Raw genomic sequence first — 72,089 nt, 5'->3', positions numbered from 1 at the left:
GTGTTTTTCCTGGTGGTTTCAAGATACTGCGAACTGCATAAGAACAGAGGCACATCTGGGGCTCAGAAATGTCATTCAGGTTAAGTGTGGGCCTGGGACAAACCAAGGTCTCAGAGGTTTCAAGGTTTCACATTAATACCTCCTGGTAATGCACCCAGCAATTAAGAAGTCTTTTTCAGGTCCTGTGCTTCAACAGAGATTTGCCCTGGTTTATATCCTTCAAAAACTGGTTATGTTACACATCAAAATGGTTAAAATACTCAGTAGGATCTCAGCTGTTAAGTCTTCCTAGCCTGGCATCTATCTCAGGTGTCTGGGCTCTTCCCTCCTCACTCACACTCCCATGACTTGGGAGAATCAAGCATATGGACACTTTTAAAAAAAATCCCCTTAGGAGTCTGTCTGCTTCTCCTGTCATTTAAATATTTACAAAACTCTGGCCTGTTGGCCCCTTGACAAGATTCATCTCTATGTATTTTGTGTATTTCCAGGAGCATCCAGAGTTTGGGAGCACAGGTGCCCTTCAGATTCTCTAACCAAATAAGCTGATTACCAAACATACTGAATAGCTAAGAGAAAATTAGCAACCTAATAGTGCAGCTACTTTGCATACTTCTAATGGTTTTGTTTCATTTCCATTCACTTGCAAAGAACCAGACTAAAGGGCAAAAATAAATACACATAGAGTCACTGGGCCAAACACATTCCTGATGTAAGTCCAATGAAGCTGCACTTGGGACAAATTTAGCTCAGTGGATTTAGGTATGCCTCTGTTTTCCCTGTCAAAGGGCTCACAGCTGGTAGAGAGTACATGTCAGCACAGTCACGCAATCCATGAAATGAACCTATGTTTCATGTTGTTTAAATCTGAAGACATACTGTATGTTTCATATTTCACATCAAGTAGCCCTCAGAAAGCTATTTCAGCCTGCTTCTGTCCTTCGTGATGGAATCACCCACAAAAGCCAAGGTAGCTAGTCTATTAGGGACTTTTGCCTCTTCAGGCATGCCCCAGTGGATGGAGCAGAGCCAGGGCAGCGGGATAAATGTATAGCACAGAGTTATACAAAAACTAATTCAGAGCAAAGCATCTGAGCCTCCATCCAGTGCCTCCCTGGAGAAGAGAGCAGGGGAGCCATAGAGAATGGGGAACACACCAGAGCAGCATGGATGTGGTTTCCCTTTGGGCCAAGCACACAACCAAAAAGCAGCTTGCAGTTACCTTTCTGTCCTCTCCTTATCACACCCGACCCCTGCTGTTGTGAGCTTCGCGCCTCAGATCCCAAGGATCTATCCAAAAATATTTAGCTCATTTTGTACGTATTACCTTCAAGTAATCGTACACCACTGAGTCATACATCATGGGATTAACAATCCTACACATGGTATAAACAGAACCTAAATAAAATCCCAGAAAAAGGATATTGCCTTTTAAATAAACCCTGACAGCTGTGGAAAATATTATGCCCCAATACAACCCTCCCATATGATATACATTAATATGAAGAGAACCCCAAACTATTCTTCTGGATATTTTGTAAGTTTTTATTTTATTATGGATTGGACATATTGAAGTAAGACTATAATCTTATTGTGCTCTGACCTGTGTTTTTACTGTGCTGTATAAACAGCAGTTACTATGTTAGATGGAGAAATGTTTACAGAAAAAAGAAATAAAAACAATCGGATTTATTGTGTTGCAGAAATTTGAAACAGAGCCTAAAGGCTGCCCGTGTGTTTTGTGCTCATAAGACCTTTCCCTGATGAAAACAGAGAGCTTAGACATGACAGAAGCACAGAGGTCCTGCGCTATCAAAAATAAAACGTAATATCCGCAGAGCACCAACTCGCTCCAGCCAGCCTTGCCTACGATCAAGGCCCTTGATACACCTCTTGCTGTTTGTTGTCTGTTCCCATACAGTGGGTTTGGGATCTAATTTTTTTAATAGATTTTGAAATTGTTTTTAAGTGCTAGTGAAAAGTGCCAGGTTGACATGTCTGGAGTCTCTTTTTAATCTCAGAAAGAGCACAGCACGGGAAATGGCAGAGCAAACTTCCTTCCCAGCCCCATCAGCACCAGGGAGGAGGGAAGCACAGGGAAGCACAGGAGGTTGTCCTTCCCTCCGGGCTTCTTTGCCAGAAATGCCCTGAGCGGGCAGCCACCAGCCTTCATGGGCTTCCAGGTGAGAAGTTGCTCCAGGCACCCGTAAAACCAGGCCAGGTATGCAAAGCACTGGGGAAGGCAAATCTCCATTTTGGGAAAGCCATTCTCTCTGCCTCTCTTTGAAAATTTGACTGTTTCTCAAGGCAAAGATCGTGAAAGAAAACCGGACTTTTTCACATTTCATGATTTAGCTTCTTTTTTTTTTTCTTTTCTGTTGACATTTTTATTGACAAGTGTTATCAAGATCAATGCCAGAATGATCTTTTAGATTTTACATTTTTCCAAATTCTGTGTTTGTGGCAGAAAAGAATGCTAATAAACATGTAAATGATACCCTTGATAAAAACATTGATTAAAAATATCATATGCAAAATCTTCAGTGATAGAACACAGAAGTAAAAAACTGGCCTATTTTCAACTCTGCAAAATGGAAACAATTTTGAAATTTTTTTAGGATTTTTCTGTTTTGCGTTTCAACCAGCTTTGTGATCCTCCAACTCAAATCTCCGCAGGCTGCTCAAAAAGGAAGAAAAAAAAAAGTATCTTAAAATGAAATCCTGGCCTCACTGAAGTCATCTGTAAAGCTCCACTTGAATTCAGCCCAGCTAGAATTTCACCCCTTATTTGTATACTGAGCAAATCTGATCTGGAGTCGGTAACACATAATAAACATGGGACCCTAGGATGCCATTTTTAGTCACTTTTCAGGGGAGAGCTGTGCTTTAGTTTATTTTGTCAACTGTTTCCACTTAGGTTTTTCCTATTAATGCTTCTGTTACCCACTGCACAGTAAGGTTATACCTCATATAAGTTGTTCTTCTCCCTTAATAGTTGCGGTACTTTTGCAAATGTTACTCTCTTTAATATGTGATTTCAGAATAATGAATGCTTGTCAAACTGATTTTTTTGCTGTCTTAAAATGGGTGGATGTGTTGAGCAATTTGTGCTAAGAAACAGGCATTCTATGACTTAAAAATGACAGTGGGACTACAGAATGGGCTGAATTATCCCGAGCATCTTCCCAATAATCAGATGTCAGATATTTGGCTGTTAAAAGGGTGTTTCAGGATTCGTGACACTCTAAATGAATTTTGTTCCTTTCAAAACCCCATTGTACAATGCCTGTGTGTACAGGAAAAATGAATTTCTGAGATATCAGATAAAATCCTGAAAAATTCTTACAGCCACCAAGCAGAATGAGGAAGGAAATCATAGGCCAGGCGCTATTCTTAGTAACACCAAGAGTAGTTCACAACATTAAATAAACCGGGGATGTGAGGAGATTATCCTGAAATAAGAATTAATCAGAAAATAGAAAAAAAATATAATGAAGAAGTTTCCTGATTTTTTTTTTTCTCTTTTAGTAATGAACAGTACAAATCTTCCCCTTACAAAGAGCTTCTTGAGAAGCTAAAGGCTGGATGTCCTGAAAAAAGCTCAGTGACAAGTGCCGCTTTTTAGATGGAAAGTTTTAATAAGTAGCAAATGTACATGCTGTATCAAGATCAGCATTTCTAAAGCTAAAACCATTCAGATTTTAATGTCTAATCCCTTGGTTGGGAAAAGGCCTGGCTGACCCTGCCATGCTCCAGTTCCATCCATCCTTCCAGCAGTGCAAGGCTGTGAGCTGTCAGCCTCTCTGTTTATGGCAGTTTTACATAAGGAAATGGTGCCACTAGATCACATTAAATATTGGAAAGACTAGATGTTGACAAACGATCATATTCATATAGAATCCCAAGTTTTTGAGGAAAGAAAAGATGTTTCTAACATATGTATGTGTGTATGTATGCATGTATTTAAAATGGCTGTTTGAGGTTGGTTAGAGATTGAGAAAACCTTAGGCAGATGGCTAACTCACTGAATGCGGGTCGTGGTAGGTAAATAGACATTACACAGTCTTGTGGATTGTATGAATTTTAGACTCATGGAAAACAGGGCTAGAAAGAAACTCACACTAGCAATTCTGACTTTCTCCACTGACATGGGATCAATTTCATCTGTTGTGTGGAGTCTAATCTGCATCTTCCTAGCTACGTGGAGGGTTTGAAGTTATCAGAAGTGCATGATCTATGCAGATTGCTATCTGTCCTTGCTTTCAGACAGCAGAGCTTGTGTGTTACTGTGATATAAGCAGAAATTAAGTGATTCACTTCGATGCTGAAAAAGGTTCCTCAATCCAGCATTAAGAGTACTTTGCAACACCACTTCTTGCCAGTGTGTCAGAGGACTATGTCTGAAAATGTTCAGAAACGCATGGGCTGATAAGGTCTTCAAAACCTGCTCTATAGCAAAAATTGAAAAGAATGTAACCTATTTATTTTGTCAAGCAGAAAATGGGTCATGGTTGCAGGTGTCAGAAGAACAAGTCCAGGAGCTCATTGCTGCTTAAAAGACGTGTCCCATATGCATGCCCTCTGCTCTGGGGACCACCTGCATATTCAAAACCCCTTGTAGGGAGGAGATTTTGGATATCAAATAGGTCTTGATTTTGTCAGTGAAAATGGAACAAAAATCAGTGGCTGAAAAGGGAAACTTCACAAGACAGTGATGTTTCCTTCACAAAAAGAGGTCAGTTACCTCTGCCTGCTGGAACAACTTCTCCAGTGCTGTAGTGGATTGCCCAAACTGGAGATCTGTCTCTGCTGGCGTTCTCCAGTTCGGCCAGAAGGTATCAGTTTGGTTCAGGAATTGCTTCTTGGCCTTTGATATTTTATCGCCTTCATTATATCAAAAGTCAGACTAGACGATCATAACAGCCCCTTTCAGCCACCAGATCTTTAGATCTATTATACAATTTTAGAAAAACCATAACCTGGCTCCAACAAGTTACATGTGATATCTGTGAAAGTCAGTGGAGAATATTGCCTGTTGAGGTCTGTGTGCTCTCAATGTCTCCTTGTACGAATAGGTACTGTGTACAAAGCGAGAGATAGGTGAGAGTGTGTGTGAGTGTGTGAATGAAACAAGATGATGCACTATAGTGCAAATCAGAGCACTATAAAATGAGTCTCTATGTGAAACCAGTCATCTAATGGAAAAAGAGAGAACAGATGGTGAAATAACTCTTTAAACAAGCTGCTGCTTTAGACTTTGGCCTTCCACAAACAAGTTGCAAGTATTTCTGATCCATGGTCCAGTGATTAAAGACATGAAATTCAAAGGAAAAAGTGGAGGAAATCAAAGGGGATGGGGGGGAAGAATGCATAAAACCCCAACCCAGTTTAAGTTTCATAGTGGAATATCAAAGCAATATTGAAATATAGGAATATCAAATACCAATACTTTTATTTTTATGTTTTGCATTTACTGAATCAGTTTCAATTCTATGAAGCTCTCTGCCCTTAAGCCCTATGATATAAATTTTATTGGATTTAAAGGAAACAGATTGGGAATCTGGGACAGAAATATATATATTTTACCAGTACAGATTTTATGGTTTTGCCAGCGGAAGCCTCAAAACTGTTTGAAGTGCTGCTTATTTAGTACTACTAACATATTCAGGAGTTGGGAATGGAAGAAAGAGAGAGGTAAAGGAAGGCCCAGAGATCTGTGCAGAGACCAAATAACATTCTCCCCCTGGAAGCAATAAAGCGATCAGAGGCTGCAAGTGTGCCTGGGGACATGTGGGAGAAAGAGAGAGCGAGGGAGGTGGAGGTGGTGGCAGGAAGGGGCTCTAGCTGCTAGCAAGGCCAAATGATGTTTCCACCTAATTTTTTCCTTGCCAGTCTGAGGGTGAATGCTCTAACCTCACCATCAGACACTCGGCACATATTATGATGGCCGTTCACACCCTGTTACTGAATGCCTCCTGGCAGGAGGGCAGCCAAGGCCCCCCTTGGCGGTGCTGCCCAGGAGGCTTCATCCCTCATGTTCAGGATATTGTGACCGTCCTGTTCCTTCCCTGTGACCAGCTAACAGGCACCTGTCCCAGCACCTCTGAACCCGTTGGGCACGCAGTAGCATATAGGAGTGCGTTAGCCAACGTCTGAGTTTATTTCTGCCCCATGGTCAGGAACCCACTGGCAAGAGAAGCAGTAAAACACTGTGTCTGAACAAAGCTTTGCTCTGTGCTGGGTGTTGCAGAAGACCCTCTCATTTTGCTCATGCAGAGGTCTCACATGTGAATTTGGCCTTCAAGCTATCCTAAAGTGAGTCCAGGTGAGGCCTTGGGCACGGAAAAGGGACTGGTCACCCTCTTTGCATCCCAAATATTTTCTGGGTCTCTGAAGAAGAGGTGGCCAAAGCACCTCTCTGTTTTTTTTCAGAAAATGTAAGCATTAAATTGAAATATGCTACCTTTTGTAGAACTGACAGCCAGTTATCTGTTTGTCTGTTAACAGTCTTTGTCATCATGGTGGTGGGAAGGTTGTATGTTCTTGTTTTCCAAAGTCTGCTTGGCCACCTCCATTTCTGCCTCCTGCCAAGCCCTGCTGTCTGGGGATGCTATCCCTGTTTTACTCTTTCAACTCTCGTATGTGAGAAGGTCAGGAAGAGAAAGCTTCTTCCTGGAGAATATAAGGAAGGGTGGAAGAATGTGTGGAAGATAGAGGAAGCTCTAATATTTCCCAAAGATTTGGACTACGTTGGTGCATCCTGGCCGTGGGAAAGCTGAGGAAGCCACAAGCACCTGGAATTCTGCAGGTGAGGCAGGTATGGGCAAGAAGATGAAGTCTGTAGTCGTGGTGGTATCAGCTGTTCATCTTGGACACTGAGGAATTCAGATGTCTCCATCATCATTGGTTAAGTAAGGGACCACCCTACCATATGGCAGGAGAAATGTATTTGTTCCTGGGGGAGGGGAAGGTACTTGGAGGTAGCTGAAACTGAGTGCAGAATGGATATGAAACTGCCTTTCTTGAAACATGTGGGGCTGGGTATTTAGTTCTGGTGATCAGTGACCAGTCGCCTTCAACCATGAGTAGCTCTGTGTCTACTGAGTATCCCCAGAGCTGCTCCAGGCAGAGGGGGAAAATGGCAAGGCAGAATAGCTGCTGGAAAATGATGACTATGGAGTCTTGGTTTTTGTTTCCACTTGCGTTACTCAAAAATATTCCAGAAGCTCTGCCAGAAGAGGTAGGACCAGGCAGTTAAATCCTCTGCCACAGATGGGATGTCATGCAGCTCTGAAATGTAAGGTTCATATCTGAAGTGCCTTAAATTCACCAAAATGACCATTTGTATAACACATATACTGCAGAGTAATCTGATTTATTTGGGCATTGGTCATCGCTTGTGTTTGCTAATGTCTGCTTATGTTGCCATCACTAGCTACAGTTTTAAGTCACTCTGTTCTCAGAGTTTACACTTACCCTTATGCTAATGTGTCACCACTTGTCACTAAATTATAGGTTGTATATGTCATGTCTTTAATAAGAGATAGTCCCAGCAAATAATTTCTAGGAAAATATTTTTGTTAAGCCAAGTCCTGAGTTCATTTCAGCTGTGTTTGTCTTCTGTGAATATTGTAGAGAGCAACTTCACTACCAGTGATGTTTTCAGGAAAAATGAAAGCTGAGCAAATGCTAGAGAATATCAATGGAAAGTAAACTATAACTACGTAAGAGTGCACATTAACACCTATTTTGTGGTAATCCAAACAGAGGCAGTAACCCAAACAGAGGCAGTAACATGCAATGTGTTCAGTAGATTTAATGTTGAATATTTCTAACTGGAAATATTTTTTGCACCCATTTTATTTTCCATTAAAAAAGGTATTTAGATCTCTCAAAATTATTTTTCCTTCTTCTGAAGGAGCCTATATGAACCAAGAAATGGCTCTCTATTCTGACCTTTTTTCCTATTTCAACAATCAAAGTTTCTGGAAGAAGTGCTTACAAATCTGAAAGAATTCTCATGGGATTCTGTGCAGGACCTGAAAATCTAGTGATCAAGAGTTACAATAATTCATGTGGATAAACACGTTAAGTAAGAAGTTTTATTTGCCAGTCATCTGATTTGATAAAACGTGGAACGATCTGGAAGAAATATAAAAGAGTAACTTATAATCAGTTTATTAGTGATATTTTTCAAAACCACACTGAACATCCCCACAAATTTCATGATAATGTGAAGCCAGAGTAACAAATTAATGTTTTCCAGTGATAAAATGATTTTCTTCCTTTCGACTTCAAGGAAAACTTTAATTGGATTTGATGTAGTATCTAGGTTCTGAAAAGAAAGTTATTGCTATCTAATGTGGAAAAAGTCATCCTGTGGGAGAGAAGGGGTAACCATAATACCAGTAATGCTGGACAAAAAATCATCCATGTGGCTGCTGAAGGAAGACAACTATAGCACTAAAAAAAAAAAAAAAAATAAAATCTTTACTATTAAATTACGTCTCCTAAAACTTACACTCTGAAACAGACTTTCTTGTACATAATCCTGGTTAATAAAATGGTTGAAGCATTTGAATATTTTTTAGCTGATGGTTCTGACAAGTTAAGACTAAATATATATTGTGGCAACCACTGTTGTATATATGTTTCATGCACAAATGGAGAAAATAACATGTTGACTGTAATTTCATAAGACCAGAAGGATCAGTCTCAGATTCATATCTTAAGATAAAATAGTGCAATTACCATTTCAGTCCATCTTTCTGGAATATCTTCAATCAAAGAAAAAGTCAACCATAATTGTGGATTTAAATGGAATATAGATGTCAGAAAAATGTTTCAGACCGCTGTGATTACATCATCTGCATCGTGAAGATTCTGTACCGTTCTCTCCCAAGCCCAGCACAGCCACAGCTCCTGCGCCACATTGTAAAGATCTGTGATACTCTGCAGATGAAGACAAAACAGCCAAAACCCAATCAGGGCTCTTAGGGGTTCATGTGCTGACATGTGCAGGTTTTCTCACATGCCCAGGGAATGGAGGGTGAGGCTCAGGGATCTCAACCATGGTCCCACCCATAAAGCTTTGTTCAAGCCCACGGTGGGTGCTGGAGGAACTAGGGCTGGTGCCATTGCCCATCAGGGAGTCCCTCTAGTGAGACCGTCAGGCCAGAGGAGACTGCCTCTTTCTGTGGACCATGACCTCAGTTTGAGACACCTGAAAGTTTAACAGGGAGCATCTTCTTACCTTTGGTGAGAGGAATAAATGAAAACAGACTGACAAATGAATCCCCATGTCAGCAGGGCAGGACAAGGCAAAACTAAGACAAGTGTCTCCTCTTTCCCTCTCTTGCATTGTAGATGGACCTCGCTGGGGTGCTCCTGTTCTGGCACCTCCTGGAGAGAAGTTCTGCCTGCACCGGAACACAGACAGTTGAACCCATCATCTACGAGTCTGTCAGGTCCATGATGGATGGGAGGGAGATGAAAGGCAGGAAGATAGTGGGGAGCAAGGGAGAGGGCAGGAAGGATTCGCTAGCACCATTACCACCATGAGCTTTTGGGTTTTTTGCCATCTCACAAGGCACTGTGTGTACATTGTGCATCCTGCTTCTCAGCCATAATAGACCAATGTGACATGCCACATAGCGTGTCATGGACCCTTTTTGTTTAATTCATCCACAAAAAAAAAATGCAGTGCCACTGCCATCTCACAGACTTATGCAAGTAATAATAATCACCATTTTATTTTTTCCCACAACTTTGAGGCTTAATAGCTTTAAAATCTTACAAGTTGTAAAAACAATTAAAGCAATAATTTTAAAAATAAGCAGAATGGGACCTTCAAAAGAATGTGAACCTTTAACACTTCACGGTTAAATAAGGGCTTTGTAATACAGTCACTTGAAGGCCAGCCCTGAGAAAACGCAGAAGCATCCTGTGAATTTGTTGATGCTAGTTCAGACAGACTGTTTATTTTCATGATTTCATGGAAGAATTTTAATTTAATGAGTGTTTTATACACGAATGTAAAGCATAGTTTCAACCCTATAATTATAGTGTCAAAATATTTCTGCTTAAACAGCAGCAGCTGACTACAGAAATGTGATTTACATCTGAATTGTATCAGGGGGACACTGCTAAAAATAATCAGCATGTGCCTCTTAATTGAATAAAAAAATTAACAAAGAATATCAATGTATCTCTCAGCCTATGTCTTTCTGCCTTTCATTTAAATACTCTGCTTATTTGCTTATTGCCTTTTTATGGCTAAGGTTTCCTGAAAAAGTATAAGCACAAAATGGCTGTGTGTCATTTTTGCCCACCCATTTCTCCCTATTGCACACATAGCGATGGGAAATTGCATGAGCAAATTGTCGGTTCCTGTCATTGGGAGCCTACATTTTTTAAAAATCTCACCATTAATCTTTCAGCTCAGTTTTAAAATAACCAACTGCCATCATGACACAGGTTTCTCATGCTGCTTAAGGCTGTCAGCAGGTTTTGACCAGTTCAGGCCACATTTTCCTCTTGGAAAGGGGTTAGAAATGTTTTTTGTTGTTGTGGCTGCTGTTGGAGAATTCATCCTTTGAGGTAATGCCTAGGGCAGCTTCAGTTGGGAGAAATCTCAGTTGTGCACTCCCGATCTGTTTGCACCACCACACCGCTGGAAATGGGAACACAGCCCTGCTGCAGCTGTCCTGGTCTCTGTCTAGCCCTTGTCCATCTGTAAGGCTGGATTATTCTCTTTTTGTCTCACAGTACCTTCTAGAGGCTCCGGATGAAATGGCATGGCGTTGTGCTGGGTGTTTTATGCACTCCCCAGGTAATTTCTTCCCCAGAGAAACTACAATCTAGAAGCCAAGGCACACAGAGACAGGACCTTTATCCTTATTTTGGAAACAAAGGAGTGATGTTGTAGCTACATCCACATCTAGTGTGGGTAGAAGGACATGGGAGCCTTCTGAATATACGCCTCTCCCATTTGCTGGCTCCTGTGCTTGCAGTTCCTGTTGTAAGAGCAGGAGAGGTGATAAGTGAGGGCACCAAGGGCTGTGTCTCCAGTTAGGTCAGTCAAGGAATACAAACCCAGGAGCTCATCAAGATATACACTTGCCCTCCAGTCTAGAAAACTTCCAGGATTATGTTAACTTTCACATTCAACCAGGAGATCTGTGCTGAAGCAACAGCTCTCTGCCCAAGATGTTTTGTTTCATTCATGCAGGAGACTTTGGGGTGAAGAGAAACCCATGATGCTATGTCATGTACACAAGTATGCCCGTGTTTGTCTCCAATGGATGCAATAGCCTGCTTCTCCTCTTCTGTGCTGCCTGAACTTTTGCGGGTTTAGGTTAAGCAAATCTGTCTTGCTTTTTCCAAGAGAGTTTAAGGCAGCTACCTAGTCTGCAGGAGATCCTCACTCTCTTCTCTCAACTTTCAGCTCTGGGCCAGCTCCTTCGCACAGAACAGTGCTCGCAACCAGCAATTTATTTTCCAACCTGGACAGCCTCAGCAGACCACTCCAGCGGTCACACAGTCAGTGTCAGCAGCCCAGTGCTCAGCGAGGAACAACACAGCACAGCCCCAGTGAGTCACCGAGATCTCCATGGGACAGACTGATAGACAAAGACCATCTACCTCTGTTTTGTGCTCTTTAGTTGCTATTTTCTAGCCCAAGAATGTATGATTATGGCCTCGTACAACCAGTATGTGATCATGAATGCATCTGCAAGTTAGAAGGAAGTTTCTGTTATGTGTGGCTAAACTCTGTAAACATTACATACATGCATTATATATTGCATGTGGGCATACGCATGCATGCACATGTGTATATGTAAAAATATTATGCCTCTCTTATGTGATGAAGCACAAATTTGGGTTCCTATAGAATTCAAGGCCTGTTACCGATTCTCATATACATATTAGCTTTAGTTCATTGTATTCCTGCAGCACTGGATACTCTCCAATGCCAGCAATGTGATATGAAACCTCTTTCACAGGCCAAGATCCTAAAGTTTTACTATGGCCTTTCATGACATTAGGATCAATGTAAGGATGAATCTGGTATTCGTATAGATTTCAATGTCTCTGTGGGAACTGCATATGCTCTTTTTGTTTTATACTAAGATTCCACTATATTGTCCTTTGGATTTATTTCAAAGAAGGAAAGGGGAAAAAAGGCAGTAAAGATTGCTCTTCTTATGCTTTAGTTGTTTTTTTAACTCAATTATATTTTGACAATTCTGTATGAAACTTTGGAGTATGTCTTTGTTTAAGCAGTATACCTTCCATAGGAATAGTCAGTTAAATGTATATGGCTAGTTTCAGGCATAACAAGCTTTGACAAGGGCATTTAGCGGTTGTAATTCAAATCTAATTCAGAACATCTTAGCGCTGGACCTGTCAAGCACTTGAAATGCACTGTAGCTGCAAAACCAAGGGATATAGTCCCAGTTGTGCTCTGTGTGGCATCAAGCTGATGTGTCAACAAGAGCAGTTACAATTACAGGTTCTTTCAAGCATACTAAACTAATTTACAGTACTCTGAAAATGTGGGAAAAGGCCTTGCCAGCCTAAAGATATACAGGACTTTCAGGCTGCAAAGGCAAGGCAAGTGGCATGGCCATTTAATTTAGGAGTTTAAATATTGTGCTGGTTTAGTACCACCTTTGGGGGGGGGGTAGATTTGTAACTAGATATTTTGTAGATAATAACAGATTTGCCTTACAGCCGTCAAATACTCTTGTCAAATGCCATTAGAATCACGTTGCACATTTATTTGAAACCTCAATCTAAAATGCATGCATTTGCTAAGTGAGGATGAGGTCCTAATTGCGCTGGCACTGACCGGTCTGTTTTGTTTGTCTGTCTTGTTTACCCGATAAATACCATTTACACTGGATGCAAAACACTTAGGGTTCTTCTGCTTACAGGGATTAGAAAACTTAGTGCAAAGGGAGAGGTCTTTCCAGAAGCAGATCTGATTCAAGGATGTCCCACAAAAAACAAGACAGAATTACAGTAACCAACATGTAATTTTAACATCAAGATATAAAAAGACTTGATTTTAAAGTGCAGCCGTGATTTAAAGCAGCTGCACACATTTAAAGGGCATTGCTCTAATGTGCACACAAAGGCTAATGGAAGCTTTTACAAAAGAAAAAAAAAAATTAGGTTTTATGATTTATCTACTTTTTATGCACAACATTATAGGCCCTCCCCCCAGGGACTCATAAATGTGATTTTACTTCCCAAATTACAAAGCTAGTCAATTATTTGGGAATGAGTCATTCATTCAAAAGTGTCTGTAACGGGATGTGTTAACCATCAGGAAATTTTACACCAATTGGAATTATAAACACCAGGGTAAAAAAACCCTCTTGGCCAACCAGCTATGTCTATTTGTGAAACCTTGAGTATGGAGTGCAGTGTACTGTGAGCTGGAGAAGTTCTGAGAAGCTGATTTGGAGGAGAGGAATGGGTGGTGAATTTTTTTTCTTTTCCTTTTGATTGTATAAAATGTGTTTATTTTATTTTGAAATAATGTAGTTAGCAAGTCTGCAGCAACTTGCAGTCAGGTTCCTAAAGCACCTTATAAACCTTTGTCAATTAAGCCTTGCAGCCATGTACAAGGTAAGGAACTATTAGCCCCGTTTTATAGAATGAGAAGCTGAGGGCCAGAGATGGCTGCTGGTGGGCAGACACGCAGGCGTTTCCTTTGGTGGCAGAAATCGCTCCATCCCTTACCGTAACTCCACCAAGGCCAACAAGAATCAAAGGAGCTGGTTTTGGTTTGCATCTGCTTCCCTCCATATATGCCTGTTGGCCCCCAATGACTTGTGTTGACCCATCCAGAAGTAGTCCCTGGGGTTAATAGTGAGCCTTGAGCACAGATGAGACTGATGACTTGTGCCTAAACTGGTTGCCAAATGTTGTATTGTTGAAACATTAAATTGTTCTTTTGGCCACTGTAAACTCTGGCTGTATCCTAGGACAAAATCAGAAAACCTCTGAGGATCTTCATTAGACATTACTCTTCCAACGAGGATACCTGTCTGATATGTTTGAATAGAGAGGTATGTCTCTGCTGACATTTCCTCCGCTCCTGCTTGATGAGGGAGCAATCTATGAAGTCCCTTCTCATCGTCAGTGCACTTTTCCAGGGAAGGCATTCAATAATTATTGTTCTCAAAAAAAAGAAATTCATACATGCACTTGCAAGTAGATAAATGAAAACTGAAGGGTGGAAAAGCAAGGGTAGTGTATTTATACTGCTACTATTTTTTAAAGTATCATCAGGACTTTATTTCTTCCTTTTTATAAAGGAATTTGGACATTGTAAATAGCTTTGGTGATGGAAATGTTTGCCATGGTTCTGCACTGAAAGCGTAGCAAAAAACTGTCACCCTGCTTTGTGTGACATTCAGCTTTTCCATAACTTCTGAAATATATATTAGTACAAAGTAGACTCTTAATGACTATATGTAGTCTTCAGGTTTCTAGGTGATACAACATCTGAAATTTAAATCTCAGCTCCTCATATTCAGGAGGGTCGCTGATTCCACCTGCAGAATACTTGAATGCCAATGTAAGGACAGAAGTACAGTCATGGGAAGCTTGGAAAGAAGTCACCATATAGCAACATCCTGATGAGGTCATACACAGCAGGTACTTTGGGGATAAACTGTACAAAGAGTGATTCAGACCTGAAGAAATGGCCCACAGGGCCTTGGCTAAATCTTGTGAAGGATGAGGAGAGCTTCCAGTACAGGAGCAACTCCCACGGATCTCGTCTGCAAGCAGACGCAGAGCAGCAATAGGTGTCATAGGACCTGCAGTAAAAGCTTTGTAGCAAGGGCTGAACTGTGCGTTGCTTTACAAGCTAGAGAAAAAAAGAGATCACAACCCTTATCCCCACTTAGACCACTTTTGTAAGGTTCATTTTCTGAGCCTTTGTTTCTTTTTTTGTACTTAAATGTAGACCATTTGAGGGCAGAACCAGGTACTTTGGAGCAGATATTTCCTTGCAGCTGCATTTCTGCTGGCTGGGTTGCAAATACTGTGAACACACGGCTGCCATGGTAAGCTCTGTTTTCTTTTCTCTGGAAATGGAAGAAAAGCTAAACAGCATCTGATGGATCCTCTAAAAACTGAGTGTTTAGAATCTGTGTCCAGATTGGAATTATGTGATATAAACCCATAAAAATGACAGAGGAATGTATGCTATTTTAAGATAGTAATAAACCCAGAGCATGCTTGTAAATAATCAATTCTATTCCTTATACTGTTTGCAAGCCATGCCATTATTCAAGCAAAGGCTGCATCCTACAAGGACTTAAGAATGACATTACCATTAAATAAGTGAGCAGATACATTGCCTTCAGAAAAGCTATATATAACAATATACACACATAAGCATATACTAAAATAACATATAAAAATTAAAATATATATTTAGGTGTTCACACAACTAATTTCTAATAAAACCAGCTGTGGATCGCTGAATCAGGCCCTGAATAGTTTGGCAGTGCATGATGAAAGATTTCCTTCTGTAAATTACTTTCTGCGAAACACTTTAACTGAGTTCCAGACAAGTAGGAAGACATTAAAAAAAATGGAAAATTTCGGAGAAAAATAGATTTCCTGAAGTCTTAGTTATTACTTCAAGAACTTATCTGCTACACAAGACTAAGGAGTTGGTTGTCAAAATTTTAACTGTTTTCCTGACATTTATTTTTGCAAAGAAATCCAAAAAATGTTAAGTAGCTTTGGCTCAGGTATTGCCTACAGTGCAAATCAAGAATTCTTTTTTTTTCCCACCAAACTCACATGCCAGGAATCTGACATAGGATCTGAACCACAACGATTGAAAATTAAGGAAAGTAAAGGCTATTCTTTTTGTCATCACACTTCCACTTATAGGGATATGCTCTTTTGTTATTAAGCAGGCCCAATCAAAACAAAAGGGATACTGTTTCTTTCATGAGTAATGCACTAACCCACCAGCAGAAAAAAGTTCGCATAAAACGTATGGGTTCAGACAGCATAAGATTTATTACGATGCCTACAAAAATTATTCCTTCTTAACAGCACTTAAATTGTCTAATTATTCACAGCTGTTTTCAATTTGTTTCAGGTTCTTAATTAGGGGGTAGGGTCCTCTGCCCAAGTCCTAAACTAGCACTGAAAAAAGCTAAGAATTGCTTCATGCTAAACCAGCCCAGCCCTGGGGCAGATTAGTGGAATCCACTGCAAGATAATTTGCTATTCATACTTATCCATCCGCCTCCCGCTGGGCTGAGATAACGATTATGGAGAGACACAATTTCCTTCTTGTTTGTATAATTATTTTGATCCATCAAGGCAATCATGGTCTCAATGGAAGGAAAAAAAAAAAAAAAGTGGAAAAAAAAGTAGTGTTTGCTGCTCTTTTCAAAGAGCAATGCAGGGTAAACAGACATGTTTGGGACCCAGCACCTGATAATCTTAATTAATCTCTGGATTTGGGGTTAGGAGATCCTTGTTAAAATTTAGCGTATCAGCAGGAGGCTGCGTGCCTGAGGAGTTCTTGGGGAGTGCGTAAATGTGCAACCTGCAGGTAGGAGCAACTCTTGGGGATTTTAGACTTCCAGCAAAGGCATCTTTCCCGAAGGATGTTACAGCAGGGCACAATTGATCTCTGCTCATTTTGGATAGGGACCTAACTGTTTATTGCTGAGAAGTACATACCAATTCTCTTTCTATATATGGGACCATGAAACTGGAGGATTATGTCAAATTTAGAAAGATGAGGATTCAATTATTATTTTCAGATTGCCTCAGATTTGTCCTAGACGTTTTCTTTCCTTTGAATAGTCTCCATGCTTCAAGTATTACAGTTTTGAGAAGCCAAAAGCCAGAAAGACTCCTTGTTCTCCCTCCACCTGTGGAATGGTTGTGCATTTTGCATCAGCAGCATATGTGTAGGTGCAATTTCTGCCCTTGCATACCGGAATTTACACTTGGGTTGGATGGCTGGCTGGGTACATGCAGTAAAGGGAGCTCGAGACAGTTCCAAAGGAAGTCTTACTGGTTTAAATGGGAGTGAGATCAGGACCTGAATAAATCTTTCAGGTCACCAGCTGCACTTAGCTGGCCTCATTAAAATTCAGGCCCTTAATATCTGTAGGTGAGCGTATGAAAGAGGGTTATGGGGTGAATTGGTCAACAGATTTGAGGTTTGTTTGTGCTCCCTGTGGACTCCCCTACTGAAAAAGTCCTGAAGAGTTTAACAGGAAAAAAAGAACCTGTGTTATTCTGGTTTTAACTATCCTATAGGATTTAATAGGGAATTATATCCTGACTATGGACATTTTTTTATGGTTCAGATAACCGTAGGCAAGAATGATTTGTGCATTAATGCATTTTTCTAGTGTGTCTCAATTATAGAAACATCTGCACTAAGTGAACTTGAAACCTCTTTGATTCCCTGTGCAAATTCTCACTATTCAAAAGTCTTCATGTTTTCCTATTTCTTGCCTTTAGCTTAATAGTTTCAGAGTGGGTTGCAATAGTATGTAACTGTGTAGCTTAAGAAAGAAAGATGCATTTTTAATATAATTATTTAAATCCTCCGAAGCCTGCATTCAAAAAACATGCATAGCTCAGCAATGCTTTGTCTCCTGGAGGTTATGAGCAGCTTCTCTTATCTCTGGCAAAGATTTTCAGCCTAAACAACAGTACGCAGCCCATGCTGCACTTCATTGGGCTGGGGAGGTTATATGGATCCCCTTTTACAGTCATGGGTGTTTAATGGAAGAGAGGAGTTTCGTCTGTTTTCTAAGCCTGGTGCACAGTGTGATTTTCTGTTGTTCTCTTGCTGTCATTTGCACCAGTGCAAAATCAGTGTAGTCTGCTACCTTTAGGTTGGCTATTTCACAAGGGCAAGAACAGAGGAAAATTATTTTTTTGGCTAATTAAAATATGAAATACTACCATCTTAAAACACATCGTTAAGTTTGGAAAGTCATTTCCCAGGTTTGTATAACAAGTTTACAGCAAGTTGTTCTCATTCTGGGTGTGTTGGATAGCCCAAGCAAACTTCCCCAGGTCTGTTCAGTGGTGAATGGTTTCAACTCACCGTTCACTGCATGGTACCTCCAAAGCATGTCTGGCACCAGCTGCATATTACCAGCAGCGTGCTCCCTCTGATGAGATGGCATAAGACCAGTTTTTACTGTCTCTGGGCCCTGCCTTCCAGACAATCCTCTGCGATCAAAATGTCCTCTCACAACCCCATCCTGCGTTTTGCCCCTTGTTTTTTGCCCACCTCGGGAGAGGCAGAGCTTCTTACTTCCAGCCAGCAGTGGGCTGTGAGCAAGGGGCTTTGCTGTCATCTCACTTGGTAAAAAGCAGTCCAATTCCTGGAAGGTTTTCTGTCTAAACAAGTGCAAAAAAAAAAAAAAAAAAGCTATCAACTAATCCCAGAAACAAAAACACTGAAGTCAATTACTGTCATTACCATAATCAGGAGAGTCATAGTGAGTGTGAGCTCAGTCACATGGCTCTCCTCTTTAGAAGTGAAGAAGACTTCCATGATGGTGGAGAATCTGGGGACAGATTAAGTAGGTTATCCAGTATCACCATGGAGTGTGTGGTAGACTTCAGAATTAAACTAGATGTTCATATCCCATGTATAGCTTTTCTGGTGTTTTTGGTTTGTGTGTGTGTGTGGTTTGTTTTGTTTTGTTTTGTTTTTTTCCTTTTTTTTTTTTAAATTTAACTTTCTGAAATAGCTCTGCTTTAGCCTTTCCACATGCTGACACAGCTTTCTTACTGGGGCACAAACTTCTGCTACATCAGCGTATGTTGGTTATCATAGTTAGGTGGATATCTGCAGATATATACACTTCTGTGTATATAAGGGGCAGTTCCCACTAAAATAAATTGGAAGTCTATTATTAATATCATTGACCTTTACCTCAGACCTGTAGTAAAAGTGTTTGCACAGATAATTGAAAACTTAGCTTGTAATGTGACCATTGCTGCTTGTTTGTCCTCTGCCCAAGCTTGACAGCAATTGGGTTTTGATGGGAGAAATGGCACTGGTGGCTTTGAGATGGCCGATATCTGTGTCTTGAGAAGGTTCAATCTGTTTTTGGACTTTTGTGATACTGGCTTGAAATCTGCCCAGTAAACTCAAGCCATTCGGGACAGACTTCAGAAACAATTTGACCAATATAATTTTATGTTTGTATGAGTCATCCAAGTGTTTTGTTAAGTCTTAACTTAGTTTAGGTTGTAGTCATTCACTGGGACACCAATAAGAAAGAAATATCCTTAAAGAAAAAACAGCTAGTGACTCAAAATCAAATCCTGCTGATATTTCTCTCCCAATAAAATTGGTCTCACTGATATGAAGGCAAATTCTTCACATTATACATAATATGATATACTATAATACATAATAGAATATATGTGCACACATAAAACCCTAATGCTTTAAGAACTAGGATTTAGAAAATCTATAGGGAAACAAAATTGCATTCATTGCTGGGCACCCTATTACCAAAGATAAACTGGAAGGACTTCAAAGAAGAGACATTAAAGTGACTGGGAATCCAGAGGTATTGAATTATGGCGAAGGATTAAAGCACCTAAAACCTGTATCTAGGAAAAAATGAGGAGGTGACTCAGGGCTCTGACTCACATCAAAACTGGTACCATTTTTGACTGATGTATGAAGGTAAATTGAAGCCAGGACCGGTTTACACTGGCAGCTGAGCTGTCTCCACAGCGGGGCTGGAAACCTCGAAAGGCAGGGCTGGAAGGGGCAGCCAGGGCAGATATGTCATCATGCTGCCCGGGACAGCTGCTCCATCCAGAGAAAGTGATTCCCAAGCAAAATGCTGACATCAGGTCAGGAAACTGCACCCAACAACCTGATCAGCAGGAACTTTGCTTTTCGAGTGTACTGGTGACAACAAGGCTGGACCCTGAAGGGCTGCTGTGTATTGAACAGCTGAGAAGGTCCAGGTGCCACTTTCTAGGTGCTGTTGTCCCTGTGTGTGGCAGCAGCATTACCCCAGGGGCTGTGCTCCAGCTGAGAAGCTCAGGGATGCAGCAGGAAAATACAAGTATCCTGCAAATGGCTGAGACAAGGGAGGAATGAAGTCATCTGCTTGTGGACACACAGTTTCCAACAGAGGCAGGGATCCAGCCCAGACCCTGAGATCCAGGTATGTAACCAGAACAAAAAGTTCCCTTCCCTCCTAGCACAGTCAGATTAGAGTGAATACTAGGAATATGTACATGTTAAATCAGAAAAATCAGAATCGCAACAGCAAAAATTCTTGATGGTAAGACGTCACCTTGTGAGTGGACTGCTTGCTCTTTTCTCTGTTTTCTTTTTCTTTTTTTTTTTTTTTCAACAGACATTTTTCACAAGAACTCATTTATAAACTTCCTCCATGCCCCTTGGGAAGGTTCTTGTTGTAGGACCCAAAGGCCATGGTTCCTGTTAGGCAAGATTTTTATATTTAAATGCAGCAAAATCATATTACAGGAAATAACACTACTCACTATGTTTATCTTTGTCCTCTCAGACAGGTTGGTTGATTTAACATACCTTTTTCACTACAAACAAGAATTATTACTTTTCAGGTATTCTCTAACAAATAAGGGTGTCTTTTCATAATGAAATCCTACCCTCAATTTTAATCAGTCACAAAGTGAGATCTACTTGTGCAAGAACATAAAAAAAATTACTTAAAGGTCAAGATATCGATATTATATTATAATTTTAGGTGCAAGAAGATCCATTGACTGGAGCTCTATTAATAAGAATCTCTGACTTGCATATCCAGGCACATAAAACACAGCATATCAGATGCTGATACCACTTTACTCCAGTGTGTCTTTTATGGGGACTGACTGATAAATTTTTCAAAAAGGAATGGACTCTGTGCATAAATTCTTACTGAATCAGATCACCAATTGCTTCTGTTTCCCTCATATTTGGAACTTCCTCTTCTTATTTTGTTTAGGAAAAAAGTGTGCTTATCCCACTTAAAACCATTTCCTTTTTCCTCTTCACTAAGTGAAAAAGCAGAAATGTGAATTAGTAAACATAAAAGAGCTATACATCTGCTGCAACAACTTATTGTTGGAAATCTTGAATCCTAATTAAGGGAAAGAAAAGAAAATGATCTTTGGAAAGTGATAATGTTGTAATATTTTATGTATATGAGCTTTTGGAAAACTGCAACGACTTTTGTGTTGAATTTAGAAGTGAAAAGTAAAATATTAATGTAAGTGAAACATGCTTCAAGCAAAGAATAAAGCAATGAATCATGTTAAATGAATTTTTGAAGGACGTGCAAAGGATGTGTTCCTATTCCTGAATGGTTAGTTTCTTGCGAAGAGCCTGTTAGATTGAAACCGTATCTGTCATGTGCTGTTTAATGAAAGAGCAAGATAAACTGGGGAGACTACAACAACAATGAAAAACCAGAAATCCATGAGACAGGTTTTGTAGAGCACTTCCTCAGGGAGAGGAAAGGCAGGAGGGATGAATTGCTAATGACTAGAAGTAGAACATTTGATGACATTACCAGGCAATGTAAATATGGACTAATGGCCTCATCCTGCAACACCTCTTCTGAGGTGCTGAGTGAGAAGCCTGAAAACTGACCACAGCCAGAAGAAACCTAGACAGCTTTAGGATGAGACCTGGAGTTACTGGGAATGTGAAGCAGGATTTCAGTCCCTGCCAGCACTGCTGGTTACAACATGGGATCTGGTCCCCAGAACAGACAAACTCCAGGAGTCATTGTCCTTGTCATGCTTCTGTCTAGGGTAGCCCAAATTTCATGGGTTTCTGTACTAATTCCTGCTTTAAAGAATCTCATTCTTACAGTTACTTAAGGAGATATTCGGGTCCCTAAATACAGGTGTCTTACAGCCACCACTCCATAAGGGCACAAGTCTCTTGGGGGGGTCCTCTGGCATCTCTGCTGGCTTTGTGCTCATGTCCCAGGTCTCCTCAGAGGTCCAGGACACACTCAATACCTACAGCTAGGCACCAGCACTGTTGTTTTGGTTCCAGCAGGAATATCTGAATGCAAGAGGCAATTTCTCTCTAATATTCCCACTGCATTTGTGCAGGTGGAATGTTCTTGGCTTAGTCTTCTGGAGGCTGGAATTCTCCCCGGATAAGAATTGGTCTGGATGCAGCAACTTTTTACAGAAGTAGAATGGATCTTAGACGTTGAAAGTCTACAAAGAGGAGAGTACTCATGGTTACTATGGTTGTCTAAAAAAACCAAAACTACCATTGTGCATTGGAAAAGAAAAGCAGTAGCTCTGGCACTGGAACAATATCATGTAAGTATTCTTTATGGGTCTCGGGCCAAATTCAGCTATTTTTTATGTGCATTCTCCTTTTGAGTGGCTGGTGTTCTTCCCATCGATATGAGAGCACATTCCCTCTTGCCATTTTCCCTTCAGCTGCACAACTCCTTCTTCAGGTATGGCAGCTTTAAAACAACACAAAAGTACTCTTTAACCCGGCTGACCTTTAAGCACATGGCCTGTGAAAACATCGTCTTCTTTATATCTACCATACTCTGTATATCCAAGCACACATTTGACATTTATGTTTTCCTGAGGCAGTAAATTTTCCTTCTGCTGACATTGAAGTAAATGCTTTAATCAGAATAAATCTGACTCTTTAAATCAGCTAATTACATCTATAGCAAATTAATTACTAAAAATGGTTGTGCTTAAGGAGGCTGGATGTTTCTATTATTTATTGAGTTCATGACTGGTTTTTTTATACAGTTTCTCAAGAGGTTTGATCTCTGCACAGTTGAATAATTCCAGTTCACTTTAATGGTACTAGTGTGTGGGTTAGGCATTATTAGTTTGAGTCCTAAAATTAATGTGAAAGCTACTGCAGGCAGCAAATTTCTGTGCTCCCAGAGAAAACACAGGACTGGACAAGGATGAAGGGAGTCGTCTTTAACTCACATTGTCTACAAACCGGATGCTCCTGGGAGCAGGTGACATTTGAGCCCTTGCAGAAAGGGCCCTGGGCATAGGTGCAGCCTGAGCATTGTGGTCAGCCTGCGGTTGGAGGTGGCACGTTGTTCTGCTGAGCATGGGGCTTGAGGCACGGGCTGTGCCAAAACATCTCTCTGCTACCAGCCTTGCACCAGCCATGGCTCCACCAGGAACTGACCTGCTCCTAGAACATTCTGCAGGTATGGCCACTGAGCCTAAACTGGAACCTGTGAAAAACTTCCCTGCAATTTTTAGCAGGAAACATGTCCGGCCTCCGTAACAACAGTAACTGTCACAATTAAAGACACACTTTAAAACTTCATTTTGTTGAAAAGGAAGGTTTGGCTGTTTGGAGAAAATGCCAATCCAAACCTTTTTTTGTGAAAGAAGCCTTTAAGGACTTTCAAAACCTGCTGTAACTAACTTAGCCAAACTTCTGAAGATCTCTTTTCTTCCATGCAGATGATCAAAACAAGTTCTCTCTTCTTCTATTTGTTATGTATTTCACAAATTTCTGCCAATCATCCTGAACATGAGCAAGCACTTTAGTTCATACTTTGTTATGAAAGAATGTATTTTCCAATTTTTCCAGGGTTTTCACAATGTCTTTCCCGTAAGTATAACTGCTGTTGCTCAGAAAGCAGTGAGTTTGGCCCAACCTCTTTCACAGATGAAAACCACAATGGGAAATCAAAATAAGACCTTCCCCCACACTGATGGACTCCCATTGTTTAGGTCTTTGTTTCTTTCCCAAAATAGTTTAAGAACAGAACAGGCTGTATTCAAACCCATCTGCCCCAGCAACACCTGCAGCTCAGTGTTGGGCTGTTTCCCAAGACATTATTGAACACCTAACTTTAGCATCTTTCCATCAGAACTCCCACTCCCTTGGTTAAAATGATGGTCCTCAATTGCAGTGGGTCTGGGGATGTGTCTGAACCCATACAAGGATGTCCCACGCTCGCTTCTGGTTAACTCTAAAAGGTTTGGACCAGCAGAAACGCCCAGCATCACTGGAGGAGCAGTGTGCCCAGTAACTCCAAGGGCCTTCTTCCCTGTGCAAACCTGCGCTGAAGTCAGTGATGTGACTTATGTTTAAAATAGACGTTGTTCAACTGAGAGTGGTGGTTCCGGGCATTTCACCTCTTCTGAAATCTGCTTGAGGGTGTGGTTTTGGGGTAAAATAACATTGTCTCAGAATCTATATGGATGCTGAGGAATTCCTCACTCCACTCAAAACAAAAGAAAACAACACAAGAAAACAAATAAACACCCTCCAAAACAAAACAAAGACCCCCTCAAAAAAATCATACCAAACAAAAACCACACCACACAGAAAAAAGCCCCAGAAGCTAACTGGGTAAGGAGCAGACATCAGCTGGATAAAAACAACAGCAGTTGCAGATTCTTTGTAAGTTTGATGAATAAATGATTTGACACTTGCTTGCAAAACTCTGCATAATTATTGAGGTTTTACCCTCACCGCTACAATGAAAAGCAAGTGAGAGATTAAGCGACTGATTCACCATATACTTCAAACTCTGCCGAAGGGTGGAAGCCAACAGAGCTGCCAGATTCCTGAGGTCATGTTCAGAGTGAGATAACTGTGTCCAAATCTCGTTCCGAACATGAGTTTGCCTTCTGGTATGCATGTGAAACCTTTCAGTATCTCCATTGACTTTAATTTTCAGTTTTTCGAAGAATTGCGATTAACAAAGATTTCACATCTGTAGGTGCAGGAGGGTTCACAACCTTCACAAACTGCTGTGAATTGTGTCACTACACTAGCTTGTTTCCTTCTCTTAAAATTTCATCCACACCCTCAAATATAAGCAAATTCTGTGTAAATTTGGACCTGAACTATTTAAATTGGCATCTAGCCTATAGACAAACGCTAAGCCTCAAAATAATGCCAGGAAGTGGGAATTTGAATCAATGAATACCTTGAATTTTTGAGGTTGTCAGAAACAGAACAAATAGTAATCATAGCTAATGATGGAATCATCATTAATAAATCCACAGATTTTTCCCATGGTATGCTGCTGCAGTGATACCAGATAGGTTTTTTTTGATGTGTGGATCTCACACTATGTAGTGAAATACTTACATTTCATCATCCCTGTTTCTTCAGTCACTGAGAAGGTCTCATGCCCAGGGTGATCACTTAAAATAGCCCAATAAAAAGGCCCCAGGTGGTCCAAGACATGTCCCTGTGCTGGATTACTGGGGGCACTGGCCACATCCAGCTCTTCCCGTAGGTGACCAAGGCCAGCGGAGGGACCAGGTGAGGGGCAGGTGCCCTGTGCTGGGTCACAGCACCGATGTCCCCGCTCAGCCCTGCCCCGGTGCACGGCTAGGCAGGCTAATGCTTTCCTAGAGAACAGGATTTTATATGTGGCCTGTGATACAGTTTCTAGACAGGCCACCACCCTGACACCTTCCTTGGGGGTGGTGCTGGGGCTTCCCAAAACAATGGGGAAGAGAAACAGGCACAATGTGCTCACAGAGGCACGGGAATTGGTGAAAGGCATCTGAGCAATACGTGAGACGATGGCTGGTTTTAACTTTTAATTAACTGGGTATCAGGTTAATTAAACTTCTGAGGCCAGAGGCAGGCTGTTCTCAGTAAATAATTCAGGGGATTTGCGTTCTCCAGCAGGTTGCAATAGACAGATTTGACAGCTGACTTTGCAAGTGACCCCTGTTAAGGCAGAATATGCAGCAAGTCTCTTCTGCTAGATTAAAGCAGGGTGAGAGTCACGCAATTATAGCTCCAGTGACACTGTGCTGGCCTGAAGCATTTACAACTTAAAGACTCACTGAAATACCATAGCACACTGATGTAATTTTTATTTACCAGTATAGCTCAGAATTAAGTATTCATGTACCAAATCTCCACTGAAAATGTATAAATGAGGCATTTATATTTAATATTTTAGAAGATCTCAGCCTGAATCGTGAAGTCTTAATTCAACAAAAGACTATCCTCTGACTACAACTGGAGCTTTGTCACAGTAAGGCTTGAAGGGTTTAGTCTTAGAAAGCAAGTAGTTTTAAAACCACTGGCAACTGGATAAAACTACCTGTTTGGGAAATTCAGAGCCACATTTGTATAGCACTAGCAGAAATGCTAATACCTTTTTTTCTTGCAGATCAGTGACAGAAACAGAAGTATTAAAAAATCTGGTTTTTTTTAATAAGTGTTCTACAACTTTAATGTTTGTGTGTAGATTTGTGGACATGCTGGATTTGCCTGTCTGTAATCATTATCAGACAAAAAAAGACTTTAAGGTAACTATTTGGGTTAAAAATGATAACTTTCTAGCGATCATCTGCACCCTGTCATTTTGACTTCTTAAGCCTGAAGTTCGCAGTGCCTCAGGCGAAAACATTACTGTTACCGTACGTTAGATAAGATGCAGCCTGGCTTTTCTTCTATATAATATTTATTGTATATTGGGCATTGCTAAAGTGGATCTTATTTTAACTGAAACCAGATTTTCTGTAGTTAATAGAGTTAGGAATGGTGTATTATTTTCCAACTTGGATGGGTTATTAATACTTATAAGTTGTGAACATGGAAAGAATTCCCATAAATCTGCGCAGTGTACTGCAGATTATGGCTGAAGAGATAAAGACGTATAAAAAGCTGCTGAGTGCTTGCATGTTGCATTCAGACTCTGTTCAAGGGCCCAGTTCTGTTCTGTGGCTCTGGGGCTCCTGGAGGAGATGCCTATGTGGGGCTGCCAGCAGGACCTGGGGTCAACTGTCCTCCTCCCAAAAAGCCGCTATCCAGCCCTGTGTGTTTTCTGCATGTGTCATGACAGCCCTCTGCCTCCCCAAAGGGTGCGGTTCAGCCAAAAGCGGGCGGATTTACCAGGACATTGAAGAAATGTTAAAGGACTGACAAGTGATTATTTTTTCCTATCCGTTTTAACAAGCAGAGTGGGCTGAATATTTATTCTGTGTTGCTCAAAGAGATGAGCACCATTTTCAAGTCAAAAGGCCTCACTCCAGTTAACCAGTACTATATTCAGACTTCAGTGTCCTACATCAGATTTTTGATCTAAAGACATTTATATACACCTGTGTGTGTAAAGCTGGCATTTTCCCCTGCTGTGCCATAAGTAATTAGGGGTAATTTCTATCCGGGCTCCTCTTTTCAGTTACACGCATGCCTCCCTTGCATGCACAAGCATGGCATTCATTCAAACCAGGTGCATACAGAAAATAAGTTTGCTCTGAATATGTATTTAGGTAGCAGTAACTCAGCCTTCCAAATTCTTCTGCTAAGGTGTTCAGGGCTTTGTGTAAAACCCGGGACAGACTCTCACTCTTATTTTTAATTTCTCAGTCATCCTGTTCAGGGATCCAAAGGAGATATTCCCACGATGCGACCACTCTGCTGCTGCCTCGCTGCATGGCTTTGGGCAACACAGGGAGCGCACAGCACTACAAGGTGCTGAGTGCTCTTATCCCCTTCCAGCAAAACACTTAAGCGTGTTATTGAAATCAAAGGAAGGTCTCACTGGCTTCAGTGGAATCAGTGCTTGTGCTTTCCTTGAACAGGTCTGGAGCATTCAGTACCTTATTAGATCCAGCCCTTTATATTTTTTTTCCAGCTCTCTCTTTCCCTCGCTGTCTGTAAAAATGCAGATAATGGTATTCAACTTGCAAAGATTTTTTTTTTTTTACTCTATATAAAAGAAAATCTCAGGAAAGTGAATCATAAATGTCAGTGCATTGTTTGGGGGAAGTGTTAACAGGAAATGTGATATATCCAGTCTACTTACACAATAGCAATTACCATCATTCTTTTACATCTTGTCTGCATTTATTCTCACCACACTGTGCAAGGTCTTTATGGATGTATAGCTAAGGGAAGCTAAGTGACTTCCATAGGTCACAAAAAATAACATGGCCATGCAAAGTCTCAGGTATCCTACTCAGGCTGTTACTTATGAATTGCCTTAACTAGGTCCTATAAATAACCTGGGTCCCAATTCTGCTTCCACCTACACTCCTGTAATTCCAGCCCATCTATTTATGTGTCACTGCTCTATGTCTCTTGTAGGAAAGTTTAGAATTGAACTTCAGATTCCCTGCTGCCATATCTCATGTTTGATAAGGAGATGATAGATTAGATCACTAAAGCTGAGGTTACATAACTAAAGTAAGACTTACAGCAGACATAAGTACCAAAGTAAACAGCTCTCTCTCAGAGATTTACAGTTGTGTTCTACACAAATGTGGAAGTGGTCTTATATGTGTCTGCATATACATTAAGCACTGATCATATCTGACAAAAAAAGCAAAAGTGGAAACCTCCTCTAAGGCAAGATCCCCAAATGCATAATTTAAGGCACAGGATGTGTGGATGGTCGCATCACTTACACCAAGTGCTCTGGGATGCACAGCTGCAGTTTTCTTCTTCTCAGCACTGACAGCTTCCAATACGTGGTGATTGCATAGGGGTGGAGGTTGTGCCTTGTGCTTTCTTAATGTACTCTACGACAAACTGAAAAATCAAGTTTTTGTTATGAAAAATGTAACTAGTTGATGTTAAAGACAGGACACATGTCTGCGTGGACCTTTGGCCCTGGTACAGGTACTATTATGGTCTGATGAGTTTGTAATTGTCACATTCAACACATGAACATGGTGAAGAACTATCCAAACTGTTTAGCAGGATGCAACAGTAGTTTGAAAAATAATGAATGTTTCCATTTTGAACCACATCAAAGATGTAAACACTGGCCTTTCATTTTGTCTTCTGATGATTTAAAAATACAGTAGCTCTCTGGAAAATGCTATTGAAATATTTGCCCTCAGTCAAAGTGGGGTATCCACACACCTATAGGACTCAGATCACTGCGGGAACTCTGTGTGACAACCCTGTTGATGCTGCTAAAATTCTCTTCCAGGACTCTGATTCACCAGCACTGTTGAATTAAGTTGTGGTGACTGCAGAAGCTAGATAGAAGGTGCCTTCATCAGCCAGAACAGCTACACCTGTTGGGGATTTTGAGTTTAGTTCACAGACCAGCACAGTAACGTAAATTGAAATATACGCTGATCTTTTTGTTTGCATACCAGGCTGTGAACATTTAAGACTTCGGAACAGGCAGGCTGCCTGGTATTCCCACCTTCATGTAGATACCATAGCTTTGGTAGATAACTTGGCCAGGTGGGGAGCAGAAACTTCTATCAGAACTGGCAGAACCTGTGAACCATGGACTGTTCCTCCCCTTGTCAAACCATATCTCATCCACGTGGGTGTAATGAAGGGATAACTGGTCTAGAAATGTCTGCAAGTGTGTTGTGAACATGCACTTCAAAGAAAGCAGTGTTGTGAACTGTGTTTTGATTATGGGAAGTCCTTATGAGAGGTTTTCAAAGCATTCAGATGGTTAATTCATTGTTTTAGTGACAAACAAACAGGACTGCTCCAAAGGACTGTTTACATATATGGCTTTGGAAACTTGCTTTCAAAGGACATTTTTGATGGGATGGATTTACCTTTTTCACTGGATGTATTTTTCTCCTGGAGAATGTTCAACTATGTGCTCTGGATCTGGGGCTAACAAGTTCAACAAGGCTGGTGTTGAAAGATGGGTAATAATGTAGGTGGCAAGGTACCTGTCAGCGTAGTTTGCAGCAGGCTTGGTAGGCTGCAGAGACATGCCTTGAACTACCGGGAGTAAAGGGCATGATCCCAGCTTGCCAAGGTTTCAGTAACTCACCATCACCAACAAAAGGTAACATGGAGAGTGTCTTTATGTGGATGAGTCACTCATTGCAAGCACTGAAACAGTAGATAACATTTTAAAGAGCAGCTAGATGACTATGGAGCTTATGTGTCAGACATCTGCAGTTGCCATTATTATCTTCTGGAGTTGGAGTTAATTTCTAAAGGTGTGGAGCACCTACCTGTACAAGAAAATCTTAGAAGTCTAACTCACACATGGCAGCAGCTTAAAATTAGACCTCCACAAGGGATTGCCGTCACCAGTGCTTACTGTGCGGTGCTAGAGGAGGTTGCTGCGTTTATCTGAAAGGCAGGTAGAGAGCTCATGAAAAGGTTGTGAATCTTCTCGCTTTTTGTTCTGATCTACTATGGCACGCTAAACACCCTTTCAAATGGAAAGTGCAAGGATACCCACTCTGCACTCGAAGCAAGCTCATCGACTCAATGTGATAGACTTCCCACTAAAACCCGACCAGAAACTGGGCTGAGCTGAGATGTTCCTTGACCACAAACACAGGAGCTATAAGCCTATTTTGGGGAAGCTGTATGTGAGGCAGAGATACTGGGAGATGGGAAGGCAGAGAAGGAAAAGCCAAAAGGAAACAAAGTGAAGGGACTGTTGCTGCATCCGTGAGGGGGAAGCGATATTGAAAGGACTCCAAGGCAAGTTTGTAAATTATGAGCAAGGATAGCGCATGCTGTTTGCTTCCAGAGGAGTGGAAATTTATGTACAGTCACATAAATGAGTTAGATTGCAGCAAGAAATATTCCTGAATTAATCTTCCATTTTTTTCTCCAATAATTGCTCCAGGGTCTTAAGCTGCAGCAGATAAATACATGGTTACCGTTTTGTCCCCAATAGTCAGACAGTTTTTAAAGAAGGATACTAAATATTGAAAGACTGTTGTGTACACACGTGCATGCTGTCTTGGAGATCTTGTGTATGTATGTGCATTTTCCAAGCTCGTTCCCAGAAAGAACGGCGTTGCTCCACAGGCCATACAATGACTTAGTTATTGGGGAAGGCAATCCCATTGTGATTTCAATTGCGCCTGGAGTTATTAAAAAAAAAATCTAACATGGTTTTAATTGCTACGAAGGTTTAGTTACTTGTAGCCAGGAATTGAGCTCAAAATGTCTGCACTCCAGAGTTTAATTTGTGCAAACTTTAATATCTTTGTGCAACAAACCACCGAGGTATTTTTGTTTTCAGAGCAATATACTAAACCATTCTGACTTCTCCAGGCAGGATCAGTTTAAAGCTTTGATTACCTAAGCTTTAAATCCTTAATCTGTGCTTCGAAAAGGCAGGGGAGGGCAGTTAGTGGCGAGGGGCAGGATTTGCTGAATGTCCAGACAAGTATTTCCTAACAAAAACGAAAATAGATGTTCTGTGACACAGATGCACGTGAATTTGCCCGTGGTAAAAACACAGCAGCATGCTAATTTGGCGGGTGAATGCATGTGTGGCACACGCGTGGTCTCTAAAGCCGAGGACAAGTGTCTGTACTCCGCAGCCCCTGCCCCTTTTACCCTGCGCAGCCATGTGCGAGTAAATCACAGCTGTCAGTATGGTAGCAGCTTGATTAAAGTTCAGGGGTTTAATAGATCATTTTAAAAACCCCAAATTACTCCCACTCCCTAGTCGATCCACCTGGACCCTTGCCCTAGGTGCATGGCAGTTTTCAACCAGCGCTGGAGAAGCCAAGTCTGGGCCTGGGGTTCCTGCTTATTCCCCGAGGATCCTCACTGCAGACCTAGACCAACATTCTCAGCTGTATTTAATCTGCTCTGAGACAAGCTGGCTATGAGAAAATGCAAAGGAAAAGGCACATAAGCAAAGACATGCAAAAACTTGGACAGTTGGCCTGCTTTGTTCACTTGGTAAACTGGAGGCCGGCCAGTAACAGCGGAGCTCCCTTGGCAATACAAGTCTGTTCCAATTAATCGTGTTTAACCATTCTAATCACACTTTAGCACATTAATCCTATTTTCAATCCAAAACACATCTGAAAGAGCGGCATGTGGCCCTTTTTATAGCAACCGCAAATCAGATGTAACTGAGAGACATAGGGCCCTAGTTTACTCTGCACTTTCACTGAACTTAAACTTAATAAAATATGTGACTGAGTTGTGGTTGGATTTACTGCATGATGTTGATGCTTCCACATATAAATAGATCCCTTAAGTAACTTTAAAACCTGTCAGAAAGGGCAGTGAAAATTTGATTATAAGGTAACCAGTGTGTGTGTTTTCTAACAATGACATTGCTCCTCTGGCCAGTTGTATTGAGAGAACTTTTAAAGTTTAATCTGCTTATGGATATAAATGATGCTACACTTGAAATCGCTGCTCTACATTTTGTGTCTTTGCCGCTCTCAGCTACAAATAATTTTATGGTTTGCTTTAACCACGAAAACAGGATAAAGCTGTTACTTTTTGCCAAGCGTGCTTTCTTCTGGCGTTTAAAATGTTTTAAACCAGCAAAATTTTAAAGTTTATTGTATTCACCACGAACAAAGTGAAATACTATTTTTCATTGTACTCCTGATAAAATTTAACTGCTTTGCATCGCTTTTGTGTTAAAAATCTTTCTTTCGATGAGAGATGACCTTATTATGGTATAGATGCATAATGCTGCATTTGACCCAACTCTGTGAATTTATTTTAAACTGAACAACAGCCACAAGCAAAAAACCTTGTGTTCAGATATGTCCATCCCCAAACCTACTGATGTCTTTAGTGTCTGAATCCATGTTTATAGAGGGTTCAAAAAAAAGGCATTGAACTGTAAATTATGCAGGAAGGCATGTGTTTTAGCCTTGAATTTAGCTGTGGAGTGAGAATGAAGTTATCAATTCACGCTAAATGGAATATTTAGCAAGCCAAAATATGACAAGAAAAGGCATATAAGAAAGTTCAGGCTTAAAAAGGAAAATCTTGGACAATTACCAGGATTACACTTGATGTTTGGTTTTCTAAGTAAACACTTCTACCTTTTTATGTTACAAATAATAATCTGGAAAGATGCATTAGGGGAACTTAAATGCAAGCTAGAAATGAGTTTATCCAGGTAAGTAAGATTTTATTAAACAATTTAATTCATTCCAGTTCTTTTGGAAGAAATTGCAGGTTATGGTTAATGTAGTGTATCAGACAGGAATAGCATTCACAGAGCCACCTGCATTTAATATACAACTGTCAGAAACCTCTACTCACTACCACTTACCCAGAAAGAAATATGCAACAATTTGATCAACTCAGTATTTTTTAATATTAAAAAATAAAATTAAGAAAAAAATCTGAACACAATGAAAATACAGACTCAATTTATGGGATTTTGCTCTTCAGTAGAATCTATGCGGGGTTTTTTTGAGCTTATGGAATTAACTGTCATTTTGGCCCCTTTTGTACACTTAGTAGGCACTGGAAAATGCTATCCACTGGGACTGTAACTAAACAGAGAATTAAGACAATACAGAATTAAGACAATACATTCAAGGCAAGTCTCATAAATAAGCTTTTCCAAATATCATGAAATAAGGTCTGAAAAAATAAGTTAGTACTAGTGATGCCAAAACCTGAAAATCCTTGGGTTAAAGATCCGAACTGATGCATGGAATATTACAAAATTCCAAAACCTTCTAATGGAAACAGCCTATTTAGCAAGTATTTCTAATATTCTTCAAAAGCAGTGTGTTTGTGGTGAAAAAAAACAATTGGGTGACCTTGTATCTGTGGTTGTAGAGCACAAATGGTGAGCTAACTGTTTCGGCTACTCCCCACTGCTGATGAAGAGCATGACCCAAAAAACTCTGAACCTCTTTTTCTCCCCTTGCCCTGCAAAACTGGAACAACTTGAGAAAGGTCATAAAAGTCAGTTTTACCAAGGCAGGAGCTTTGAGATGCCCACTAAACCAGGTTGCCTTCATAGGAAGGTGGAAGGGGACGATCTCTCTAGTGGGAAGTTAGGAATAGCATGAGTTATTTATTTTTCACTATCATCTGTACTGTTTCTTGCAAAAAAAAAAAATCACAGTTGAGTGACTTCAGTTTAGATTTTAAGTGCAAGCTATAGGGCAAATGGGCAGAGTGGCAAGTACTTCTACATATCCTAGAAAATAAACTACAGCCAGAAAGTGTTTGTTCACTTGTGCTTCAGGCCAGTGGTGATACTTTGTCTTCTGCAAAGCAGAACCTCTAAGGGACAAGGGGTTTAATGTATTAATCTTTCCCCTCCTGAAGTTCAGTGAGGTTTTTGCCATCTATTTCAGCAGAGCCAAGATTAAATCAAAACCTACCTACGGTCCTATTTCTGCCGCAAACTTTAACAAGTACCATGGGACTCTGCTGAACCAGGCAGAGGAAAGGTTGATAGTTTATTTCCTTTCCTCTATTAGGAAACCTTTCCATAATTTGTAATAATTCATCTCCTGAAGGGAAGCTCTGCAACAGATGAGGAGTTGTCTGGTGCGTGCTGGCCAGGCGGCAGCGGGGAAGCCCCACGGCTCTGCACCCCACAGTCCGACTTTGGGCACCCCCTTCACCACTCACCTGCCCACGTAAAAAAATCCATCCACAGCAGCCTGAAAAACCTTTGAGGCCAGGCAAATCACAAATGCATTAGAAGTGGGTACCTGCTCATCCCTAATATCAGAGCCTCCTCACTGTGCCAATGCCTTCTTTTCATTGGCCCCCGGAAAGTAAATCCTCCATGGGCTGATCACAGAACTGTTACCTAGATCTTAAACATAGATCTTAAACCACATCTTGAATTTCAGTCAAAAAATGTTTGTTTCCTTTAGGCCAGGTTTTTTCATTGTACTAGTACAGAAACTCCTCACATCTTCCCAAATACTTTGTGTGTTCAGCAGGGAGACAGCACAGGTAAGGGTATTGGTAACTGGTACGTGTTTAAGTATTTTGACATTAAAGCAGGTAAAGAAATTAGAATTTGGTCAGCTTTTTAGAGAGGCTATTCCTGTTGCTTAAAAATGTATTTATTTTTAATCATTGTTTCAGATAAAGGCAGGGTTAGAATGTAAACAAAATAACTATGAAAATACAAGTGATATAGTAAGAAACAAAGGTGTAAGTGTAGTTACTTGGTCATCTCCTGGATTATATGATGCAGTTGATTCCCTAAGATCAGCATCACACTCCTGGTCTTCATAGGGGATCAGGATAGGAAGACCTAGATTATTTGCTTAGTTTCACTGATACGAAACTGGAGTAACTCCAGTATTTCAGATTTGGATCCAAATTACAGTATTTCAAATCCTGTAGTAACATTATTATCCTCTAGGCAGCCTCTGGAGCTTATCCTGATTAATACCCATGTAAATAAGATCACAGCTTAACTCCCAGAATCAGTTTGGAAACTTTTTATAATGCTAATTTTAATTCAGATTTAGTTGATCTCTATTCTTCTCCAAACTCGTGTCTTAGCAGTAGGTGCAGCTGCACCCAGTGGTGTAAGAGCTGCTGTGGAAAGTCCCTAATTCCGCTTCAGGAAGGGTGTAATCCCTTTGTTTCAGGTTCTTCAAGAAAAAAACTCCCTTTAAACTGGATGCTTTTATCTTTGTCCTGGGATAAGACTTTTGTACCCAGGCTGTTTCTATTGTCTGGAACAGAAAAACCTTGAATTCATATCTAACCTCTTGGAATGGCTGAAAAACTCCCGTTTCAGACACAGTCACGTATTCCACAGGTGAATGAAAGGGACATCATGTCATGGTCCTGTTGACTACATGGTAAATGCTTCTATACAGATTTTGTGTTGAACACACTCATATGGCTCAGCTTGCCTGTTCATTTATACTGAAGTAGAAACCAAGAAGAAACCAAGGACCATTGCCATGAAAAGATGGGCCCAGTCCTCCCAGAGGACTCAGCTCGAGCTTAAGGCATGGATGCTCTTTACATTAAATGGGCTTTAGCCCACTTTCTTTCCAAAACTTTTGGATCAACAGACCTCTATCAATTCTCAACACTTCTCACAGATCATATTTATAGTAAAATGTTTAACTGAAACACGATTAAATTCGATTCTTGGTGTGGCCCAGCCATGGATCACTTACCATGGCCTCATGATGTCCTCTAATGAAAAAAGGAAAACAATTACATTTACGACTTTCTCTTCAGTAGGCATGACAGAGATGAAGATCCTATTAAAACTGCTGATTGTGTTCCTACCATTTCCTTTAAAAAAATTCTTATATGCACCATTTGTTTTTTGACTAAGGAATATAAGCTCTAGATGACCTACAGACCAGTCTATATGACAGATAATGCCTGTTTGCCCAGACTGAGTTGAGTATATAGTGTGTGTCACACAGTAGCAGGATTGCATAGGGCACCTAGAAAAAATGCTGTAGCCTTTATCTTAAGAGGAAGCAGTACACAGCCTGTGTATATGGAAGTACAAACAGGCACCACCCGGTGTCAAGAGACCACATCTAAAGACATCAGACTGAATTTCTGAAGTGTGGAAGTGCGTGAGACCTCAGTCCAGGACAATTCTCAATTTGTCTAGAATATTATAAAATTGGCAAGAAAACTTGTTTCCTGACAAAATACTGCATGACGGCTGAGGCCCCAGGGAATAAAGGTGACAAGGCAAGTAGGTTTTAGGCATGAGAGCTTCAAATCAGCCAGGCAGTGGTGTTAGAAAGAGGTCAGTGTGGTGTTAAAGGAAACTAAGCCCAGTTTCAGGATTCTGCTTGTGACAGTGCTCGCTTGTGGCAGTGTTTTACATTCGAGCAAATTATGTATTTCAGTTGTGGTAGAGTCACATAGTTTTGCAGGCTGGGTGGTACTAATACATACTTTTCAAACTAGCTAAGCATCTGCATTTATATTGCTCAGTAACAGTATTGTAGTTCAATCATTCGATATTGTGCAATAACAATACTGCAGTGCTTAGGCATCCCAGGTATGGACAAGAACTACAAGGTGCTGAAAAAATACAGGACAAAGTGACGGCCCCTGCCCTAAACACATGGTCCTAGTAGATAAGAGACAATAGATGTGAAAAAATTTTGATCAGTCAGGCCAAGTTAGTCTGAGCAGTTATTGGACAGTACATTAGTAAATTCATTTTACATTTCTTTGTTGCTGAGCTGTATAGAAATTGATAAAATATCTTATTCAGAATTGAGATTTGTTTTCACAAATATTTTAGCTTATTTTAAAAATTGCTGGGAAGTGTCCTAACAAAGTGTCTGTAACCCTTTGCACAGGATAATATGAGGAATATAGGCTTCTTTATAGTTTCTTGAGCACGACGAATGTTTCTTATGCACACACATGCATTAAATAAATAAAAAAAAAGAAGTAAATAATTTCTGTAACAGATTTGTATTTAGACCAAACCAAAAAGACAGGTTTTATAATCAGCTAGTCATTATAGGTGCAGGTTAGCAGCCTTAGGGGTTTTGGATAGGGAGAACCGTCATAATCCCATCCGCAGAGGGATGTTCCCTTATGTGTTTAGTGATGCTGTGCATTGGTCTCACAGATCTCAGGGATACATGAATTTTGTGGTACCCTTAAGGAACTTCTGCTGCCCTGTGTGTTCCTCTCTGATCAAACTTTGGCAGAATGACAACCAAAGGAGAAATGCAGTCCATCAGCCAGCCTTGTGTCAAAGTCGCTGTGTCACTGGAACATCACAAAGTCTTTTCACTTTGGGTGAGAATTTCAACCAGCTGCATTTGGCCTTTTCACCCTTGTCTGCAGAGACACAAATACATTGGAGTGCTTGCACATTAACTCAAACACGGCCAGGGCTGCCCTGCTATTTTAAAAAAGGGAAAACAAACCCTAAACGTTGTTAGGGATGTAGTTAAAATTAGAAATAGATCCAAGTGGAAATATGGGAAATTAATCCATTTTGAAATAGAGGCTGAACCCATATTTTTACCCTGCTTACGTCTGCAGCTCTGAAAAGAGAGTCTGGGATGTGTTTGAAATGCACATGGGAGGTTCGGGGCAGGCCCATCCTTAACTGCACTTAGCAATGGTTCCCACAGAGCAAAATGTAGACTCACAACTGAGACAGATGTATATTTTCAGCCTTCTAGAGACCAAGTCATTTGGTTTAGGCCTTATCAAAAGAAGGGTGCAATGCATTTGATGGCAGGACCATCTGTTGGAGATTTAAAAAGAGAGGACTCCATACCCTACGGCTCGGATATAAAGATGTGGCCTCCAGCACTGTACCTCAGTCCTTGTTCTCACCTGGCTGTGAACCAGCGGGGTGTTTGCAGCAGATTTAGAGCCATGCAGACTTCATCCAGCATCGCTGCACTTCCCACAAGCCCAGCATCCCGAGGGGGCCGTAAGGGCAGCCACATGCCCTCTCCTAAACTGCTTCCAAAGTACATTTTTAACAAAGCTGCACCAAGCTATTTTTTTTTGTTTTTTATTTCCAGCCCGACTATGCCTGATGACCAAGACAGAGAAACCCAGGTCAAACTCACTGTTGATTTGCAGAGTTCAGGAGACTGGAGATACTTCTTTGCTAGTGCATCTGGACTCTGGAAGCAGTTCAGCTGCTGAGCTCCACCATGAAGCTCTCTGAGCAGCAGAGGTTCACTGCTACTGCCTGGGCAAGCTGAGGTGCATCTCTGCCCTGCGGCAGTGCATCTTCCGTCTGTAACCACAGCCTGGACAGTGCTGGTCTCTGGAAAGCAAAATGATATCCACAATCATTTCTTTCCATCCTATCCCATCTCTGTTTGAGCAGGCGCTTGGGTAACAGGCCTGCTCTGCATTTTCAGAAGGACATGAGAAAAGCGGGGCTTTTCAAAATCAGAGGATGGGCTCAGAGCTCACTGCTGAGGTGTATTTGTTTGGGTTTGACAAATTTAAGTTTTCCTTTGCAAGCCCAAACCTTCTTTTTGAAAGCCTTTGAATTCCAGCCTTGAATTCCAGCTGCCTCAATTTCAGGCAGGCAGATTTTGAGTCAGATCCCTGTGGTTTTGGTTTAGGGTTATATCCACAACTGAAATGGGCCTTAATTTAGCTAGTTCCTCTTGGGAAGAGGGCCAAAATATTGAGGTTTCTGCCATCTTGGGCACAACCTTCATAAAAAATGCTCCTGAAGTTTCTTTTCTGTCAAATTCAAGCCCTCCACGCTGCTTGAGCATGACATCCTAGGTTAAAATCTAAGCAGAGCAGATCACATTCTGAATCCTTGAACTTTTGTGAGTATTGGTCAGGCAGGGGTTATAGCAAATAGTGTTCACCCTGGACTTTGCTTCCTCGTTACTAGTTGAGATTTGAGACAGCTATAGTTCTCACTCCTTCCTGTTTTCTGGCCTTGGGGGTTTTGATTAGGAAAAGAAATAGAAATGCCAGCAAAAGGAATGGAGAGAAGAGGAAATTGCCAAAACCAAACTGCCTTGGGACGTATCCTAAATGAAGTCGTACAGGAGAAGTAAAGCTGTGGCCCTATTGTGTTCATATTTTTGGTCTCACATCTCCCCAGTAGAAATGACAATATGCCATAAGCAAGTGAACACATGCTTTCATCTCACATTTTATTTTGTTTGTCCTGGTAAATGAGCAAACTGCCTCACACGCCGTTTTGAAGTCCTGCTTCATGTCTATGTGATAGAACCTGTCCTATTGACCACAGAGACAGATTCAGGGACTCCAGAGCTGAAAGCTGTGTGCTCCCGGAGCTGCCATGTAGCTCTTGGGCCCTGAGCGGAAACCAAGATCTTCCCAGAGAGCACTTGTAGGGCACAGAAAAGTGCTGAATGAAGGGTATGAGTCTCTTGGGGCTGGCACAGGACAGGGGTGGGAGAGTGCCACTGGTGATGTATGACAGTATAATCTCTGTAGCTCTCTGCATCCAAAATTTAGTAGCTGTTCCTTCAGATTGTGCTGCTTAGAGGAAGTTTTTCAAAAATTTTGACAAGATAAATCTTCTGGGGTTCATCACCGGATCTATTATTGCATAGCAGCAGCCCTTGCACTTTAAATAGATTCCCAAGGCCGACTTCCCTGATGAATAGCAACATCCTCTAGTGCAGGAGCGCCTCGGAGAGAAGAATGTTTTCCCAAAATGCTGTTCTGGCTGTTGGCTTTTTAAATATAGCCAAGAGTAGCTGCAGCAGCTCAGAAGCAACTGTAAGCCATTTTAGGTCCTGTCATCACTCGCTCTGTCTCCTCTTCCAGCTGGTAGCTCGTGTCACGTCCTTCTTTCCTTGTTCCAGAGGAATCTCCGGGTGTTCATAACTATTCCTCATAGCTTCTAATTATTTGATCAGTCCTAACATTTTCTACTCTTTCTCCTGCATGTGACTGGCATGGGTTGCTGCTTTTTCTCTAGCAAATTCAAGAGGGGAGCTCCTCAGAAGGGAAGATGGGAGAAGTATCTATATTTAGCAGTGTTGATACTGACCGCAAAATCCCTACTGAGCTTGTGTTGGGAAACCTGCACTGAGATGAATTTCAGTGTGAGCCTGGGCTGACTTTCTCTCCCATGCTTTATAGCTTTACCTGCCTGCAGAGGCACAAACCTTCTCATGCTCTCTGATTCAGCTGCAGACTACACATTTGTTATTATTTCATTTTAATCGTCCCTAGTAATTCTAGATTGCAAGCCACTCAGTGCATCTGGGGAAGTATGACTGTACAAAAGCATCTTTTCTCTAGTTGAAGCATTTTTTCTTTTAGTTATTGTTCAGCTTTTATTTTTCTTAAATCTTCACTTTTTTATCTTTACAAAGAAACATTGCATTTATTTATTTTTTTTCCCCTTCTAAGCTATCATTTACTTGTTGTTGAAATGGGGAGCACAGGAAATGGTAATTATGACTACTTTTCACATTATATAAAGATACTGCTCTGTCACAGCTGCTGGCCATATGACCAGCCTTTCTTTGGGGAAACCCTGCTTGGTTTCACAGCGTAATTCTGCACTCATCCAAAACCTGCCCATGGGCAGTCATGGGCTCTTATAAAATGGATGTTTTGTTATGAACTAGGTGTAGATGTCACAAAGAAATTTAAAAATACTGAAGAACCTGATATCTAGGTATAGGGAAAAAAGGGTATTTTCTGACTGGATTACAGAGGTAATGATTTTAGTGGGTAGTATCTTTCAATGTTTTAAACACTTGAACTAGGCAGAAAAACAGCATTAAATTTTGAATCCCATTCTTTAGACAAAAATGGGATGTATTCTAGTTTAAGGAGAGTTACAGGCTTTAGGTTGTGACATTGGCTCTATACTCAAAAAGCTCTGAGCCCGGTTCTAGAAATCTGCTAATGGACTCTTGCACAGAGAAAGTCAGTGAAATATGGGGGATATGGAGAATATGGAGATATGGGGATTTTTACATCTTCACATACCCCTTTGATATTTTCTGAAGCTCCCATAGAAGTGGGTGGAGTTGCACATCCACATCACTTACAGCTCTGTTGTAGAAACATCTACCATGTGGAGGGGACATTTTGGGGAGCAGAGGACCTGCAGGCAAGGCTGGGATTGGGCACCCTGTCCCAGCAAAGCGACCCCAGCACAGGCAACTGTGTCAGCCCTGGGCCAAGTGAGCATCGCAGGCAGGAAAATGGCTGACACCAGTGAGGGGGAAAACACTAACAGTTCTGCAGGTCTGCATCTCCTCCTGCTCTGCTTGTAGAGCTTTTGCAGTGGTATTTTCAAATGAATAAATATGCAGGCAGGAACCAGAAACCAGGCCTGCTATTTCTCCAGGGCTCAGCCCAAAGCACAGCTTTGTTGGTGGTTGGGCCATTCTGACATAAGAGGAGAGAGGTGGGTCTAAACCTACAGCCTGGGAAGAACTCTAGAGGAGGTCTTCTGCGTGATGAGCAGGTTTCATAGCCACTGAGTCACTTTGGGAAGCTTGGCTCCTATTGCTCCAGCCCTGGTTTTGACTGAGAGTAGCTATTGACTGCCATGCCCTCACCTCAGTGCTGCCAGTGTGTGTTGAACCTGCCAGCTGGAGGTGCTCATCAGTGAAGGAATGGCTGGTTTGTTTACTCCAAGTGGATTTGTTTTCTCTAGATGTTAAAAACTCAACTTTGCCTTGATTAGTGTCCACCTGGGCTTATTGGATAGCTGTGGTTTCCTGAAAGTTGTGGTTAAAACGAAGATTTATTCAAGCCCCAAGGCACCCAAGCATCCAGACAGGATTGCTGAGCTCACCTGATTGGGTTGCCAAATTTCACCCAAGGGATACAGGTCTCTGAGTACTTCCTTTGCATGGCTTCTCCTCCATTCCTATACTCACCCCTCTGTTCTGACATGACTCACGGAAAACCCAAGGGAAGCACCTCTGAGGGTGAAGGCCATTCAACACGATCCTCTCACAGCGTGGCCATGCTTGAATACATGAGGAGGACACATCAGCTGTGAAGCTGAAGGGGCACCAAGGAGCTGTACAGGAGCAGGAACACCACCCAAGGCTGCAGGAGATATGAGCTTCTTCAACTGCCATAGAGAAAATGTTTGCCTGCTTTAGTCCTCTGATGAATCAGCCTTGCTGTCTGTCAAAAAGCGTTGTCTATTTGTCAGTAGGCAGTTGTTTCTCCTTGGCTGATGGACAGACAAATGCCTGTGGGTAGGCAGACATGTGACATCCTGGATACCAGAGTAATTTTTTTCCCTTTTCCAAGAAATGAGGGAGTCGCTTTCTCTTTGTACTGACTGGGAGTAATTAACCACTTGCTGAATGAAGGTCTCCAGGCCTGAATTACAAACGAATCTGCTGCTATTATCAAGATTATTTATTTATATTTAATTCTTTAGGGCAACACTTGAAGAATATTCAAGAAAATGTAAAATGACAGTAAAAGCATAAGTCTCAGTTTTTGTCTCACTGGATGCAGACCTCCTGCTGACTTGCATTATACCCCAAAAGCAATTGTGGGATCAGACTGATGGTGTTAAGGGGTAGTATAGAACGTATACTGAGGTGGGGAGTGTGCAGAAATGGGTGAGTTTACCTTAAACGTACAAATTGCTGTTAGGCTAATAAAACAATACAATACATCTGGATTGATTTTCTCCTTAGTGGTGGAGGATTGGTCTAAGAGTGAAGCCTTGGTCATGGCTGACTTGGACATTTTTTAAACTCTTTGATGGGGTTTTCGTATCTTTTTCTCTTTTTCTAAAATCATGACAAGAGGAAAGCATTTATTACCAGGAAGGCTGCACCCCTAGGCAAGAACTAGTCATCTTTGATTTAACTTTCAACTGAAGTTGCTGAATTAAATGTACTTTTGTTTTTATCTGTTTGCATGGAAGGCTTCCAGATAAAACAACTGTTTTAGTGACCTGTGCACTTGTATCATGTTAATTAGGTTTGAAAACTCATATATTGTTTTCATAAGGCTATTACATTTTCTGTAATTAAATTAAGCAAAAAACAAGGATGCATGGCAATAATATTTATTATTAATACCAGACTCAAAAGGCTTACAACATGTGAATTGAAGGTAAGGGCCTTGAAGACAGCCTGAACTTGAAAACAATGTCAAATAACCTAGTTTTTCAGCAAGTCGTTACTGCATATATTTAAAAAAAGCATTTATAGAGTGAGAAACAGCCCATTGAATAGACAGCCTCCTGGTCCTTTTTGAAACTAGACTATTTCTAGGACCTTTACTGTCTGAATGGGAATGGAGATTTAACCTAGTTAAACGGATAGGGGTGTCATCTTGTGCTGTGTCATGTGTCCCAGCTGGGGATGAGGTCTGGGGATGAGGTCTGGGAGGCTGCCCCCATGGTCACCTTTCCCGGGAGTCGAGGAGGAAAGAGGACAGCATGGGAGCACAGGAAGGGGCACTTTGGTGGCCTGGCTGCATGAAACCTTCATGTTGGCTCCGCATAGGAACAGCCATCCTGTGTCGGGCCAATGCTAGCTCCCTATCCCACCTGCTATCACACTTTTGGTGGTAGCCAAGACAGATGCCTAGGAAGGAGTACCTGTATACAAAACAAGGCAAAAATATTCTGCAGAATACAATCCTATCTTCCAGTGACATTTTCTTTATGGGCTTTCTAAGACAGAGGCTGTCTCACATGGTATCTCTGAAAGTGGTTTCTCTTTTATTCAGTTGCTGTCTGAATTTGAGTTAACTTCTGGCAGTTGCTTACCTGCAGGTTGTATGAAGCACAATTTCCTTTGGTTTGCTCTAAATCTGGAACCTGCTTCTTTCTTCTCTTGGTCTGCAGCTCTGGCAAATGCATGCTGCTCCCGGTGAAAAGCATCTTAGTGTGTGTCCAGTCCTTCACAGGCAGGGTGGTAGGAGATGAACATGTATCTGTCCCATTCCTAGACTCTGCCAAGTGGTGAGGGCAAAATTTTGCCTTCAAAATACGTCTAAAATAAGTGGACGTTAAAATAGAACCACGCTGTGGCTCTGACCACAGAGATGAGAGCCAGCCTAGCTAACACATTGTTTGGGAGCAGATGTCCTGTATCCCTCTTGGTGTGCTGGAAAGCCACTGAGCTCCGGCTGCAGCTTAGCACAGCTGGGCTATCCCACATGGCCAGGGTCTGACACCAGCAGCAGGGTGGCCAGTGGCTTGTATTTCGTAAGATTCCTGGCATTTCACCCAAGGGCAAAGGCAAAGCACTGCCCTCAGGAAGGAAGAAGCCTGGCAGGGATCCAGGCTGGCACTGCCTGGCTGGGCAGCTCTGAGGGAAAGGCCCTGCAGGATCAGTGGGCAGGGAACTGGAAACAGACCTACTGAGGAGAGGCTTTGGGACCAGGGTTTGTTCAACTAGGAGGAGAAACAGGTTGGGGGGGACTGCAAAGCAGCCCCCTGGTACTTAGAGAGAGGTCATGGAGAAGATGGAGCCTGGCTCTGCTCAGCCTTGCATGGTGGGAGGACAAGAGGTGACCATACATTGAAACCAGAGGGGTTTAGGCTGGGTACAGGAAAACACTTTCTCCCTGTGAGGACAGTAAGAGGTGGGACAGGTTGTCTGGAGAGGTTATGCAGCCTCCATCCTTGGAGGTTCTCCAGACCTGTCTGGACAAAGTCCTGAGCAACATGGTCTGGCCTCATGGTTTCACCCAGGGTGTTGGACAAGAATCCTCCCCTGTCAACCTGAAATACCCTATGATCTTATGAAATATTTCTCGTGACTGAGAGTCACAGAATCACAGAATGTTAAGGATTGGAAGTGACCTCAAAAGATCACCCAGTCCAATCCCCCTGCCGGAGCAGGAACACTTAGATGAGGCTACACAGGAATGTGTCCAGGCGGGTTTTGAATATCTGCAGAGTAGGAGACGCAACAACCTCACTGGGAAGCCTGTTCCAGTGTTCTGCCACCCTCACTGAGTAGAAGTTTCTTCTCAAATTTAAGTGGAACCTCTTGTGTTCCAGTTTGAACCCATTACTCCTTGTCCTACCATTGGCTATCACCAAGAAGAGCGTGGCTCCATCTTCGTGACACTCACTCTTTATCTATTTGTAAACATTAATAAGGTCACCCCTCAGTCTCCTCTTCTCCAAGCTAAAGAGCCCCAGCTCCCTCAGCCTTTCCTCATAATGGAGATGCTCCACTCCCTTAATCATCTTTGTTGCCCTATGCTGGACTCTCTCCGGCAGTTCCCTGTCCTTCTTGAACTGAGGGGCCCAGAACTGGACACAATATCCCAGATGTGGTCTCACCAGGGCAGAATAGAGGAGGAGAACCTCTCTTGACCTACTAACTGCCCCCCTTCTAATACACCCCAGGATGCCATTGGCCTTCTTGGCCACAAAGGCACGGTGCTGGCTCATGATCATCCTGCTGTCCACCAGGACCCACAGGTCCCTTTCCCCTACACTGCTCTCTAATAGGTCATTCCCTAATTTATACTGGAACCAGGGGTTGTTCCTATCCAGATGCCAGACTCTACACTTTCCCTTGTTATATTTCATTAAATTTTTCCCCGCCCAACTCTCCAGCCTGTCCAGGTCTCTCTGGATGGCAGCACAGCCTTCTGACGTGTCAGCCACTCCTCCCAGCTTAGTGTAATCAACAGACTTGCTGATAGTACACTCAATTCCCTCATCCAAATCACTGATGAATATATTGAATAATACCGGTCCCAGTACTGACCCTTGAGGCACTCCACTAGATACTGGCCTCCAACTGGACTCTGCCCCATTGACCACAACTCTCTGGCTTCTTTCCTTCAGTCAGTTTGCAGTCTACCTCACTACCCAATTGTCCAGACCACACTCCCTCAGTTTAGCTGTAAGGATGCTGTGGGAGACTATGTCAAATGCTTTACTGAAGTCCAGGTAGAGTCTTTAAATTATCTTTCTTATGTAGTTTTTCTGGTGTCTAATAATGGAGCTTTTCTCACAGTGGGGAAAATTAACTGCAGTTTCTTCTCTCCAGGAGGTTGCCTATTTTCAGGAATCACAGGAAAGTACTATCTTAGAGACCTTCCACCTCTGCCAAGTTCAGCAGACCTTTGCTAAGGGGTTCAAAACTTTGAAGGCAGGAACACGCAGATGAACAGACGTAGATATACATGGAAACAATGTGGCTGAAAAAGCTTCATTTTCCTAGGTAAGTAGGCTAATAAATAACTTAGTTCATTTCTGAAAATGGACAAAGGTTTGAGTGAAATGTAATAATTGATAAACAAGTTCACCTGGCACAGAGATGTAATGATAATTGAGATAGGTAGTCCTTCCCTGAAAATAAATGCATGGCAGCTAATTGTGGTTGAGGTATGCTAAAGTACAAGCAGACTGCATGCCTTCTAAGCAGAGCATTTTGAATTGGCTTGAATGCATGCACATCAACCAACCAGAACTAATCTCATGGTAAACATATACTGTGCAACAGCAAAAGCCACCACTTGGATCCTCTAAAATTTAATTAAAAACCTATGAGAGATTTTTAGACACTAAATGACATTGATTATCAAATGTGGTCATAACTGTAGCAACAATATTTGCAATCTTGGGCAGTGACCTTTAGTGCTGTGTGTCTTGTAACAGTATAATTCTGGAGGCTCAAACATTTGCTACTTTACAGGGTACTTTTAGCTTGTTCTTACAATGGTGTCTTTACTACTCGGGCTCAGGTTATTGGTGGAAATACATTGCTTGAAGTATATTATTCTGTATGCTTACATCTAGATAGATATGTTGACCAGCTGCATTTTAATGCCTCCCAAAACAACAGCTGTCCTGCAGTATTACTGTTTAAGGCAGGTTTCTGAACCAGAGATAGAGGCTCCTCATAGAGGTCTGGCTTTTACCTTAACTCTGAAAGTCTTTGCTATCTCTTGACCAAAATCATGCCCGCATCTGTCCTGCAAAATCCCTTCCCTCTCCCTGAGCCCCACAGGCTCCTCTCCATCCCGCTGCAGGCTACCATCCCCCTGTGCCACATGGCCGTGCAGTCCCATGTAGCAGGACCACATGCACTGTACCCAGAACCTCTCCCTGGACGTTATTTAGCTGGGTCTCCAAAGCTCTGTTGGTGGTGGCCCCCATGCTCTGCTCAGGTGCATGGTTTTATGAAAGCAGTGTTGCCATGCGCTTCCCTTTTGCCTTTGCCTAACAATAAGCCTCCAGCTGGAGAAAGAAGCAAGATCTGCTCCCACTTTGCTCCTATTTTACATAATGAGTAGGCAGTAGTCACAAGATGACTGTCCGTGGTTTTGTTTTCATGTCCATAGAAAGAACAAAATCATTTCAGTAAAATTATTATATTCATTTTCTCACACTGCTGAAGTTGTGCTTTGAAAGCTTTCTGAATAAAACAATCAATCAGTGGCCTCATTTGGGACAGATTATGGATCTTTGGAAACTGTTTTGGTGTAAGGATGGCACATAAACAAAGCTTTTTTTTTTTTTTTTTTTTTCTGGACATCAACTGCTGGCAGACATAGATGAAAACGGCTTCTCACACCATACTGCCTATTGACATTTTCCATATGCTGGATTTTAAGATTATAGGGTTTTAGATTCTGAGTTTGCATGTTGTATTTTACATAATAATGAGTTTGTGTCTGAGGCTGAGTTGATACATGAGAAAGCAGAACCACCACCAACACCACCCAGAAAGCAGGGAAGCAACAACACACATCTTGGAAAGAAGCTCTCAGTGAGCTCTTAACATTTTTTCTGGGAAACATCTTCAAGCTCTGTTTTCTGTCCTGCAAATGCTATCTGCTTTTGGGCTGCATGGAGGGAATCTGTCTTCCTGCTTTGTGAATCTGTTTCCAGAAACCTCCTAGTAAAGAGTTTCTGAAGTTACATGTCAGATTTTTTAATTCCAAGTTATTTACTCTATTACAAATCATTCACACCAAGAAATTCTTATGTCAGTCGTCAGTTATAGCACGTTTGCACATCCTTGCCATCACAGAGTGGCCTTTTACTGCCTGTTTTAACTGTAGAAACATCACTCCGGCAAAAGGAAATCCTTGGGTAATGCTCTACAACCTTTGTTTCCTCTTCCTCTTCCTCTCCTGACTTTTTACTTCTAGCAAAATTAAAGTAATTGGTCTTTGTCACAGCTGAAAGCCCATTTGTAGATCAATGCAGAAACTGAAGTCCTTTCTGTCCCTCAAAAGTGTCTTAAATGTCTTCAGAGACACTTTTGGGTCATTTCTGCAGTCACTATGCAGCTAGTATTAAACACCTCCTTGACTGTACTGGTGTACAGAACCATCACAACCTGCCTGCTTCATCCGAATCTCCTCTCATCCCAGTGCTTCTCCATAGCTTTGTGTAGCACAGGCCTTGCAAACCTCACTGTTACACTGAGCAGAAAACTTGAAACTTGTCTGTGGAGGAATACACATTTTACACCTCAGATTCAGTGACTAGTTGTGCTTAAATTGAATTCACACATTTTTGTTGCTTGTAAATAGATTTTTCCAGTTGCCCTTGGAGGAAGACTTATTTCAATGCATATTCTCAAAGGAAAGAGAATAAGAATTCCCCAAGCTTTTCATACATACTTTTCATACCACTAAATATTAAGTGCTTTTACAAGCACTAAGTATTTGTATTGATGATGTGTTACTAATAAGACATAACATCTCTAAATAGCTATCTTTGGCACATTAAAGAACCCTGAGCTTAGGATAGGTATCTGTAGATGGATCTAGCATAGATTCCTGGTCACTTGAACTGAACAGACAAGTCCAAACACCTTCAGTAACGCTGGTTACATCAATTTTTGGCATTAGAAACAGAGGATTATAACAGTAGAGGATACTGCAGAACGCCTTGTCATTACTGTGGTATTGACTGACAATGAACACCGATCTGCTCTTATAAAGACCTACAGCAAAACTTTGGAGACACGAAACTGAATTCTTCAGCTTGAGGACAGCTGTAATTATAATGAGCTTGCAGAAAAAAAGGCTGCAAGAGTAGCCTGTTCTCCTTGCCAATCTGGGATTAAACATAAATGGCTCATAGTGAGGCGTAACACTACCTTTTCCTTGAGAGGAATGTCAGTTATCCAGCTATATGATAAATCATTACATGTTTATTTAGGGAATGGAGAATGAGAGAAATGGTCTTCTACTATGTGTTTACCCAATTTGTGTCCAGCTGCTTTAAGAACACCCTATTCCTATTTAGTATCTTAGCAGGCTTTGCTAAATCCATCTGTTCTAAAGCAGTATTGTATTAAGCACGAAATAAAGAACCCAAAGCAGGCAGCAGCTGCAGTTACCAACAAGAAGGCTATTGAAATCCACTTGGTCTAGCTTACTAGACACTTATGAGAAAGAAAGACTATTCTAATACATTTAAGGCCAGAACAAGCTTGTGTCTCCTTGGCTAAGACAAGCAACCCTGACAAACATAGCTGGTGGTCTGGGTGGCAAGAAAAAGAAGGACGATCTAGTAAAAGCTCCTTTGACTTCAATCGCAATATGGATTTTGCCCCATGCAAACAATGGGAGTATGCGAAACTAATTATCCACCCATTGAGGTTTTCTCCTTCACCTTGCCCCTTTCTAATTTCTAATGAATGTAGATAATTGCTGTGTTCCCACTAACACGCAGATTAGGCCTCTAGGATTAGGCTATGTGATTGAGTAGCTAATACTAAGGGTAAACGCCTCTGGTGTTCCTGCTAAATGCATTCTTGCTAGTAAGTTAAATAATCACTCTACTAAAGCATTACTAGAAGATTTAAATACTTGTTTTGGAGACTTCTAGTAGATTTCAATAGTTTCTGACATACTGTGACATGCTTCAGAATGTTCATTTATATACAGTTTGATTTCTTTTGATGATTGTCAACTTAAGTTACTAAAAAAGGAGAGTATTTTGTACAGAGGAGGGAAGGGGGTGGAGGGAAAGCAATATATTAGAAACATGAGTAGGTGCCCTGGTTTGTCCATCAGTCTTGGCATCATTTTCTTTATACATTTTCTAAAGGATTAGAAGTAATCAGTTCCAGAGGATGTGCTCTGGAGTATTGGCAGCGTCTACTTTCTTGGCAGTCATTGCAAATATTTTATACAGCTTCGTATTGTCTTGTGTCATACTGAGCACTGGCAGTTTGATGTAAACTGTGCTAACGTTTTAACGTCTATGGCAGTGAAGCTTTTCCCTTGCAGTGCCCTTCACTTTCCAAAGGCTCAGCACTGGTGGGGCCCATTCGGCGCGGTGGAAACGCACACCTGGGAGGAGCAGCAGGACCTCATCCTCTGAGGTGAGGCGCTGCGTGTCTCTGACCATTGCAGCAGCACATCTGAGCCCTCAGAGCCTCTCATTCCCAACTCCTGACAGAAGGTGTCTGGAGGCAGCAGGGCTGGAGCACTCCTTGTGTGGGATGTGCTCATTCCGCTCATGTTTACAGCTCTGTTTTACTCACCAGGTGAACAATAGCAAAGCTCCCCAACCCCTTTGTTTTAGCACTTGCAGGTAAATAAGTCCCCAGGTGCAGACTTCACCATGCAGTTACAGATGCTCCAGGCAGATTTCACCTCCATTGGTCCATCAAGGTTATGACTGGAAGCAAGTTTAGGGACCAGACTTGACTGATTCTCCATAAAGAACATACGAGAACCCAGCACGGGTCCTTTTCCTCATCTACTGAGTGGGGCTGGCTGGGCCTTCCGAATGTAACTGTTGGCTTCAGGGAGATGCTTTGAATAAGAAGTATAAGCCAGGAAATTAATGCAATAACTAGAACTGTGAAGCAGTAGAAAAGGTGAGAAAGGAACATGGCTTAGAGTCCCTCAGACAAGAGGTACAACATGAATCAAAGAAAGCTCTGTGTTGTTGGAGAGTTAACTGTCCTGTTAGCAGAAAAAGTAAGGACATTTTGAAATATCAGCAAATGGTTTTCAGAAATGTCTAGCAAAGTTACGGCATTTAATAAAATCTAGGTAACACTGTGAAAGGAAACACAAAAAATAATTTTTTCTTAATATGGCATTTGCCTAAAGTAACATTGAGGTTGATTGAAGTAATGTAATTTTCATATCTAAAATGTTGCAGAGGAGACTATGTCTATTTCATTTATGTTTGCAGAAACTTAATCTACAGGAAAAGATTTTATAACAGAATTGGAGGTTAAATTTCATTTGCTGATTTAATAAAAGCTAGCAGGATGGATTTGGGGATATTTCATTAATCTTTCTTTCCTTTCAGTGAAAAGGAAATTATGTTCAATCTAGTTCAAACTTTGCTTCACTATTATACAATAGACTGCCAATACCCATGTTCTCTCTGGCAAGTTAAAACCTAATTAGTCACAGAAAATTCTTCCCCGATCCTGTCACTGTGAGGCAGGAAAAGCCTGGGCTGCAGACAAAGAATGCAGATGCACTCGATGCTTTGCTGTGGCTCTTTGTTAATGTCCATGTTCTCCTATGTAGCATGCAGTGACACAACTGAAAACAGCTTATTTTCTCTATCATGCAGTGACATCTGATACAAACAACCTTTTCAAAACATAAAGAAAATCCTTTAACATGATTCAGTGCAAAGAGCATGATGCTTTTGACCTCTTCCCCATTTCAGCCTGTTTTTACAGCAACGGGAGGGGATGCTCGAGTGCTGGTTTTACATACAGTGAGATGACCAGCTGGGTCCAGCTGGGGTGTATAGGGTCAGAGGTTTCTGCCTGACTGTGGCTTGTCGAACATCCCCCTGGGGAGCCATCTCTCAGCTGACCTCTCCCGTGCCTGGGCCTGCTGTGGAGATGCCCAGGATGCCTGGGTGGATGCTGTGGGACCAGGCAAGGAAGGTCCAGCTGCTCCCTCAGCTCCTTGTGTCCAAGACCTGCTGGGTTCATGTAGTGCAACTTCATACTTCAGTCTTTTAGAATTTTGAAGAAAGGGGTCGACTGATAAAATTAATTTAGAAGTACTGATAAGACGGTATCTGACACTTCCCCTACCACTTATACAAAATGACGCTTGTTCTTTCAACACTCTGGATCACATCTAATAAAAAAATTACTATTAAAAATAATTACCCTTTTTTATTCTAGGCTTATTTCTAACAATCACTGCAGAATTAATCTGGGGTTGAATCTGGCCCCTCTGACTTGTATGTTGTCTCATAGTATATTGAATTTCCACTATCCTATAGAATTTTTATGTCATACATTGAAGATCAGCTGGGAGAGGAAAGCCGCTTTACTTCTGTGGGTGAGATTATATCACATAATTGGCACAAGAATATATTGTAAAGAAGAGTTTTCTTTTTCCTGGGTCACAGGTGGAGTGTCAAATGAGTTGGAAGAATGATCTGTTGCTGTTTGCATTTAGACGGAGATTTTCAAAGACATGTAGTGGCACTATCTCATGAAACCCCTTTGACAGTCCTGGCTGTTGCTGCAACAGCTTCTCAGCGAGCTTCATGATGGCAAAAAGCCCTCTGTGGTGTAGTCCGAGTGCAATCAGCAGTAATTTCACTTACTTCTGAAATTCAACAACAGGGCATGAACCTGAGGGAGAATTTTAGTTTCTACTTCTAACCCTGTCCTGAGACAGGGTATCTGGAGGCAGCCTCTTTTTTTTTTTTTTTAGAAGAATGTATGAACTAGAAATAGTTGAGTAATTATGCCCTCTTGGTCTTCCACCAGTTATGTGTCTCCAAACAGCAGGTGACTATAGCAATGTGTGTATGCTGCCCTGGCAAGGAATTGTTGCAAGGAAATCCTGTAGGCTTTGTTTTATGAAGACTTTTTTTTTTTTTTTTCCACTCCAGTGGTGTGGCTTTGTGGAGCTAGGAAGCCACCCAGCCCCTGCAGCTTCCCTGGTGGGGCGAGGGTGGGATGAACTTGAATATCCCCAGCAGCTGCCTCCCTCATCTAGTGTGTCCTGGCCCTGTTCTCTGCCTTTGGAGCTCCTTGGGGGAGATGTCCTCATGAGGACGGGAGGTGGGTGTCCTGGGTTAGGGGAAGACAAGCCCTGCAGTGCTCCTTCCAGAGAAGGAAAAACTGCTGGTATCCAGCTGTGTTTACAGCCTCAACCCATGTTCTCTTGGTTTTTATGAAAGCCACAATGGGAGCAAACCTCAGGCTCAGCCCAAGATCTGTGTGCAGTTTTTGCATGAAGCCTGACTGCAGACTGACTGACAAACCACTCCAGAGATGTGTTGAAACTCCATTTCTTCCCTTCAGGCTACGTAGCACTTTGCTCTGCTCTGAACTGCTCCTGCCTTCTAGTGCTGGTGCATTTGAGTGGCTCCTAATTGGAAGAATTAATCCACTGACGGGTTGTGAGCAGAGATTCACCCTGTCTCTGGGCGGACCTGGACAGTCCAAGGTGATCTAGGTGCTGGAGAACTCCCCTCTGCATTTCAGCGTGGACATTCTGGCTAGTACTGGGACAGATTTCTCCAGAACTGCTGTGTTGGACATCTGCACTTCACAGGCTTGCGAATAATTCAGTATACTGAACTGTGGCTTACTTACAACATTAAACTGTTGAAACAGACAAATGGAAATAAAATAATAACTTGAGCATAAACACATAGACTGCAGCAACTCAAGAATTCATTATGCTATTCATCTGCTACTGTGGAGCAGAATTTTAAATGAATGTGTCATGTCAGAGCTCTCTTTTTTAATGACTGTTTAAGAACATACTACTACTGTGGAAGATATCAGCATTCCAGGCTTTTCCTATATTTGATTATAGCTGATAGCAATCAAAGTAATTTTACTGCCAATAACAACACTGGCAGCAGCTTAATTTAATAGCATGAAGGTCAGATCTTATTTATATCACTCATCAAACGCTGATAACTTTGAATGTAACTACAAAGTATTTTTGCAGTGAAAACTAAAATTATGGGATATTTAATTCAGTGTCCTGGCCTCACTGCTTAAAAATTTTCTGACTACACAAACATGTTCTTACACCAATTGTTTTGCATGAGTTTTTCATGAAACACAGGCCTTTTTCATGATATTCTGAGAAATGTTGATTAATTTATCACTGTGAAGCATACCAATACTTGACAAATCAGTCTTCTTTGAGTGACTCTGTAGTTTGCTGAAAGTAAATAATTCCATTAACCAATTTTTTTCCACATCCTCTCTGCTTACCTTACTTTGGTAGACTCAGAATTGCATTATTGCCACATCAGTTTACTGCCACCAGCTTTGATAGTTACGTCAGAGTTACACCACTAGAAAGGAGTAGATTTTTGTCTCATTATAATTATGGGATTTTTGCCACTGCCTCAAATGGAGCAGACTGGCTTATAGAAAACAGCAGGGTTTCACCCACGGACTGTGCCACCCATGAGATGAATGCTGTAGCTGCTAGCAACGTGGTGCATGGTTACTGGTTTTGTTCGGCCCCTTATTTAAAAATATTTATGTACTTATATACTCACAACCCAGCATCCTTCACCATGGACTTCTTACTGACATGCCCGGTGCTGTGTTCATGACTTGTAAGGCTGGAACAGACTAGGCAGGATATGGATGGGAGCTGCCATAATTTGCTGTGCTTTTCCTCTTGGTCTGCTAGATCCTCCTCAGGGCTGATCAGAGCAGCCCTGAAATGGCCTCCTGTCTCCTGTAGTTTTTCAGCCTCCAAAAGCTAATTTTCTGGAAAGTTTTATTCACAGAATGGCATCAGGTTTAAATGTTGAAAAGGAAAACGTGATGTTTTCATGCTTTCAGACACAGCTGGTTAATTCTGTGATAGGGAAGTAATGTTATCCCCTGTTACAGAAGAAGCAGCCAAGTCAGAGACGTTGAAAGTGAACTGTTCAGGGAGACACAGAGCCCCAGCTGACTCTGGGACTCCAGCCTGCCCTTGGGCTTGATGCCTTGTTCAGGCAGCCAGATAGGCTTCCTCTTCTGGGAGAAGAAGAGCCCAGGAAAAAGAGTAGCCACGTTTTCCGCTGTGGGATCAGGAGAGTCTCACAGGGTACGTAACACAAGGATGTGTCCATGGTTGCCACTGCCAAGATGAGGATGCTGAAAGCAGTACCAGTCCAGAGAATCACCTATCCTGTCTGTTTCTGCCCACCTTGTTCTGAGGAGTTGCTGTGAGCAAGATCAAGAAAAAGTTGTGGTGTTTTTTGGTTTTGTATGGGGGGAGGGAGGGTGTGGGGTTTTTTGTTTGTTTTGTTGTTTGTTTGTTTGTTAATTTTTTTAACCTGTTCCTTCACCATTCTCTCCCCTCAATATTTGTTTTGAGATTATGTTTCTAAAGTGACCTGCCTACAACGACACCTGACAAACGTGCCAACGGTCTATGGCAGAACTGGGGAAAGCAAGGGAGAGCAACTGGTCTGGGACTGGTCTGGAAAGAGGAGTTCCTTACACCAGTGTTGCCAACAGCAAACCCACATTGTTAAATCATCAGCATCTGAGGTACTGGGCAGAAATTGTCTGAGGAGCAGTTTGGCAGCCTCTAGCCAGGACCTGAGTATTAGGTCCCTGTGCTACAGCCACTTCAGCTGCTAAGAAGAGATGAAGGATCTCCAAAAATTGACAGGACTGGGCCAGGGAGCACAGAGAATCGTGGGCCAGGAACAGAAAGGCTGAAAACCTCAGTGGCATCTTTCCACAGGGAGTCATCTCCCTTCCCACCAGCTTCAGGAGAAGACAAAGAGCACCCTGATCTGCACTCCCTGCTCAGGGGAGAAGTTCATGCCCATGCCCATCTCACCACCAGGATGATACACCCGAGGTGGGGTGGTCAGCATATCCCAGCTCTCCTGCTTTCAGGAAACCCTGCTAGATTCACCTAATTACTGTATTCAAAAGCTCCCACCAGATTAAGTTAAACACAAATAATGAAAAAAATCAATCTTCTCACTGTGGAGTGAATTGCCTCTCTGATTTAATAGACTTTGTGCTAAAAGACAGAAATAATTGTGTATTTATTTCCAAGATTATTAAATTATGTATAGAATATGCTTCCTGAGTATTAGCGGAGTTTGTAACTGAATTAATCCTATCCATGCTCTGGTTACGTCTAATGAGGATAATTATTACATGGCTTAACTATAATTCAGTATTGACTCTTTCGCACATGAAAAGCTTCTGTTGGCAGGCATCAGTGGAGAGCTTCAACAAAGACATCTTTAGCTTGTGTAAACATTGTTATTTCAAAGTCTCACCCTAACCTGCTTTAGGCCAAGTACTTTCTCCTCAATTGAGTTAATATAGCCAAAATGATATAAGGATGGGATTAGATACTAGCTTACACTGCAGGGAAAAAATGAAAGTTGGGCAGGGAAAAATGCAGTTAATTCCATCCTGTCAGCAGTGGATATTAAAGATTATTAGTTGGCACACTCAATTATGTGTGAATCACAATAGTGGTACTGTTACTTTTTTATTCAGTTTTACAAGGGCAGGTAAAAGCTTAAGTTTAGTATCATCTTCAGTGATTATTTGTTGCTTGCAGGGATTTGAGGTTATTAAAGTGTTAGTCAGGTTCAGAGGAAACATCTCTGTGTAATAAAATGTTCCACTTTTACATGGTCTTACTGAGTAGAAATGAACAAATCTGCCTGTCAGGAGTTCGGCAGTGTCTGCCTTTTATGAACATATTTATTTAGGCAGTAACTAGTTATTCTATTTAGTGATTGTTAAAATGATAAACCAACAAATATAGCTTTCTTTTTGCTGCTTCCCTCTGCTGGATAGAGCCAGTAGTACTTAGTTGTGTATCACACACCCATTAACATCAACAACCACAAAAGTCTTCTCTAGCACATTAGGATCTGGGCTTTCATGTCACAGAGAATAAGTCTGAATCTTGTTCTGACTCTCATAATGAATTTTTCAACCTTCAGGTTAACCAGTATTCATAGAACTCACAACAACATAAAATCCTTGACTCAATTAAATGGTCCTAGTCTGGGGCGGGCTTTGGTGCTGGAATCTCTTCTATTGAGGTGGGAATGTGTGCTGGGCTGGAGCAGGGTGCTGGACCCCGACCCTAGGGCACACTGACAGCGGGGCAAGGACGTGTACTATAGAAGAAGTCAAATTAATTATTGGATGTATATCTTGAAATTGTTGGTTTTAACAAAATCAGCTTCTGAGCATTGTGTTTTGCTTGTTTTCATAGATTTCCATAGCCAAAGAAGACCACTGTGATAATGCACTTTGACTGCTTCACCGCTGTTCCAAGACCAGTAACAAACGCTAGCTGAACTAGAGCACATATTTTAGGGTAAAAAAAAACCCAAATCCAACCTTCTAATCTTGGTTTCCAGTTTCCAGTGTCAGAGGGCCTCCCACAGCATGGTGACATTCCATGGCCATGTCTCCTTACACAGTCTACATCCCCTCACCAGGCAAATGGGTCCCATTTGAAGATTTAAATGTCAGGATTCATCTTTCATCTGTGGGATCTTGTACATTTTTTCTCTCCAAAACTGACAAAGTCGATCATGATATGCGTGTGGCCTGAATGGATACTTGACAAGAAGTAGCTTGGCCAGCTTTGTATCTGAGTGCTCAGGCACAGGATTTTACAACCTCTCATTCTGTTGTCCCATCAATATCCACTCCAGAGAAGGACTAGCCCCTTAGAGTCAGTGGTGGAGATGATGTTCATCTGAATATCCACAAAGGTCTCCAAGTCCCTTCAGAGATACCATTTCCCAGGCTCATAAAGGGGACCTACATGCTTAGTGCTTGGATGTTTGACTTTTCAAGCTGACTGTACTGAAACATGTCATTTAGGCTAAATTTATCAAGAAATTCAGACTACTGCTCTATGCTGTTTTAAGAAGGGTTTGTGTTCGCAGACTAAGCAAAAAGTTCAAACCCAATCTTATTATATTTTGTTGTCAAAAGCTATCCTTCAACTGATAGTTTATTATGGTAGGAGTCATCTTCATCAGTTGCTTCTACTACTAGTGGTCATGCCCAGGTGGGAGAATAGATCCTCCAAAAAAACCACTTTTTTTCTATTAAGCACATTTGTGCAGTGTATTTAGTCTATGTTAGCCCAGTGTCTTTAGTCTAGAGATGTGCAAAGCACCATTTGGATCACTGAGTCAAGGCCCTCAACTGCAGCGAGCTTTCTGATCCAATGAGCTTCTACTCAATGTGAGCTTTTATACCCTATAATAAATTTGAAACGTATTGTACAGAAGGAATGAAAATCACAGATAGAGAAAAGACCATTTGCAGTAGCTTTGACCTTTGTGGCTATAAGAGAAATGAAGCTGCTGAATGCTCCTGGGAAGTGGACCATTCTTCAGAGGAACACTGAGCAAATAAATTTTCCATTAATCCTTCAATATTGATCCCAGGAAGAAATGGCCTTTTTGTATAATGCTTATATGAATGTTAGTGCTCTTTGTCTATATGCTGTTCCTACCTATCACTATATTCAGTGCTTCAAAGGTAGGGAAAAAACAAATAAACAAACAAACAAACAAATAAAAACCCAGAAACCACTTGTCCAATAGAAGAGTGGGAAAAATATTTCCTGATCTTCCAAGTAATCAATTAAAGTCCTGAAATACTGGTTCAGTATTGTATAAATGTCTAAATTAATTAAGCACTTACTACCAATCAATTCCCTCTCAATAACCCCTTAGTAACTGGACATCCAGAGAGTCCTGCTGTAAGTTTAATTCCCTATTTACAGGAATTGTCTGGGTCTGCCCCTTGGCACTGTTATCACATTTCTTCTTTAGACTTTTAATGTAACTTTTCCTCAATACCTTGTTTGAAAAATTTGAGTCAATACTGAAGTCTGCAGACAATCAGGAAAAAACCTTTTTTTAACACCCTCGAGGTTTTTTTTGCCTCACTATTGTCCCCAGGCACCAGAAGGTCTCCATTCTTATAGCCAGGTGTTCCACATGGTCACTGTGCCATTCAGGGTACCATTTCAAGATACTGGGACAACACTGTTGACATCCCCCACAGGAGGACAAAGAGCACACCAGGGCAGCTTAGACCCTATTAAGTAAATGGAGCAAGAAATAAGTTTTGAGCAAATGGATCACACACTTTCTGTCATGTTCACACTGTGATTTGGGGTCCAAATGGAGCAGGTTTACCATGTCATTGCATAGATTAGATGAATAAGAACAAACCCTTGAAATTTACATAATTTGCCAGAAATCTCCAGCCCACTGTCTTCAGGGTAGCCCTACACATGATTTTAAGTGTCTGGAGCTGTTCCCCCAGCAGTGTGCGGAGCGCTTTGATTTTCAGAATTGCTGTGGTGCTTGCTGATCAGGCAGGACAACCAAGAGATTACGTGTCCCAGCAAGGGCTTTTGAAAAATCAGGCACTGAGAAGGGAGATTTTCTCAGCAGGTGCAGTGTATTGCTTTCTGTTGGCACAGCAGTTTTGGCTTGGCTAAAATGTGTATTTACTTTATGTAACTCTGAGTGCAGTAAGAATGCTAGCAAAAACCACTTGGAAAAGGAAAAAAGGAAAAAGGAAATGTTAAACCTCAACTCTGCATTCTCAATTAGATGATTACTCCTTCAGGATGAAATTGTTCTTGATTCTTATTGTAAACTTTTCAATTTCTTACATAAATAGCATGATTATATTTACATAAATAGTTGCACCCTGGAGTACAACAATCCTATTGTACACAAAAATCCTATTAAAATTTCCTGAGAGAAGATCACAGCTTGAGCAATGGTCCGTTGTGCATAAAACCAGACCACCTCACTTTTTTCTTTATGCAGAGCCAAACCGCACCTTTAGATATGTGCACCCCAGTGCAGAACCGATCACTCAGAATTCAGTCCTAGACTCCATTACAGGAAAGCACATTCATGATTGAACTGATATTTCAAAGCAGCAAAATGTACTGATAGGTCTCTTGCATGTTGATTATGTGCATTTAGAGGTGAGATAGCAGGCATACCCAGAGATGTCTGAATCGTCCTTGAAAGAAACAACTGCAACCTTGTCTTCTACCTAAAGCAACTGTAATCCCAACATCTAAGCATGGAGGAGCCCGTGTCTTAGTTCATCTCTCTTTGGCTGTTTGATACTCTAAATTCAACTAACTCTAGATTAATATTTTCACCCTCCACAGAGTAACAACAGCATATAAATATTGAATTTTCAAAATGAGATGTAAAGTAAAATATGGCCCAATGTACTCTCTCAGCCACTTGGATAAGGAGGTAGGTGTCCATGTTTGACCCTAGTTGCAAACCAAACCTTTACATAAATAATTTTAAATAAGCCAATATTGTTGATTAATCAGAGTATCCACACCACAGAACAGCATACGGACACCAACTGGAACTATGAATCTGCTGAGGAGATGGCCATTGATCTTGCTACTGCTGTAGCAAAGCCAAAAAACAAACAAGCAAGCACACAAAAAACCCCAACCAAACGAACAAAAAAACAACCACACCAACAAGAAAGAAGACCACCCTTATCACCCTTGAACCTTGTTTCAAATTTTACCTGAATCTCTGATAATTTTTCATTTTGACAAAATCATTAATTTTACAGTCAGTATCCAACTGAGAAATGTAATTCAGACCTCCATCTAGCAAATGATCTTCCTGGTATTGCCAAGTAGCAATGCAGCAAAGGTGCCTCTGAGTAGATGCAGTGATGACAGGACTGTTCATGAGCATTGTAAAAGATTCTGTAATATTTTGAGACCAAGCAGTTGTGTGCATATGAAGAAAACTAAATGAAGCAGAGATGGTAAGAGACACTTCTAATCTGAAATGCAGGGAAGGAGATGTGCTGCAGACAATAACCATAGCAGGTGAGTAGGGCTGATAACCCATGCTGTTGCAGGCTGGACATGCCATCCAAACAATTTTGTTGAGAGCTGGCAAATCTTTGATTTTTAAAGTGATGGCCAGTGACAACATATTTCGTATTTCCTGACGCAGCATGAATCTAAGAATGTTTCTTATTTCATATGGGAATCATTTCAGGATGCTAGCGACATAACATTCAGTGAATGAACAGTCTAAAATTTCTATAAACACCAGAATCAAGGCATTTATGAGTTTTAGTAAAAATTTTATTGAAGTCTGGTCGTGTTGGCATATTGTGCATTTTAAATGTAAATTAGATTACTGGCAGTAGATTCAATTTAGTGGTAAAAACGTAAAGAAAATAGTTGGGCTACAGATGAAACAATAATGTAGCTGTTCTTTAGTTAAGAGAATAGTGAAAGCCAGAAACAAATGGTGTTTGGGAACATTTATAATAGAGGAAACATGCTGCATATGATTAGCTTTGTCAATTTTATGCAGCACAGTAGTTTTTGTTCAGATTTGAAGAGCAGTTTCTGATAGTGAACATATGATAGGGTGAATGGATGGCTCTGAGGATTTCCAATGGGAACAGAAAACCTTTCATCTTCAGCTCACTTGTTAAAGTGTAGCCCAGGCTGTGAGCAATCAATGCTGATGGGTTTGTGTGTGCAACGTGTTTGACATGACACCAGGTCTCCTCTCCTCCTCCTTCCCCTATTACACTGTTTCGTGTCCAAAGCCTGTGTGTCTAAAAAGGACCATACAGATTCAGCACTGCACTGGCAGTTGCATGAGAAAATCCACTACTGAGGTGCGAGCATTTAACTACTTCTTACCTGGCTTTTCTCATGGTCCTGGTGGTGGAAGCAGTTGACCCTCACTGCATTGCTCTCCAGACACAATAAACCTGCTCTCGTCGGGCTTGTCATCTCCTGAAAAACACCAAGCATTTGAATGAAAAATCCAGATAAAGATTTAGTTAGTTGTAGAAGTATTTAAAATAAAAATAAATTTAGGGTCTGGAGAGATAGCAAGATGTTTTATTGAACTATCAGTAAACTTCAGAATATGTTGGAAAGCAAATCCCAGTTGCCTCAAAGATGCAACTGTACTGAAGTGTGGTGATTTTGCATGTATAACAATCATTGCAGCTTGCAAGTGGCTAAACTGGTACAGAAAGTGAAAGTTATAATACAGTTATTTAATTAAGACAAATCTGTTCCAGATATAAAGCTATTAAAATCGATACCATTATTTACACACAGTTAAGACAGACCCCATTGCCCCACTGTTACTTCTGTTTTTAATTATGAAAAGACAGGAAAAGAAAAGGGAGTGAAATCAATCAGAAGTCATCCTCCTGTATCTGACAATCAGGATGCTCAGGCTAAGGTCAAGTGTCAGAATATTGTCTTACGTGTGAGAGACATCAGGGTTAAAATTCTGTTCTGTGGTGAACTTTGCTTCCTACACCACTGCCATGGTAATGAAGTTAAGTTCTCTTCAGAAATGAATGTGGACAAAGGTTGATGAAACAATACTTGGGCAAAGAGGGGTAATGGTCCAGGATGCCGACAGTCAGTTGTGTGTTTGGAAAGAAGAAGCAGGAAAAATAACCTAAGGCATAGATGCCCATGTCTCTGTCAGCCAAAGCAAGTGTTGGGGTCAGGTCTGGAAGAAGCCGAGAGGATGGAAGAGTTTCCCAGCAAAGCCCATACTTGGCAGCAGTCTTGAGAGCTCGTTCCTGCACTGCATTCCAGACTGTGGCTGCTGCACAGGTTCCTCAGGTTGGTTAAGGAAACACCTCGCAACTGCTGATTTCTTCTTATAGAAAAACCCACAAAACCATAACTTTTTGTTTAGCTGTTTGGGTTAGAAAGCAAAATACTATTTTGTCTTCTTGGCAGCTTTTTGTCTAGTTTTTCATGAGTCTTCTGGTGTGCTGCCTATTTCTGTGTGTTGACAGCAGCTAGCACAACCTCTACTGAAGCTTTTGTGCAGAAAACTGCCCAGCAGATAGTTAAAAGATGAGGAAATCTTCCAGCTGTTTGGAAAGATGGACTGAGGACATGGGGTCGCAATTACACATTGAGTGGGAGCTGTTTGGGTAGTGCAGGGACTAACAGTGTTAAGATCAAAGCCATATAGAGGCACAAGTAAAGCTGAAATGCAAATAACATGAAATTGCTGGTTGCTGATTTTCTGATTGGAATAAAAGTAATTACATGTCGTACTGAACCTCTGAGATCACAGTGTGACCATAATAAGTGTTCAGAAGATCATAATAAGTTTATTGGCTGAGTCATCTGGCTGCTGCCAGACCCCAGTCTTGAAGGCCATGTCTGTGTCTGTGCTCTGCCCAGGGTCTCACAAGCCACAGCTGGAGTGAAGACCTGGCCTGACTAACAGCAACAAGGGTTTTTCCAGTGGCTTCATCTCTAGGGCCAAAGTTTGTATTTGCTGTAGATGTTTAGTTGCTTTGTATTCTCAAATGTCATTCAAAAGGGAGGGGAAGAGGAGGCCTGAGAAACATTATGGCAAGAAGTTACATAGCATGCTGAGAGCAGGAGCCAGTGTGTAGTTAGGAGACTTCACTTGAAAGACTTCTCTTGCCTTCAGTAGCCATTAGAAGTGGTTGATATCTTTCTCATGTAACTTTTGAAACAATTGCTTTTTGGATCAGACAGTTTTGTAATCAGAAGTCATGGTTTTGGGTACCTTTTCTTATTTAAAAGGTGAAAGGTAGCGTAAGAAATCTTTTAAGAAAATAACATCTCCTCTTAATTTTATTTAAAACCGTTTTCCTCATCAGAGTTCTTTGACTCATTGATGAGAGAACAGTTTCTTGATCAGAAAGAGAAACAAATATATCACAAATAAATGAAAAATAAACATGAAAACTTCAAATAAAACAGAAAGTTTTAGTACAAATTGTATTTGTTTGCACTGTGTTATAAAAGCTATTCCTTCACGTACCTCACTGTGAGTTAGCATTGTGCTGTGTTGCAGAATTTCAGAGTATCTTCAGCTTTCACTACGACTTCGAAGTAGTAGAAAATAATTAACTGGTTTTTCTTTCTTATTATTAAGAGTTACATTTTTAAGGAAAAAATGTGTGCTTTTTCACCTTGATCAGGATAGTGAGATAGATACGTGATGGGAAGTGCTAGCATGGCAGGTCAGCTGGAGCTGGTTTCACTTTTTGATTGCGTCTGCTGGGACCCATGGCTGGGCAGAGCCCTGCCCCTCTGCCAGCAGCACTCTTCCCTTGGGTGGCCGCAGCCTCTGTGTGTCTGTAGTGCCACTCCTCTCGTGAACTGGTTGGCTTTTGAGGAAAGGCTTCGAGACTGGATATCTCCGTTTTTCTCCCTCCAGCTCCTAAATCTGTACATATTAGGCAGCACGACTTTAATTGTTTTCTGTCATGTAGCAATACTAATTGTTTTGGCGAGAGCCTTCGACAGCGCCTCTCAAGTGGGAAGTTCAGTTCTGTGGTTAAACACTGAGTAGAGGTTTGGGAGGCTGAATTCAGTGTTTTGCTCTCCCATTGTTTTGTGTATGCCTTTGGCTAAGTCACTGGAGGAGGAGGAATTCTTCTCATCTGGTTTCAGCTGTTACAAATTAGGCATCTAATCTGAGTTTGTAATCTGTGCTCCCTCTGTGGTCAAGGGAGAGTAACAGGGACCTCCAGGATTTGAGTCATCCCGTTCAGAGGTGTCTGTTCTCTCCAGTGGCTATAGGAGGACCAGGCAACTAGCTGAGATTCACACACCTTATTTTCAGGTGCCTGAAATAAGTAAAATTCAGTCCCACCCCAAGTATCTGTTTTCTGGCTGTTACACAAAAGTGGAATCCATTAAGGCTATTAAAAACAATTAAATGCTGTGGCTATTCAAATTACTCAAAACCAAGGCCAATTTGGAAAGTACTTGCTGATTTTCAAACCAGACCTTTTAAAGATATTTAGGAATCTAAAGATGTAGAGAGGTGACTCTTGAATTTCTAACATCTCCTAACTCCTATAAAAGTCAGAGGAGTTTTTGAAAATCTCACTATATGCCCATCTGTGTTTCGAGATATATAAACACATTTCAAACTCTGTACCTAGTTTAATGAGGGAGAACATTATATTAAAGTGCATCCAGGTCTCCAGGTACCATAATCCCTGGGTTCAGTACCCCCAGCCACCTCTGCTTCCATGGTCCATGGCTCTTGCCCCTGGCAGAAGAGGTACGTTTGGATGAGGAGCGTATGTGACACATAACACTCCAGATCTTCCCTGCTGTTTGATAATTCATCAGGATGAGAGCTGTGGCTGAGCTGGGGAGAGAATCAGTGAATCATAACCTCCCCTCCACTTCAGCTGAACTGTGTGGAAACTTGGCATGGTGGAGAATCTCATACATAAACCATATTTTATTACTTGGAGTTGACAATTCAGCTGTGACCATGGAACTGGCAAGTTCTAGGCAGAACGCAGAAGATGTAAACTTAATTTGTCCTTTCCTTTGGGCTGCCTTGTGTCTCACATTTCTTGTTGTTTCCATCAAGACCAGCATGATAAGAGTTAATGCATGGTCTGGGAATGGATGTATGTATGTGTGGTAGGACCCTTCCTCCCCTCTGACTCTCCCTTCCTTTCTTTTATGTGAACAGACTCACTCACCATCCCCAGGAGTGCAAGAGGAAAAGGTGAGGGGAAAGCTGACAAACAAGGAAAATAATCCCTTTGCCCACCCCTAGTGGAAACTCAGTTAGCTACAACATGGCAGCTGAGACAGAACGACTTAACCCAACCAAATATCTTTTATTATGTTCCTGTGTTTATTTTTCCTCTGTATTTATGAGTTAGCATGTTGGTTTCGGTGTGGAAAGGACTCTAAAGCTGTAGATATGTGTTGTAATTATACAAATTCCTCTGCATGGAGTCTGTTAAAAAGATTGATCTATTTTTATGAGGACACACACAAATACTCATTTTGATGGACCTCATTGGCATTTATTGCAGGCCTGCCACTACTAAAATTTAAAGCCAACCTTGTAAATTTTATGGAAACTACATGCTGCAATTATTAGCCCAAAGACCTCCTGTCTCGCAGGAATGAGTCAGATTTTGCTTTCCACGTACATTGTGGTTTACACCTGAAAGAGATTAGTGGGGACCACCAGTAGCTTGAAAACCTAATCTCCAGTATTTTGTTTCCAGTTTAGCTCTGAAAGATACTCCAGGTGTTCTCATTAATTAGTCATTGTAAGTCACTGTGTCACTATTGTGCATAGAACAGCTGTTTTCCTGGTGCACTTTTTCTGCAGGAGTGTTTTAAATTAAAAGTTGGTTTATATACTTTTTAATGTTTAGAAACATTTCTTGTGACTGGTGAAAATGAATGAAAACAAACTCTAACAAGTCAGTTTAGAAGGACAAATTCTTGAACCTGAATGTTTCCTGTAATGGTGTAACTTTATGGAGTTTTATCTGAGTGCCTTGCTCACATAGTGGAATATCCAGCTAAGTGTTATAAGCAGATCCTGCCATTTTTTTCTGTGACAAAATTCTCACTAATATCAGGAACTGTTCACAAACTTTACAGGTTGTGCAGTAGATCATGAAGTTCTCTTCTCCTCATTGTCTGACTTTATAGTCACAGACAATGAGACAGAGATGAAGTAGATTCAACCTACCAATCCAACACTTACTTTGTAGTATCCAATTTTGGTTGGTCTTAAAGAAAGTTCCAGAAGAGAGAACTTGGAAAAGTTCTGTGCCTCGGAAAAGTTATTCCTACATTCACTTCTGTTGTTAAAAGACCTGATGCTGTGCTTTTTACCACTGAATCCCAGCCAAAAGCAAGAATTCAAAAGAATTGATTTGAGTTGGCCAGAGAAACGAAGGTGAAATTTTGGAGTTACAGGTAACCTGAGTGACAAAGGAGAAAGGATGACCAGTGGATGCTTGTGGAATTACCACAGAAATGCTTGAAGCAGTTTCTTAGCAATCTGGAGTAGTGACATAGCATGGGATTTGCTCTCTTTTGCTTTGTGGTCTCTTGCACATGGGGCAGGACAAGGGAACTTTGTTCAGTCTACATGCAATACACACAAAACCCTGCTGGTTGACTCTGTGGCCCAGTCCATTGTTTCATCACATTAGTTGATCCAGTTAGGTCAGGAGGTTGAGGCAGCAACTCACTGACACAAGGAGTTTATTGGTCTTTACTCTCAGCTGTTCCTACGCTCATGTGTCACTGCCCCAGCTACTCAATTCCTGCACTTGAGCTCTTTCTCACAGCCACGAGAAGTATAAACATTTTATTAAATACTGCTGAGTTTTTCATTTTGCAAATGACAACTCAGAGATGGCACCAGCTTCCTGCCCAGTGAAACAGACAGAGACTTAGCTGTTTTAAACTGAAACGCAAGAAGACGTTATGAGAACAGCCTTTCTCATATTTTAATAAGAAAGCACATGATTAAAATATTAACTAACTCCGTATTTGGTTGCTTGAAAGAGGGGCATACTTTCTCCTGCCCTATAGATATTGTGCTGATCTATCCTGTCCAAGGAGTGATTATTTGTTTCCTCTCCTGCTGTAATAATGAATATGGAAACCTCTCTGAGAGGTGGGCAAGACTATTCTGTATGTGAATACTTTCTAAGCGGTTTCAGAATTTTTGTTTCACCTTGAATAGTTTCTGTCTGAGATCTGATAAACCTTTATTTAATATAGATTTTAATACACAAAGGGACAGGGAATCTGTTTGTAATCAGCACTCTTCTAACATAACAAGTTTAACAAGTATCCTGATTCTAATGGAATACACCACAGCTGCTTGTGAAACGAAGCAAGTTCACTGTGCTTTTTCTTTGATTTCAGATGTAACTGTATCTAAGTGAAATGTTGTCTCTTTAGCTCGCAAATAGTCCAGGTATTAAAATGTGCAAAATGAAAATAGAATTTGCACCATAATATGGTTTAATTTGATTTGACATTAGATTTCAGCTCCTCATCTTTTCATGGTAGGTATTGAAAAGATGTAATTTTATTTTGAAGTCTTAAATTTTACCTTTGATATCTTCCAACACATTGAGATTGAGGAGGGCAAAGTTATAGTGCAGAGTTGTGGACACATGCAAATTAAGTTTTGACTTTGATTATATTTTTTGCACTTGCTATCTGAGATGTGCACTCATTCTGTTTTTCTTTTCAGCGAATATTTATCCTGATGGCTATCACTAAATAATCGCTTGGTGTCTAAAGCTCTTTTCATATGACAGGCAATTCAAAACCTTGATCAAGGTCAATTGTTAAGGTGTCGAAATCTGAAAATTTAATCATCACCAAGAGTAAAATGATACTCAGAATTATGCCTTTAAGAAAAGCCCCATGGAAAGTGTTTTTTATATCCACTGATCATAGTAATTTCTAAAGTGTAGCATCTTAGAATCTGCTTTGACTTATTCACTTGAGCAAATGGATGGCTATTTTTTTCACTTGGGAAATTCTGGACAGCTAGTCAGAAAAAGACAAAATCTGATCTGATCAACAGTAACTCAGTGTTTTTTTCTACAACTTAGAGAAACTTGGTACAGTAGCCACAGTTTGTTCTGCCTCATATACTTGTAATACACTGCAAGTCCTTGCCCCATAATTGGCTCCCAACTGAAAGCAAGAATTTGAAGTCACTTTTGATAAGAGTGGTGTGAAATTATTCCAGCTGGGCTGTGGGTCTTTCATGGTGCCAGGCTCTCATCCTAGATCCAGCATCAGCTCACGTGGGGCTGTAGCAGCATCCGGTGATGCTAATAGCTCCTGTACACCAGGCAAGTTTAATTGGTTTATCTGACAAGTGTTTGTATCCACCTCTGCAGTAGCTCAGGATTCCTGATGGCTATTTGCACACACAAAATTGGCACATGGGAATCCTGTTTGCAGTTACATACAACGATGAATTTAGATACACAAGTGACTGACCCAACAGCACGCCACGGGGGCCTGTCCAGCTGGATGACAAGACCCTTTGTTTCTAGCTGGGGAGTCGCACATCATCTGATAATCGTTGTGTTGGACTGAGAGCAGTTCTGTCAGCTTTTATGATGTGGTGCCTCACACATGAGTGGTCACTGCAAAAGTCACAGGAAGGACAATGTCCTCATATAAAAGTGATGTGTTTGATTGTTTCCCAGGATTCCAAAAGCAGCTCAGACCTCACTTGCTGCAGTTGCTGAGTTGCAAATCCAGTGCTCCATCCAGTGGAAACCCCAGGACTGGCTTATCTAGAGGATGTGTATTATTTTGGCAATAATAACAGCAGTTTGCTAAACTGGCTGGTCCAGAGTAATCCTCACCACCTTCCTGAAATAATCTCAGATGCTTTGTGAGTGCATCTGAAGTTCTCCAGGATTTTTGTTTATTTTTCTTTTTTATTTTTCTTGAGTTTTTAAAGATATTCTTCCTGATGGCTAGGTCAAGAACTTAACTAGGGAATGGCACGTATGTTGTTTGTCAGTGGACACTGAGTCTTCATCCACTGCTACTGGGCTTCCCAAGGCTCCTGAGAAAGTGCCTCTGATACCTGTAGATCCCTCAAAGAAGGCAGGAACGCATAGTGTCATGATGGCAACTTTTGTGTAAGTGCCCAGCATGAATTGCCACTGAAATTACCAAGCAAAACTGAAGACTACACAGAAAGATGCTGCACTGCCACTGCTTTGTAAAAATAGCACATATATATTTGTTCCTCGTGCATAAGGGCCTGCTTCTGGACAATGACACAAAGACCTCGTTTTCCAGGCTCTCCACATAGGAGATCTTTGTTCAGGTTAGTGCCATAACAATTTTGTTAGCACCTTTCAGCCAAAGGGGTGGTACCAATTCATGTAAAAATAACCAAACCAGATAGCTTAGATACTGTGTATAGTCTTGGTAACACGCAAAAGAATCCATTTGCAAAGTCTAACATCATAGATGATATCAAATATTTGAGGAATAAAGTCAATAGCTCTGTGCTGTTGTGACTATTCTGCTAGCAGGTCTTGAGTATGGTAGATTAAATCTTGCTTTTATATATCTGTAGAAACCACCATCACACCCTGGACTGCAGTGAAGGCAGCACATTAAAGGCAGCACTTAGAGTAAATACCATCACGATGCTTCCAAAGGAGAAAAAAAATGTAGAAATTAGATTGTTCTAGTGCCATAGAATTAAAAGGCAAAGCCCTCAACAAATCACAAACCTTTATCTTGGGGGTGAAAAGGAGATGTTGTTATCATAATCACTTCTGATCTAACTCCTCACTCAAAGTTGCTCAATTCTTTGTCAAGTTTTGAAGATCTCCAGGTATGCAGATGCCACAGTCTCTCTGGACAACAAGTTTCAGTGTTTTGTGGGGAAATTTTCTTACATCTGAAATTTCCCCTGCTGCAACTTATGTTTGTTGCCTTTTGGTCTTTTCTGCACACCTCTGAGAAGAGTCTGAATCTATCTCCTTTATAATTACACACTATGAAGCTGAAGAAAGCAATTAGGTCTCCTCTTAACCTTCTTTTCTCCAGGTTAAATAAAGCTATTTCTTAAACTTCTCCTTGTACATCACATGTTCCAGCTCCTGAAACATCTTGGTGGCCCTCCATTGGACTAGTTCCAATATTTTGTGCATACTGAGGAGCACCAAATTGGACACAGCACTCTCTGTGCGATCACACTTGTGCATATGGGAGAAGAATAACCACATCAATTGACCTGCACACAGCTCTCTGAACACAGCCCAGTGTGGTTATCATTTGTTACTCAAAGAGTGCCCCTTGTCTCAAATACACCACTTAGGATCTTTTCCTATTTACAACATCCCATTAAATATTTATCAGTGGGAGAGGGGAGGAGAGGAAAGGAAAGGACAGGGAAATATAATTTTTTTTTCAAAGTACAGCTTCCTCTATGGACATAAAGGCAATGCTAGAAAAGAAAACCTTTCTGAAAGCATTGGATCTCTTCTCTCCACAGAAGTATGTTATCTGTTTGCAAATGTGGGCTTAAAAAAAAAAAAGTAAATTCTAAATCAGTCGACTTGTGTAAAGTCACAGAATAAATTGATCAAACTGAGAGCCCCAATTACCTTGTTCAGTTCTCAGTTTAGATTACAAAGTCACCCTTCATTTAAAAGTAATTTAGAGCAGACTATTTGAAAAGTTTCTGTGACTGTTTTTTCTTATTGTCTCACTAGTGAAAGGTTGCTACAAATACTTTTAGCTTGGAACCTAAAAACACATCAACAGCCATGAAAGCCTTTCTTCTGAAAAAAGTGTTTCATTTTCTTTTGAGTTATTTGTTTTTTCCCTTTGGTAGGCGTTCAGCCATTTTTACTAGGTTTCTTCTTGCCACCTCAAATTAGATTCATAAAAATGTCAGAACACACGTGATCAAAATTATTTTCTCATCCACGCTGTGGTTCTGTTGGGAATTTTTTCCTAGATGATGCTATGTGAACCTGACTATTGACAATAAATTTATTGCTTGTAGAGCTCCAAATGTGTGATGACTTTTCCTTCACTTTGCTGACTTGATGCTTGCAACTTTTTTTATTTTCTGGGAAAATATTGCCACCCACAAACCACTTTTATTCATTTAGAAGTTGTCCTGTGGTCCTGACCATAAAAGGGTCATGTAAGGTAAGGCTTCAAGATGAAAAGTCAGATCAAATTAATAGTAGGAAGGAACAAAAATCATATTTAAGAAAAATAGGCTGTTTTCCTTCCTTGATCTTTGGTTTGTATTTAGTTTCTAGCAACTGAAGTTTGTTGTCGTGGCCCTGTAAATTGCTATGGTATGAAAAAAACAGCCATGTGGCCCTCAGCCTACCAGTGTAAGTACCAAATGTAGAGGTATTAATATGAAAAATGTTGGCTTAGTATGCACTATCCTCTGTTTTACAAGAATCATTGTATTCTGAAAGAAAGACTGTAACAGTGCTTTCCAACAGTCATGATTTTATTACAAGTCTCATGACATTTGGTATTGTTCCTTAAAACACTGTCTCCTGGAGACATCTCATTACCTGTGATTCTCAGCTTTCATTGAAAAACAATGCTTTTAGCTCTTGTGGTTGCA

This window comes from Patagioenas fasciata, chromosome 5 (assembly GCF_037038585.1).
Source record: "Patagioenas fasciata isolate bPatFas1 chromosome 5, bPatFas1.hap1, whole genome shotgun sequence".
NCBI classification, from domain to species: domain Eukaryota; kingdom Metazoa; phylum Chordata; class Aves; order Columbiformes; family Columbidae; genus Patagioenas; species Patagioenas fasciata.
This window is presented reverse-complemented; position numbering follows the sequence as displayed.